The following is a 69,747-nucleotide window of genomic DNA, read 5'->3' as shown; positions in this document are numbered from 1 at the left end:
TCCCATCCTTTTTCTTCACCAGCACGACATGTGATGACCAGGGGCTGCTAGAAGGTTGAATGATTCCATCTGAAAGCATCTCCTTCACCTGCGTTTGGGTCGCCCCACGCTCCTTCGGTGGGGTACGGTACGGCTGCTGACGGATAGGGCGAGCATCGTCGGGCGTAACGATGCGGTGCATCAGAAGAGCCATTTGCCGGACTTTCAACGAAGAAGCGAAACAGGTAGAGTATTCGAGTAGGAGGGCATGTAGTTCTCGCTATTGAGTCACCGAAAGGTCCGGACTGAGGTCAAGAGTGTCAAGGGATGGGCGCACAGGTTTAACAGCTTCGAACGCGAAACAGTCAGAAATCTCCGCTAAGGGGTCGGCGAATGCGATGGCAGTAGCACGAAAAGGATGCTGCGGCTCGTTAGTGAAGTTAGTCACCAGGAGTTCAGACCAGCCGTCGCGGAGATGGATGAGACTTCGCGCTGAGCAGATGCCGTGGGTGAGCAAAAGGGACAGGTTGCCTTCTGCGACCGCTGTCCCTTCACGTAGTCCGTCGCAGTGAACGCTCACAAAAACACTGGCGCGTGGCGGAACCCAAACGCTCTCGGCGGATATTCGAAGGGCGGCGCGGCGTTCACAGTCCTCGGAGTAAACTTCAGCGTTCTCGGTAGAAAATGTGACAGTGCGCTTTCGGAGGTCACTAATAGCTCCATACTCCCGGAGAAAATCAACGCCAAGGATAAAGTCACTGGAGCAGTAAGGTAGAATTAGGCAGCTGACAACAAATGTGGAGCTGCGAATTTGGACTCTTGCCGTGCACAGGCCAAGCGGAGTTACGACATGTCCACCAGCCGTGCGAATCTGCATGCCGGACCATGGCGTCATTACCTTTTTAAGAAGCGCCGCTAGCTTTCCGATTAAAATCGAGAAATCAGCGCCAGTGTCCACCAAAGCACTAACCTTATAGCCATCGAGAAGCACGGGTATATCAAACGAGAATCGATCTCCGAGTACAGGTACTGCAGTCGTTGCCCTTAAATCGCGGTCGGTCGCTGTTCGCGTTGTCGGGGGGTCTTGTTCGCATCGATTGCCACCGGCCTCGCCCCGGAGGTCGCTCACTTTAGTCTCCCCGGCGGGGACGTGGACACCGTCTCTGCGCCATCCAGGAGGAACTTTGGGGCTGTGGCGAATGTCGGCGTGGTGATGGAGACCGAGACTACCGCTGGGGAATTGTCGCCTTGCGCTGATGTGCCGCATAGTCCTCAATCTCCCGAGGTCGTTGAGCCATTGGTGGGTGGGGCATGTCGACACGGAACCCCCGCAGTCCATGCTGCCGGTACGGGCACTGGCGATACAGATGACCGGGTTGCCCGCAGTGAAAGCGCAGACGGCGCCTATCTGCTGCACGCCACAGGTCCATCTTCCGCTGGGGCGATCTTCGGTTGTCGATGTATGCGTCGGGGTTTGCGGAAAACAGTGAGCCCTGATTGGACGGAGGAAACTGCGCCGAAGAGGGCGCAGGACGTCGCAGGGCTTCAGCATGCGTTGGCCGACGGTACTCCGTGGGAAAAGGCAAAGGTCAACAGACGGGAACGAAGGTCTCAAGGCTTGAACTTCGCGGACGATGCTAGCGAGAGAGCCGGCCGTCGGCAGGGGAGCACCGAAATGCGTCTGGAGCTCTTCGCGCACAACGGAGCGGATCAGGTCGCGGAGAAGATCACGGTTAGCCCCGAAGGAAGGAAGCGGCTCTGTAAGTGAAGCGGCGAGTACCGGCCGGTCGTAGATGGTAGACCGCCGCAGGAGCATCTTCTCCATCGTGACCGCTTCCGTGAGAAACTCAACAACAGTCCCTGGTGGACTGCGCACGAGGCAGCGAACAGTTGTTCTTTAACGCCGCGCATGAGGTGGCGCACCTTTTTCTCCTCGGGCATGGCCGGGTCAGCTCGCCGGAAAAGCCGGGGTATGTCCTCCACGTACATGGTGACCGTCTCGTTCGGCATCTGAATACGAGACTGCAGAGCCCGTTCGCGTATTCGCCAACTGCAGCCTGTACAGCCACAAGGCTTGAAACCACGGTGAATTGATCACGGTGACTGAAGATTGTCACAACGCCTTACCTAAAAGGGATAATAAATCCTCTTAAACGGCGTTATATGCCATTAAGCATCACGATTTGCGACCTAAAAGGGAAAAAATTGAAAAAAAAATGAAATTAAACAAACAATAAAACTACAGTACAGAGAGCTGAGTCGAACGGCCGACCTTCCATACGCAACACGAGCCTCTAATCCACTGCGCCATAGCAGCTTTTTTTTTTAATTTATTGCCTGACTTCGGCAAGAACAACAGTACACAAATACACTTACAGAGCGCAATGAGCAATAATTAACAACACTATCCGCCCGGGGGTGCGTGGCTTCATCATATTAAAACTCCTTAAGCGTCACCAAAGGCTCGACTCTTTCGAGCCACTCGGGAGCTTCAGGAGCAAGTTTCTGAACTTCAATATACTTATGCATGCACTCCCGAAAATAGATCCGTGCTGGCCGTGCATCAGGATCGCAATGATATCCTGCCATTCTGGAGCGCCAAATACAATGGAGGCCCATTAGCATAATGAGGTCGAATGGTGTCCCATCCTCACTCTCTACAGGCAAGTACCGAATACCATGAGCGTCGAGCGGAAATTCCTTTTTTAAAGTCCGTTGCAAAATGTCCCAAAAGTATACCCCCTCCCAACAGTGCAAAAAAACGTGGTCTATTGTTTCTGGTTGTTTACAAATTAAACAATGTGATCCCCAAGGTAGAAATAACTGCTTCCTTTCCAAGAATTCCTTTACTGGTAGTGTTCCGGTATGTAATTTAAAGAAAAAAGTTTTTGCACTTGGCGGCACCTGCATCGCCTTCACACGCTTAAGTACAGCCTTTGTCAAAAGTTTAGAGCCCAGGGGGTTTGGTTCTGGGCCACATTGGTTTGCTCGTAATGCGTCCTCAGCGTCCCAAATCTCCTGAAGGTAAGAAGATTTTTGGTCCTGCTCCCTTCGATGCGTAGGACTTCCATTAGTGCTACAGGAGCGCCACAATAGTGCTTAGAAGCAAACCTCCTGGGCTCTAAACTTTTGACAAAGGCTGTACGTCGCGTCCCTGGCCTCCATTGTATAAGGCCCTGTACATAGGTTGTGGAAGAACTACATCGCACAAATCTTTATACAACTTCTTCCTGCTAACAGAAGATAAATATTCATACGAAAATCGAACAGACAGGAATCGAACACTCACGACAACCTCTCTAAAGTAACCAAAAATACGTCCCGAGAAACTTTCGGTTGTGACAACAAAGTCCGGCAGTGCATTTCCGAGCCTTAATTGGCACACAGTGCGCAAAAACGGATCGCTTACATCGCGCACAAAACAAAATCTGCTTACAATCTGCCGCAGAAATAAGTGTCCCAGACTCAGGCCGCCATCCTTCACCCGCCTAAACAAATTGGTCCGGCTACAGCGTTCCCAGTCCGCAGCCCACACAAAAACGGCAAAGATCCGGTGCAGTCTCTGTACGTGCATCCTTGCACAATGCAACACTTGCATCACGTACCACAGCCTAGACATAAAAAACAGATTGCACACTGTGGCCCTTGCGAAAACTGAAAGGTGTCGCCCTTTCCACCTTTCCACCGACTGCGCCATAGCAGCGATGTCAAGCCGACGTTCTGAATGAATATTTATAACCAGCCTTAATGTGGCTGCTACCTGCCGGTGGGCGGCGCTGTCATCGCTGGCTGTACCGGCTGCATTTGGCGAACACGCAGCCCGTTCAGCCCGTTCTCGACAATCCATGCTGATGTAGGTCTCCAGGAGGCGTCGGCGGAACACGTGCCATTATGTTAAGGCGTCTTCTCGGTTCTCGTACCAGGTACGTGCACCATCCTCCAGACTGAAGAAGACGTTTCGAAGCTTGGCTGCGTCGTCCCACTGGTTGAACGAGGCGACGCGTTCAAACTCGACCAGCCACTCTTCGGCGTCTTCGAGCTGACTGCCATGGAAAGGTTTGGGCAGTCGTGGATTCTGCAAGGTATAGTAGGCTGGAGCTGGCATGACAGGTCGATGGGAGGGTGCTCTGGCAGACTCCAATGACCCGTGTTCTGGAGGTAGGCCTTGGTTTCTGCGGCTTGCACGGTGCACAGGGGTGTCCACTAGCGAAAGACTGAAGCCCAGCGTATCCCGAGGAGTATGAGCCATATACAGTAATCTGTACCCAGCACCTCCACCAAAATATGTCACGGAAGATAGGGCGACACGTCGCAAACCAGCAGAACACGGCAGCCAGCCAGAGCGAGACACTTCAACGTCTTCCTCGTCAAGCGCCACCTGAGAACACCAGGTGGCAATATTCTCAAAAAACGCTCATGTTGAAATGTTTATTACCTGTTGCACTTCTCGAGATACTTTCCTAAAATCTGTTTTAACAAAATTTCTTACACGCGAACCTCTTTTCGTTTTGTAGTATACATGGCCATTCTAGGTTAGCTTCGGAAAGAAGGTGTTAAGTGTTTTGCCTCTCGTTTGCTGCTATTTGCTGATCGCTAAAAGTGCATTCTTTCTGCCCTTGCGCGGTCTCCTAACTATATGTGAGAGCACCTGGGAAAACGTCTTTCAATATGTCAGTCTGCCCACCACGAAATTCTGCCGTTTAGGTATTAGTACAGCGCTTTCTACTAGACTGTCATCTTCACAAAGCCGACAATCGTAGGAATGTCATCTGTCTCTAATGTGAAATCCATCTTATGCCATAACTTTCATGAATACTACATTAAAAAATGTCACATTCTTTAACACAGCCGAAGTACTCATTTTAGATATACCGATTCTGATTGTATCCGCTATTTAGTACTTTTCATGTGATGTTTGTTTGTCAAACAGTTTTCCTCATATCTCCGAACACATATAGGCACGCGAACGGAGGGATCTTTTTAAAAGAACTAGAGAATGCAGAACGACGTACGAACCTGAGCGGAATTCCATCATAATTGAGTTGACTTGTTTCCGGAAACAAATGTGTTTACTGTTTGGAATAACTCACCATTTTGCATAAAAAAGCTGCATTTCAGGTATTATTTCCATTGAGCTTCCATCGTGGACTCTCGCTAGGACAAAAGCAATCATTTTTCCTTGTTGCAGTGGCTGCAAGCTGCGCAATAGTGCTGTCACGTGAGATCACCTGATGGTGGACAGCAGCAAACAAGGCTTCTGGCGCAGTGAAATTTAAAGAAAAGCTTTTTAATAAGCAAATTCACCTGTTGAATAAACGGGTATTTTATTCCACAGGAAATTACTTTTGCGCGTCGAATTCGCCACTTGTCTGCAGCGGCCAACATGTCATCGACGCCCAGCCAAGCTGTAATGACGCGCAGTAACTACGGAGCGAAGCATTCTTTTTCAGTGACGCATCGGCTTCCACGGAATAGTCGCCTTCGATAGATCCCTTTGGAACAGTAGCAAACATCGGTCAGGTAGCACCTCTCTTGGCCGTCACTGCACTCGCAATGGCCGCATTTTGAAGAATCAAAGAAGTATGCTGTAAACAAAAAGCGTAGAATAAAACATGCTGAGTGAGAAAGACATTTCACAGTCTCTAAACCAGACGTGTCTTTGAGCATGACGGTATTGGATTTATGAAAATATTTATGGTAAAAATAATTCATTAGGGAATGATAGGTATAGCCCAAGATCAGAATAATTTGCCTTCTGTGTGATGGTTGCGAGATATTTATCAACCTAATCAGCAGTAAAATTTCAGAAACCGCAAACTTCAGGCGGAATGTTATCTGCGCCATCACTTGAGTTTGAGGCGGCCAGATTTTTTGTGCGTTGCATTTATTCTATGATCCTTTTCAAGCGGAATGCGCGTCAAGTCTTCAGCATGTATAACATACTAGCCCAGTGGCAGATTTTCTAGACCACTTATACAAAGTGGAGCCCGCCTTCTGTATAGAGTGCTCAAAAACAGATCACATTCACACCACTTCTCAGATGATAGACAAATGCCCAAACAATACAAAGGTACAAAATTAGCTGCGGTTAAACTACTGCGAAACCGGGTTAGAGAGCGAAAGCTACGGCATATCTGGCAACTATATGGGGCTTGGCTCCTGTAACGCTGAGTGCGATCCAGACACTGGATAGGCAGCACACCCACCCTGCCAGTGTGGCAGGTGGTCGATCCAGACAGTTTGCTCACATAGTGAAAGCTGCGGCTTGCTGCAGCAGTGCCGCGTGTCTGCCAGAACGTTGTAAGCGGTAACGCATGCAGCCCACATCTCTTTCTCATCACCCCACGTACCTATAAGCGCGGTTCAGGCGTCCACTGACCCATGGAGAAAGATATGCGCTCTTAAAATCATCGGATTATAAAACGTTGTCAACGCCAATGAACACATTAAACGTCGATGGCCTATGGCTTCAGTGCCGCGTCTCTGCCACAACGTTGTAATGCCAATGCATGCTGCCCACATTTGTCATCTTTTTATCTTTCATGGCGGTGCAATATTCGCCAGGTGGTCGCTGGCCTTCTCGTAAAACCTGCACATGCACCACTGACACTTGCGTCTTTCTATGGTCGTCCGTCAGCAGCATCTCCTAAAGTTGGTTCGATTCCTCCGCAATAACTCCTCGGGCACCCCTATTTTAGTTGGCGGAGATTTCAACGGTGCTCACAACTCGTGGGGCTACCCTTTGAATTCCTGCCGGGGTTCTCACATTCGTGGCACCTTTCTAGATCATTCATTTCAACTACTAAACAAACTAAAATCTTCAACGAGCCCACGGGGTGGTCTGTATTCGCCTGATTTGTCTTGGTGCTTAGGCCCCGGCAAACCTCGTTGAACTGTTGAACCATGTACTTGGGGCAGTAATCACAGCCGTATTCTAATCTCCATCACAGTTTCGCATCGCCAGAAAACAATCCGAAGCGTATGCTTTACATCATAGAATTCCGTACGCGCAGGTAATCGGTTGTCTGCATTGAACCCATATAGTGTTCGGTCTACACCCTCAGCTGTTTTTGTCGACTCATATTCTACACTACGGAAATGAGGATGATCCGAACCTGGGCATGCACCTTCTTAATCTCTGGGCTGTTCGTAGCCGGGCGGCTCATTATGGTTCTCGTAGTCACCATGACCCTCCAGCTCTTCCAGCTCTTCATCGGGCTACTGCATGTGCGCAGTGCTACTCAAGGAGACTTAGCAGACAGCGCTGTGCTGCATGGTGTGTCCGCCTCTCCTCTCCACAGGGCAATAGACATCTTTGGCAGGTATTTCACGCCATGGAACGCACATGTTAAGGAGCTGATTATACAGAAAGTATTCGCTGAGCTATGGATGTGGATGAAGCTTCATTTCCGCAACAAGGAGCCCATCAATTCTTATCTCATCATGACTGCCTTCCTACCCCTCCTCCCATATTATCAATTCCTGTGCCCCCTGACGAGGTTACTGCAGATTTTACCGTGGCAACATTGCTAGCCTGCATAGATCGCCTCAAAACGAGAACTGTTCCCATATCTGACGGTGCACCTACCTCGTTGTTTCGCAGTTTGGAAGGACCTGCTGTACAGACTCTCCTTGATGCATTCAATGAGGTTAAACATTCTGGAGTTATTCCTGCAGAGTGGAAACATCCTATCGTCGTCCCAATACCGAAATCAGGTCAGCCGCCGGTTTCTCTTTCGGCCATCCACTCTGTTCACTTACGTCTACTATCTGCAAGCTTTTTGAACACATCTTAGCAGCTCATTTGTCATGGTGACTGGAATCGAATGATTTTTATCCAGAATCTCCAATTGGTTTCCGCCTTCAATATGGAACAGAAGAGGGTATTGCTGTTTTGGCTGCGGACGTACTTAACCATTCTCCCCATAGATCGCTATTGACATCCCGAAGGCTTATGGCAACGTCCTTCACACTCGAAGTCTTGGCATCCTTCAAGAACTTGGTCTCCCGCATCGGTTTCTAATCTCAATTCACTCATTTTAACAAACAGCACCTTCAGTGTACGTGCCCATGGGAAGCCTTTTGGTCACTTTACCTCCAACTGCGGTGTACTCCAGGGTTGCGTTCTTGCCCCCACATTATTTAACGTAATTCTTATTCCTCTTGTCCGAGTCCTAGAGAAAATTCCTTCTGTACGCGTCCTTGCGTATGCCGACGACATAACTTTGTGGTGTTGTCATCCAGATGTGTCGGTGCAACAGTCGGCGCTCCAGCAAGCGCTTGATGCCTTAACATAACGACTACCCTCTCTGGGTCGGACCCTATCATGTAATAAATTATGTTTCATTCGCACTGAAAACAGATGTGGCTTACGGAAAGCAGCCCCTCTTACCTTCCGGGTAGATAGTTCTCAAATTCCTCAAGTCGAAAGTGTGTGTGTTCAAGGTCTTTTACTTCATACATCTCGGACTGAGACTGCGTGGCTAAGCTCGACCCGTAAAGCGGATCACGCTACACTCGGCCTGATTCGACGCATAGCTATCCGCTCTGGCAGAGCGCATTTTGATACATCCCGTCAGCTCGTGCGCTCCATCCTCCAGCCGCGCAAAGAGTACCAGGCCCATTTCCATCGCCTCACTCGTCGATAATGGTACTCCCTTGAATGTCAATCGGGACGCTATGCGCGCCATAACTTATCTTCCTCGTAGAACACCCACAGCCATTCTTCAAAAGTGCGCTCAATAAATAATTAACTGAAATCATCTACCAGCGTGAGGCAAACAGAGCCAGCAAGATGTCGCTTCAGCTTCATCGTTTACAGACTCTTCGTTCATGGTCATACTATCAACTCACAGAAAATCGCTCCTCTCCTTCGACGCCGATATCAGATGCGCATCTGCCTTCAGTGTGCATAATAGACACCAATGCATCACACACAGCACTGAAGATAGTTACCGCAGCTCACAGTCCCTCCTATCCTCATCTTAACTGCCGCGCTACATATTGCGTGGATGCTTGCTCCCCCTTGCGTTTGAGTTTCAAGCGATACACAGTGCAATTTCTTTCCTTCCACTCATACCCAGTTTCGATATTGTTCACATTTACATCGACTCTCTTGTCACCCCTACGCAGCTTAAAGCTGTCCGGCGCACATTCCAAATCGCACAGTCTATTCGCCAACTTTACATAAAATACCCCTGTCCAGTACGCATACACTAAATTCGCGGCCATGCCAAGGATCCGCACAATATTCATGTGGATGCAATGACACACCTTGACACATCAGACATCTCCCCACGTTCTCCTCTACCACCATATCCGTTCCTGTCCCATGTTTCCGAGAAACAGGCTTTGCGTGAGCGAACACGCTCTCTAATTCCTCCGTGTTTGTAGCCACTCCCGCGTAGTCTCGCTCTGGAGGAGGAGGTATCTGTGTGCGGGATTCGGGCAGGTGCATCTCTGACTCCTTCTATGTGTCATCGGTAGCGTGACAAACGTTTCGAAGTGACTGACAAGTGTCCCTATTGTGCTGCTGCGCCAAATAACTGTGCCGAAAAACGCTTGCTGTAGACTTGCCTGGCTACAGCTTCCGTCAGACGATGCTTCCGAAGGAAGGTAGGTGTGCGATGGGACGTTGATCGCAAGTGCACACGTTATGGTCGCTTTACCGAGAACTTTTGCCACTTTTTAAGCGAGGCTTGTTTACACTGTTTCTTCTAACTTTCTCTCTCTTTTTCATTATGCCTAATAACAAACATCTTAAATAAAAAAATCTGTCACTACTGCCACGTAGCTTAAAGCACGAAAGGTGTCCACTGTTCCAAGAGGGCAGTTATGCGCAGTCGCTTTGCTTACCAAACTCCCGTTCGGTGGGTTTCGTAGCTTAAAGCGCTACCAAAGTGCCCAATGTCCCAGGGGGCCAGTTATGCGCCTTTCCTTTGCTTTTGATGCTCAAGGTCATTTTAAAGTGAAAACTAGGCGCACGGCGATCGAAGCACGAGGTCTATTAGTGAAGCTTTCGATTCAATAATATTAGCCGTTATCTTCTTTACCAGGAAGCATTCAGTCAATGGGAACATCCGAAGTCAGGCTGGTTTTCGTTGCAAGGATGTAAACCACAAATATGCAAGTCTACGAGAAAATGTGTTTATGGGTTTCATAGCAGCCCTGCCCCGGGACAGAAATTCATATAGCTCCAGTGTGGAAGGGCGTCAGGCAACGGCACATTATTTCGTGACAGGTTAATACGGCGGCGTTACGAAGGTGGTACAGACGGCTTCAGTGGATAAACCTTGGGGCAGCAGAATGATGAACACAGGTGCAACCTTTATTTTACTGATCAAATTGTTCTGCAAGTAACTTAACGAGGAATTCGTGCGAACCAGTTAAGATAAAAGCAATGAAAGCAGACAAGAGAATGAAAAATATCTGAGGAAATCTAGTGTACAACAGTCTAGAAAAGTAGCAGTATTTTTTGGCGTGTGGAAAGCCGTTTCATCAGGCCAAAAGATTCAGTATTCTCGGGATGGAGTAGGCGCTTATCAAGACCATTGGTGTGGACTGACTTGGTGAATATGAATAATTTGGAGGTCATTTGTCTCGAGGGCGGGATAAAAACCTCTTAATGCAGAACAGAAAATTTAGCTGCTGTTTAAAAACTGCTGGCTTGCTAGTCCGCACGGGGAGGGTAATTTGGTAGAAAAAAGACGGAAGGAGAATGGTGCAGAAAAGGTAAAATAAAATAAATAAAAACAAGATGAAATGGGCTGTGAAATGCTTATTACGGTGCATCCGCGGGCAATTATCTAGCGAGCGGGTAACATGCAAGGTGAAATTAGAGCTTTTCAAGATATCCGATGTCTTTTAGATATGCAAACAAAAAGTTCACTGCATTTGTTCGTTTTCTTAGGCAGGCAACAAAGACGTGATGACTCCAGATACACAGACAACGGCGAAACGGAGTAAGCTGGAAAGTCTTCGAAATTGAGCAGCATGAAGCACTAGACTACAGGCTATAAAGAATTGACCAGACGCTTTATATACTTGCCCGCGAAGTGGCAAATGTGCGTATGGCTTCTATGATGTTCTGAGCGCCTGCAGGATGATGAGAACGCATTCAGAAAGATTGATAAATTCGCGCAATGAATTCTCTATGCAGGGCCATACACGAGTGCTGCTGACAATGTGTGCTCATTTTGACTTCGCTTTTCTTAGAAGAATTCAAAGGAGATCATAAATGAGTCTTGAAAAGAAAGAGACACCTTCCGATTTAAGCGCAAAACTTTAAACATTACCCCCTGACCCCTGGCCAAGAATGATTACCAAGTGAACTAAGAAAAAATATTGCATCAATATGAATCACAAGCGCAGCTACGAATTCCTTCGCGTATTAATAAATAGCAGTGATTCAATGTATCTTTGCAAGTAGTCTTATGACTTGAAATTGGGACTAATATAGCGAAATAACTTGTAGACATTGATTAGGCCTAAAGTTTACGAAACCTCTAAGGTGAAATTAATTTGTTATATGGCAGTCATTACTCATTTTCATCCAGCCAAGCGCAGCCATCCGGCTAAGTTGTTCAGCTTCCACAGAAAATTTGTAGTTAAAGAAAAGATCTCCTTGGTCCAGGGTCCTCGTACCAGGGCTTAATTGTTTTTATTTTTTTATCTTCGATGCTCCTGTGGTAGCTTTAGCTTTGGCAGCCTGTCGAGTTCATCGTGCCTATGAGGAGTTCCCCGGTGTGTAGTGCAGATATATTAAGGAAGAAAGTATTCTTACTCAAACCTGCAGCTGGCCAGCTGCTTGCCCTCATTTCTAGAAACATAAGAGCCAAATGCGGTATAACTTTTAACAAGCTTACAGAGACACTCAGAACCTGCACCAACATGGTTGTCGCTGTCTTTCTGAGTGATGTATTTCAGTTTTGTAACTGAGTGCTGGTCCCTGAAGAAGCCTTTAACTCATGTCAGCATACTGAGTATTGCATATTAAAAATGGTTTTGGTTTCGTTTATGGGGTTTAACGTCCCAAAGCGACTCAGGCTATGGGAGACGTCGTAGTGAAGGGCTTCGGAAATTTCGGCCACCTGGGGTATTTTAACCGGCACTGACATGGAACAGTGCACGGGCCTCTAGAATTTTGCCTCCATTGAAAATCAACCGCCAAGGCCGGGATCGAACCCGCGTCTTTCAGGTTAGCAGCCGTACAGCATAACCACTGAGCCACCGTAGAGGCACACATATTAAAAAATCTCAGCTTAGATTACACAATGAAGATCAATGTTTCATCGCTTCAACTATTTTAGAGTTGGAGACGAAAAATTGTAGGTAACAATGCTTTAGACCGGGGCAATCATTTCAGTAAGGCCGTAAGCGAGGCAAATATATCTTGTTTGCTTTCGGAATTTCTAGCATAGCAGGCATCTTTAACTTACATGCGCAAGAAATATCGGGTCCAAGTAACAAAGCCAAAAACGCAGTTGTCCACACCAGTCGATTATCCATCACTTGAGCTAACAACGGAGGAATTCTTTTCCTGGAATATATAGAACTGCCAATTTGAATACGTGGCAAAGCCTCAGCTCGTAGCTCTGCTGAGTGTTCTGTTGTATAAACTTGCAGTCACTCGGTTATTACAGCTTTACCGTTCCATTGTTGATACCTTTTGTATAATTAATTATTGTTGTGCGGGTAAAGTAACATAGGCTTAAAAAACGCTTCCTTAGTATGAGCAAAAAAGCTTTTGTCTTACTGTGAGGGCAATTTTGCGCAATCTGTATATATCAAATTGAATTTTTTTTAACACGCACTAATAACAGACGCATCTTGGAACAAGCTTTCCATCTGTCTTATTGTGCACGGGCCGGCATCGAGTGATGAACAACGTTTATTCCCGATAAGATGACATATATATACAGTGCCCCCACGTACTCGGTCATGCGCAGATTATGCTGCAGCGAGTGACGTCAGACTTGCTCTGCTCTGCTACATCTTCCCTTCTTTGAACAAACCGGGTTCAGCGTCGCTCCGGCAGAGGGTACCGACAAGGTTCACGTCGAAACCTTGTGCTTCGACGCAGCTCTTGGCCGAGCCCTGTGCAAGGGTCTTCTTGAGGGGCGGAACTGGGTTCCTGTGGCGGACCCATCAGTCGTAGATGTTCTCGTGTTTGTCGAATGTCCCTGCCGTCTTCCGTTTTGAGAATCGCCGAGCGAGGTTCGTTAGCTGGCCTGCGGACGACAGCTGGAAACCAGGTCCGGTTGATTGTGTCATACACGGTGACCTGCTGGCGTGGAGTCGCAGGTGGCAGGTACCTGCTGCCACGGTTGTAGTAAAGGGTCGGTCAAAAGTTTCCAGGCCACGGGGTCTGCTTTCAAGCCGCGCATCCTGCCACTTACGATAGCATCAAAGACATCAAGGTTCTCAGAGGAGAGAATGGTACTTCTATTATCCTCTACAGAGATTTTTGGCTCCAAGGGTGTCGTAGCTGCCCAACTATAGCACTCTAAATTAAACCCTGTGGCCTGGGAACTAATGACCGACCCTGTACGTCCTTTGGCGTTGGCGTATCTCACGAAGGCGTCTGTGGACCACATTGCTGGGTATAGCTTGTGGCTACGAATGGCTTGTAGGCACCGGGAGAGGAGTCCGTGTTTTGCGTCCCATCAGCCTCTGTACAGGCGTTTTGAGCAGGCATTTTGAGGTAACATTTTTTTAGAAGCTTCTTGGCTTCCTGCACCGCTCTTTCCGTCATGCCGTTAGACCGCGGGTGGTAGTGGCTCGACGTGACTTGGGCGGTACCTAGGCTGTTCAGAAAATCCTTAAACTCACGGCTGTTAAAAGGCGGTCCATTATCACTGCACAACTTCACAGGCAAGCCATGAACAGAGAAAATTTTAGAGCACCAGGTGATCAGTGAGGTTTCTGTGGCGGTGCGAAGTTCCGGCAGTTCGAAAAAAAACGAGTAGAAGTCTACGATGAGGGAAAATTCGCGACCTTCGTAAAAGAATAAGTCAATACCAACAACTTGCCAGGGTAGGGTGGGCCATTTTGGCGTTTCGAGGCTGATTTTGGAGACACATCTTGCAGCCTTTGCACAATTGATCAATGTCGCTTGCCATGTTCGGCCAGAACATTACGTTCCTAGCCCTCGCCTTCATTTTCTCCGCTCCAGCGTGTGCCGAGTGAAGGAGACGGATGATGTAGTATCTTTTTGACTCCGGTATGATTACCTTGTTGCAGTGAAACACGAGGCCATCCTGCGCGTGTATCTCGTCTCGGTACCTCCAGTAGGTCCGAAGTTGTTCTGGGACTTCGAGCTTATGAAGAGGCCAATCTGTCTATGCATATTCCCGCAGCTTTGTCAGATTGGTGTCGTCACCGGATGCTGCAAGCAGGTCTTTCAAAGAGTGCTCGGAGGCTTCCAAGCCTCCGGGCACTCTTTGAAAGACCGCTTGCTCCGCAGCTGGATTATCCTGGGAGTTCAAGACAAAGGTTTACAGGAAAAGCTTATTGAAGAAAACTCGTCGTATGACAAGACAGTTACAATATGCCGAGCTCACGATCAAGGAAAGGAGCAGTTTAAGGAAATCATTCGATGCAGGTGACGCAGTAGCCCATGGGGTCGGCCCGCGAAAACGGCCTTGTAGTCGTTGTGGTTATTTCACTCACCGTGGCGTGGTGTGCCCAGCTCAAGGGAAGGTGTGCACGAATTGCGTTGGGCGTAATCACTTCGCTCAAGCATGCAAAGCACTGGCGCCCCGTCATAACAGAGGTTCGAAAAAGGAACTGCGCCAACTGCAAGACGAGGATGACAGCGATTTCATTTTGCAAACTTTGACCGTCGGTGCCCTAGCCTAAGACCATTGGAGCGCGACAGTTTACATCTGAGGACGCCCATACACGTGCAAGCTGGACACAGGATATAATTGCTGTGTAATTTCGAGCAACGATGTCGACAAACTGCCGAGCAAACCGCACCAAGAATGTCGCGTAACGTTAACAGCGGTCTTCAGCCATAAAACTCGGGCCAAAACAAAAATTAGGCTACATTTTCGCGCAAACGACAAAGTGCACGAAGAGACGTTTTTCGTGGTCGACCAAAACGTGCCCGTGACTCTCAGTGGATCAGTGGCTGAACGCCTGGGTTTTATTTGTCGCGTGCAAAAGGTGCACGCCGACCCGTTGCACCCAGCAGCGCAATCGTTTGAAGATGTTTTCAGTGGACTGGGACAGTTAAAAGGCATTGAGTACGCGATGAAGCTAAAGCCCGGATCCGTGGGAGTGGTAGTGCCGGCGTGTGGAGTTCCGGTGGCCCTCCGAGAAAAAGTCAAAGAGGAGCTCCAGCGCATGGAAGAACAAGGAGTCACATCCAAGGTAAATGAGCCAACAGAATGGTCCAGTCATATGGTCAGGGTGCTTAAGAAAGAAAAAGTACGCATCTGCTTAGACCCCACAGCACTAAACAAAGCTTTGCTACGAGAGAACTACCCCATGCCTACTTCCAGCAGTACTGCTAATATGAGCAGTATGAGCTAGTATTGGTGAACTTTCAAGCTGGCAGCGGACTTCCTCGAAGGCTTCGTCTTGGGCACTTCCCCATACGAGAGGATGAGTAATGTCGAGTCAAGGCTGTAAATGGCTCAGTTAGGTGAGAAAAATCTTTAACAAAGCGACGGTAATACGAGAAGAGGCCCCAAAAACGTCACAAGGCCTTCTTGTCGGTTGGGCGTGGGAAACTGGAGACGGCGGAAGTCTTGTCGGGGTCTGGGAGAACACCTTGTGCGCTGACATGTCCTAAGAAGCGGAGCTCCTCGAAGGCGAAATGACATTTCTTTGGATTGATAGTTAGTTGTTCAGACTGGAAGGCTTGAAGGACAATGCGCAATCGCTGTAAGTGTTGTTCGAAGCTAGACGAAGAGATTACCACGTCGTCCAGGCCACTTCAGACCAGCTAAAACAGTGTCCATCATGCGTTGAAACGTGGCCGGAGCGGAGCAAAGTCCAAACAGGGACACTTTAAATTTGTACAGACCGTTCGGTGTCACGAAATTCGTTTTCTCGCGGTCTCGCTCGCCCACCACGATCTGCCAATATCCGCTTTTCAGATATAAGGAAGAGAAGAACCTGGCGTCCCGGAGTCGGTCAAGCGCATCATCGATCCTGGGGAGTGGGTATACGTCCTTTTTGGTAACATAGTTCCGTTTCCTGTAATCAACGTAGAATCACAGCGTGTTGTCTTTCTGTTTTAAAAGGACCATCGGCAACGCCCACGGACTTGTTGACGGCTGGATAATATCGTCTGCAAGCATTTCATCGACTTTCGTTCTAATAACCTCCCGCTCTTTAGGCGAAACACTTTATAAACGCTGGCAAACTGGTGGCGTGGCCGAATCGGTGACAATGCGATGCTTGGCTACCGGCGTATGTCCGACCTGGAGCTCGCCGCGAAGCAATCTGTAAAATCAAGTAGCAGCGACAGCAGAAGGTTCTTCTGATGAGGTGGCAACCCCGGGTTGATTTTAACCTTCTGAAGCGCGTTACGTGGTGCGCCCTCGTCGCGAAGGTTAATCTCTACGGGGAACAGATTCGGCAACCCATCCACGTCGTGGAGGCAGGCGACGGCCGTTCTCTTGGAAAGGGCTCCAATATATTCCTAGCTACGAAAAAGCGGCAGGGTTTGCTAATACCAACACGCGAACACTGTACCGCCATTCGATCGTGTTACCCAATCCCGTTGGCCAAGACCAAGCATTTGTACTGATAGTCAGAATTTCACTGAATCAAAAATGCAAGCGACTTGTCCGGGCATGATTCACAATAGCGCAGCAAACCCGAACAGAAAGGAGGCAGAGAAGACAGGCGCTCCCTCCCCTCCGTGTTGGCTGGGCTGTTTTGAGTGGTCAGTATACACCAACTCATCCAAATTTTGTCAGTCATCATTGTTTTGGCATTTCACATTGTCCACTTGAAAAGCAAAGCCCAAAACGGCCAGCGTATGCGTCTCAAGAACCGAAGAGATTATGTCATAATGTGCAGATCAACGTTGGGCGGAATCACTGCTGGTGACGCATTCACCATGAAAATTTTTTGTTACCTTAAAAAATGCCCCAATAAAAACCACAACTAAAACGTGCCAAACATCTGCGGACGAGGTTTACTAATTAAGTACTAGCACTTCTTACAGCACGGGACATATCTGATCCAGCTCACGGCAACCGTACTGAGCGAGCCGGTAGGTAAGACCACAGCGTTAAAATTGTAATATTTTCAATTAAAAACTTATCATCTACAAAGTCATACTGATGTATTGTAGCAGTCAAGCCAATGCCGCTTAAAAGAAAAAGACGGTTGACAGAAATAATGCAATGTATATCGACACACCTGCGCTATTTCATGTTACAGAGTAATGTGCACACTGCCAGATAAGAGCGCATTTATCCATTTCACGAAGCTAGTGACAGAAATAAAAAAAAAAGATTAAAAAAATTCTGTCCGGAGTTATCCAGACAGCCAGAGCGGCAGATGTACAGTCTTTGTCAAAAGTAACCAGGCTGCATGGTTTGCTTCTAGCTCGTACAGTGGATCCCTTACAGCTTCCCTTAAGCTGAAATGGTCGTTAAAGGTAAGGACTGGGGGTCTTCTTACCTTCCAACACCTTTCGATCTTTAGGAAAGTCACAAGGGCTCCACTATACAAGCTAGAAGCAAACCATGCAGCCTGGTTACTTTTGACAAAGACTGTACTTATCAGTGTTCCCAAAAGCGACGGCCGCGTAGCAGACGATGACTAGAATTTTTCTTCCGTAACTGACGACGGCTATAATTTGCCTTACTCCGAGGGACGAAATGGTCGATAACACCGGCCGCGCTCTAAGCTGAGCGCCGAGTTTCTCTAGCGAGGAAAGTTAGCCCATGCGTTTGAAATTGGGCACTAAATTCATTACGACATGTCAACAGCAGACGCTTCGCTTGCGCCATACTTCCGGCGCTCCTCGTGCGCTCAAGCGTCGGTCGCGTGCGGGAAAAGTGTCAGGATATGTTTGCGAGGCAGGTCTCCAGAAATTGAGGTTCTTGTCCTTCGTTTCAAAAACTGATAGGACTTCCTTTTCACAGCATCAAACTCCCAATTGGGACTAATCAGCCAGCTGCAATGATTAAGAAGTTAATTTGCGGTTTTCGTTAATTACCTGGATAATTAGAGGAGTTTTGCCGCACATTGTGTCCGCCTGGGCAAAGAGTGTGATGCTACACCTATTTTTTTCTACATTGAACCCAGTCTTTTAAGCAATTTTTTAAAGGGTTCGCTGAAACACTCGGCTCATGATTTCGATAGCACTGAAAATTCTCAGGTTTTCGATGCCTCTGTCACTCTAGCAACGTTGCAATAAGGCTCAGTAGCAAAAGTTTGGCTTCCGTTGGCTTCGCTCATGAAATGAAGAACGTCATGCTGCAGGCAGCGACTGGCTCATCATGAGTGGTGCAAGATAACGCAACTGCGGCGTATAGGAACAAAATCGAACGTTGGTAATGCTCTGCGCTGAATGGATCCGCTTCGCAACCACTGTAGTCTTCTCGTAGTAAAACAGTGGGAGGATAGGTAGCTGATTCTCGCCATGTTTGTTACCAATTAACCGTCCCGAATTTGCTACCGCTGCACAATCTGAATCATGGGAGGGTTTGGAGCTCCACGCCCACTTAGAAAGAAGCGCGCACATATGAGCGGCGATATGTCCGCGACAAATAAAGCGCTGAGGGAAGGCATGTGGCGTACAGCGACTTAGTAGAACGTTAAGTTGGGCGAGTTGGTATAGGTTCATGGTTGAAAAACAGCGCACAAAAGACTAGACACAAGAGTAAAGGCGACGACAGGACAAGCGCTGTAGCTGGGTTATTAAATGAAAGGTTAGGAACGTAAATAGAGCCCGTTGCACGAGAAATATGACATAGTAGCTTGTCCTGTCGTAGCCTTTACTCTTGTGTCTAGTCTTTTGTGCACTGTTTTTCAGCCATGAGCGTACAGCGAACGTGACAAAAAGGCAGTTTACCTAAGCTGTAACATGAGAATGGAGTAATTACAAATGCTGCTGAGAGGAGCATAACTGCAACAGGGTGGGGATTCACGACTACACGAGAAAAGGTAAGCGGTTATACATCACACAGAAACAGAACTGCTTGTAATGATGAAGTCCACAAGGCGATTAAGTGTACATAGATGAAAAGAGTATTAAATATAGACTAGACAAATATACGATGTACCAACAAATCAATATTTTGGGCTAGCTACCAGGGGATGCCAAACAAGGAAAGGGAGAGCTCGAGTAAACTTTATTATGATTCATTTTTGCTGTCGAGGATGGGTCACCTATTGTCATATTTTGGCTGCAGTGGGCACCCCACAGTGGACTGGGACTGGGAGAAGCTGGTGATAGGCATAGAAGAGGAAGAGCCAGTAGTACAAGGCGAATTTTTTTAGGGCCACCAATTGTAACTTCCACTCATCACACACCTTCGAGAGAGCAGGCTGACCTACATTAGCATCTACAGACTGACACTTCCTTCTCGGTTGAATCGCGACGTCTCCCTCAACCCACAGACACCCTTCAAACGAAGCTTCCGCAAAAGCCCAGCGCAAGTCTACAGCGCATCTGGCAATACCCTAGTACGCCCCAAACCGCCAACGCCGCCCCTGAAGCGAAGATTAAGTCGCTTAGAGTGAGCGGGTAGCGGCTTATCTGCGGAGTGAGGATCTCTGTGCTCGAGCAGCAGCGGGCTGAATGTTAGATTTTGGAGGCCGTAGAGCCACTGCGCTACGAATATTAGGCACAGGCGGGAGGCTCACCTGTCAGTCACATCTTCATGAACCAAAACATATCTACACCCACCGACATATTCGAAAGAACTGCTTGGCTCGCTCTTCCACTGCGCCGCGGCCTCTTGAAACAAGCCAGATGGACATCAATGGTGCGCTGCTGCCATAAAAAGACCTTTGTAAATGCAACATAATGGAAGAAAATTCAATGAAAACATTAGCCAATGTCTTCACAACCTTGACTACAGTTATAGACACGGCTTTCTAAATGAGTAACAGCTCTACAAGAAGGTCTGCTGCTGCTCATATAGCGCCCTACTGTTCGAAACTTCCGCCATCATGCAGCTTAGAGTGGATGTCGCTGCGAACGAGTGAAGCCTGAAGAAACAACACTCACACGAGGGTAGGTACTCACTGAGGAGTAGGGAGCGAAATTGCTTCCGGTTCGGATCCAAGGCAAGGCGTCAATCGGTCTATCAACGGGCAGATTGAAATGAAGAATAGTAGAAAAAGTGCTATAGATGATCAAAGCAATTGTTGAGAGAGAGTATGCGCTAGCATTAGTATTCTGCATGGACAGAGCAGCTGGGGCCGCTAATGAGATCAAATCATGCGATCGAGCGGCGTTGTTGAGTGGCGTCCGTCAATAACGGAGTGGCGCACCGTAACCTCGATCCACACCCCTGATCTAAACCAACAATCAGTGTCACTCGCCGCAATACTTCACTACTGTCCGCCACACACAACCGGCTCCCTTTCGCCTACTCTTCGTCTACACACTCTCTTTCCCTTTCCCTAGACGTGCTCTTACTACCTCTATTTCCACTTTTCCATCTTCGAACCGACACTCCAAATCGACAGATATAAGAACAGATTTTTCCTGCATAATTTTCTAATGCTGGCGCTAAAAAAACTACATTATCCCCTTTATTGGACGATTATACCTCATTTGTAGTAGTCTTCCACAGTCCGTATTGCGCCGGACTTTTGCAGTGTGAGGAGCGGAAACTTGTTTGAACGCCGCGGCACGCGAACGCTTTTTGGCGCTTGTTGGCTGCAAGTGTTTGCGCAGTAAAATTTGGAGGCTGCGTTTCATTTTGAAAAAAAACGTCTCTAGGCTTAAACTTGTCACTGTTTGAAGCACTGGTACAATTTTAAGCTGCGAATGAACCTCAGAGTGCGAGGATATAGAGAAGGTTGTGTAACCACAGTCACATCATGTGATGATTCTGGAAGTTTGTGCAACAAGGATGTTTGGGTAAGAGTCTGTAATCACTATCACTTCCCGCGTTTCTTGGAAACAGAACATTATCTCATGGACCGCAATAGCCATCCGTTTCCTGCAAGCAGATAGGATAGATTTACTGCGACTTTAACCTAAAAGGTTTCAAAGAAAATCTCTCTTAACAAGATTTAAGCGTAATATTTCTGTCCCACTTAATCGTCGTGTTCAACTGGGCACCAGTATCTAAGAGGAAGACACAGAAGAGCCACAGCAGACAACCCCAGACTATCCCGCATATATTGTTCGTTTACGCTAGGGCGAAGACTGACATGAGGAATCACCAACTCGTACAACTTTCAACATTACTCGAATTGCTAGTGAACCTTGCATAAATGAGAAGAAATTGGGAACATACAATTGCGCACAAAGCTTATCACTTTGCTGCTATCTGGGAATGCAAAATATGTCACAAAAAACCATCGCATACGAAAGTCGCCATCCGAATGCTTTCTTGAGAACAGTACAGAGGCCAAAACGCATGTCTGTAACGAGCGAACTGCCTGTTCCCCACCAACCAAAGGCGCTGCGACCAAGAAGTAAACAATTACAGAAATCGTATAAGTTTAACTGCACATGCTTACATCCAGAACGTGTTCTAGGGAAGCATGTTGCCCTATGTACATTCTGCACGCGAAGCAATTTTTGCCTTACATGTCTCTTTCAAATACACTTGGGAGAGGACCTCGCGCCCATTCATGCCGCAGCTGTTAGCGCAAGAAAGATCGTTTCATTGCCGCAGGATTAAAGAATGCGTTTTAAAATAACAACCAAGGCACTTTCGCACAGAGAAAAACCTCGTTGTAGTGCTCCATTCATTTTTTTCATCAAACAAAATAAATCTTGTTTCTCAGCGCCCACAACAGGCCCAAATTATAACCACCAATAGCGCGCGCTAGAAGACTAGAGCGCAGTACTACTTTGGCCTTGCGGAAATAACATTCGAGAAGATCCCTCCTTTCTGCGCAGAGAGCTGAAAATATGGCAAATGTACCGCTGTGGGCAACCATCCTTGTGGCTGTGGTGCTCGCATCTCATGTTGCGTCTCAATGTGAGTCAGTTATGCTTGCATTCATGGAGTATACCAGTAAGAAATCAGTACATACTCTCTGAAACTAGCAGGCCGATTACTGCTACTTGTTTGGAATGCAATAATTGAAAGCTTTGAAATATAATATATTTATTTTTACGAAGGGACGATGCAGTAAAATGGCCTCTACGGTCAAGAATATCGATTTCTAAATTAATTTTATTTCGTACCCTAGGAGCTTTCACTCTTCCCTGCTGATAAAGTACAGGGAACAATGCAAGAAACATTTTCTATAAATACATATTCTTATTGCTAGGCAACCGAAAATTCAGACTGATTCGCGGATTGAACGCTCCGTGAGTATGGTGAATTTCGCTGTTTTCGCCGCCACGAGGCACCGTTATTTGTATCCTCCTAAAGATGACAGAAGGTTAGAGCTTCCGTTCGTTGCTATGGGGCATTCTGTGAGGTCCGCATAGCGAAGCTATACGGACCTGCAAACGAGCCAAAGCAGCGACTAAACTTCAAAGTTTATTTTCTCAAATGTCAAATTTCTTCTCTGCTTACTACCACTTATTCTTTCAGAATTGCGCATCCGACGGCGCAAAATGATACGGTTCTCTGAGTCTGAATTTTGAGACATCGAAGGGTGCAATAAAGCTGCCTAATTATCACACTTCTGCCACCCTAATTAGGCAGCTCACAAAAGGAAAAAACAAAAATGTCTCGTGCCGCGATAGCGGCAAATATTTTTCTACCCTGCGGTCGTGCTTATCGCAGACAGATTCGATATACTTTACCATAGTGCATTCAAAATTGACTGCGGAAGGAGGCCCGGTGCAAGCTCTATTCAACGTAATCTCTAGTTACAAACCGGTGCAGAAGACTTCCACCTGTTACTGTGGCGAAAAAAGTAGGGGGAGACAAAAACATATGGAATACTGAGTTCTAGCAGCATATGTTTGGCAGAACTAACAGCAACGAAGCAAATATGGAAAAATGGTGGCGTGCACCGCTTACTGTTGGGTCTAGAGGCTAAAACTTACTGGGACTTAAATTGCCAAGGCATTGTTTTCGAGGCGCGTTTGAGCTTGTCAGCTCTAAAGAACCAAGATTTAGCAGGAACAGTTGCATATTTTTCATGTGTACTAGAACTCCAGCTTGCTCTTTGCAGTATACACTGTTCTAGAAAAGCAAGTTATTCGAGGCCAGGATTACGTAGGCGACAAGCAGTTTCACCGCCTTCGACTTTTAAGAGCAATGAATCCTGGCTGGCAAAACTTAGTGATGATCTGAGATCAAGTAGTTTAACAACTTTTAAGTTACTGCAGCTGAAATAGCAATTTTTGCTGGGCGAAAAGACTTCGATCTTTCTTGCTGCCCAAGGAGCTCAGAGAACAGAAGAACCAACTGCTCTCAGAAACCCTCCGCCATCTTCTCGCAGGACACATCAGATTTTACGAACCCTGCTTGCTCAGTAGATAAGAGAAGGAAAAGAAGGGCTCTTTATGACATACATCACGGAAGACAACATTCACCGAAATCAGGGCGTATAGATTTTTTTGTGGTGGTAATCAATTAAAGATTATTGGTTTATTACCTGACAACCGCCTCGGTCCTGGCAGTCATGATGGTATAGGTAGCATAAGATGGTTCTCACGCGGCTGCCGCCTTCATGGTTTCACCGCGTTTCGCGTGCAACTCGCGGTAATCCTGCTGAACTACATCGTGCGCTATGGACAAGGGTGACGCTGGTGAGCACTATCAAGGCTCCTTTACACCGCACATAAACTTCTCGGAAAGCAGGTTGGACAGCCCTGCCGTAGCTTCGTTGGTAGGGCACCGGACGCGAAATTCAGAGGCCGTGGGTTCGGCCCCGACCGGTGGCATATGAGTGTTTTTTCTTGTGCTTTCTGATGCATTATCGTTAAAAAATAATCGCCTATGAATTCCCTTTAATGAACGCCAGAAATAAAGAACAAACTCACCTTGGTTTCGGTGATTGTTGGCTTCCGTCATGCGTGTGTGTATATATATATATATATATATATATATATATATATACACTTTTGCGGCGCAGGCTGTCCTTCCCACGCGGTGCACCCCTGAAGAGCCGAGCGCTAGGCCGGGGGACCGCCTGTTCCCATTGGATTGACCGGCTGGGTGGAGCGGCGGCCGGGGGAATCGAACCCCCGACCTCCCGTAGCCGAGGCGAGCACTCAAGCACGAGGCTATATATATATATATATATATATATATATATATATATATATATATATATATATATATATATATATATATATATATATATATATATATATATATATATATATATATATATATATATATATATATATATATATATATATATATATATATATATATATATATATATATATATATATATATATATATATATATATATATATATATATATATATATATATATATATATATATATATATATATATATATATATATATATATATATATATATATATATATATATATATATATATATATATATATATATATATATATATATATATTGTCACCGACAAACGGCTGAACAAACAGACCTTGGAATGGGCGTGCCAGCCAGCAGGCAGCTCGAGCGAGGAAGACGACGATCTCCGAGCACTTCGAATGCCCAAGGCTTGGCAAGTCCCAGCTTAAACAGTTCGGCCGCGGTGCGGCGCCACTGATTGGTTCGGACGCTGGCATTGCTCCCCCTCTCTGCAGGGCACATACTATGGAGATGCCCCAGTGCCCCAGGATATGGCAGAATCAATAATGCAGAGGAATGGGAGACCATACTCAGAAGTGCCGACCTTAGCATACAACGATACGCTACCCGCCTGGCAGCAGAAGCTGCGCGACTATACCGTTGCTAGTCTTCCAGCTGCGACGCTGCCCCTCCCCGGACGCCTGCGTGCGGACCCGGAGGGGCACGGGTCTTCTTCTGGCGGAAATAAAGTTTCTTCACTCACTCACTCTCTGCAGGGCACCGACTCGGTGCCGCAACAGTGGGCAGCAGGAAGAACAGGGGCGCTGCATGTGTCTGGCGGCAGGTGCAGACACGCCTGGAGTGCTTGAAGGCTTGGTACGGCTTCATCCTTGCGACATGGACAACTTCGGAGATCGGCCGTCTGGAGGAGCGAACTGTTCCTTGGGGAAGGACTTCATAGTTCACCTCACTGACTTGGCGAAGTACCTCGTAAGGGCCGAAATATCGGCGCAGGACCTTTTCGGAGCGTCCACGCATGCCGATTGGGCTCCAAACCCAGACGTGTTCGCTGGGCTGGTAACTAACAGCTCTGTGGCGGAGGTTATAGCGGCGAGCGTCGTGAGTTTGCTGGTGCCGGATGCGCTGTCGAGCGAGTTGGCGGGCGGCGTCGGCGTGACGAACGAAGTGGTCAGCACCCACAGCACATGACGTAGCACTAGTCGGAAGCAACTTTGCGTCCAGCACGGTGGTGGCTTCGCGACCATGCACTGAACGAAATGGAGTGAAACGCGTCGTTTCTTGTAATGCAGTGTTATAGGCGAATGTGACGTAAGGGAGTATGGCGTCCCAGTTCCGGTGGTCTTTGTCAACATACATGGAGATCATGTCGGCGATCGTCTTGTTGAGCCGTTCGGTGAGTCCGTTCGTTTGAGCGTGGTAAGCGGTTGTTTTTCGGTGACTCGTGCCGCTAAGGCACACAACACCCGATGTGAGGGCCGAGGTGAACGCCGTTCCCCTGTCAGTTACAACGACGATGGGGCACCAAGACGAAGCACAATGTTTTGAACAAAAAAGTTCGCAATTTCATCAGCGGTACCGCGAGGGAGAGCTTTAGTTTCACAGTACCGGCTGAGGTAGTCGGTGGCGACCACCATGTAGCGGTTACCAAGCGAGGACTCCGGAAAGGGGCCGAGTAAGTTCATGCCGACTTGGTGGAAGGGGGCTTTCTGCGGATCAATAGGCTGTAGTAGTCCTGCTGGCTTAGTCGGTCGCGTTTTGCGACGTTGGCACTCGCGGCAAGTTCGGACGTAACGCTGTACAACTTCAGCAACCCTGGGCTAGTAGTACTTTTGGCGTATCTGAGCCATAGTGCGGGAAAAACCCAAGTGACCCGAAGATGGGTCATCGTGGCACGCCTGCAGGACTTCGTTGCGCAAGGCCGCAGGTACGACGAGCAGATAGGCAGCTTCCATCGGGCGGTAGTTTTTCTTGTATAGAACTCCATCGCGCGAATAGAATGACGGCAGACAACGTCAGAAGATTCGCGGGGGCGATTTTGCGCTTCCTTCAAGATACTCAATGAGAGGCCGTAGTTTACTGTCGTCCCTTTGGTGTTGAGTGAGGACGGAAGTGGAGATGGCGCCGAGAAACACAGAATCGGCGTCGAGATCAGCTCGGTCGTCCTCGACAGGAGAACGCGACAGATAGTCGGCATCAATGTGCTACCTACCGGACTTATAAACGATGGTGATATCGAACTCTTGAAGACGAATACTGCAGCGTGCAAGCCGCCCCGACGGACCTTTCAGGTTCGCCAGCCAACACAGCGAATGGTGATCACTGACGACTCTAAATGGGCGGCCGTATAAATATGGGCGAAATTTGGTCACTACCCACACAATTGCCAGGCATTCTTTTTCAGTGGTGGAATAGTTCGCCTCCGAGCGTGACAAGGTACGGCTTGCTTACGCGATGACGCGTTCGAGACCATCCTGCCACTGCACAACGACCGCACCGAGGCCGATGTTGCTGGATTCTGTATGCAGTTCAGGATGGGCGACCGTTGGAGACGAGTGCGGAGGTCTTCGAAGGCCTGTTGTTGCTCCTGGCTCCCGAGGAACGGTTCGGCATCCTTCTTGAGGCGGATGAGGGGCTCAGCGATCTGGGAGAAGTTCTGCACAAAACGCCGATAATAGGCGCAGAGACCCAGAAAGCGGCGCACACTTCGCTTATCGGTTGGCACGGGAAAAGCAGCGACAGCGGCTGTCTTATCGGGGTCAGGGCTAACTCTCTTTGCGCTCACGATGTGACCCAGAAACTTCAGCTCCTGGAAGGCGAAGTGACACTTTTCGGGCTTGAGGGAAAGACCGGCCGAATGAATTGCGGTGAACACAGCCCGCAAGCGCCTCAGGTGCTCTTCGAACGTGGTGGAAAAGATGACAACGTCATCCAGGTAGACGAGGCAGGACAGCCATTTCAGATTCGCAAGCACGGTGTCCATCATCCGCTGTAAAATGGCAGGAGCCGAGCACAGGCCGAAAGGGAGCACCCGGAATTCGTACAGACCATCCGGTGTAATAAATGCGGTCTTTTCCGGGTCGCGTTCGTCCACCTCGATTTGCCAATAGCAACTGCGTAAATCTAGTGACGAGAAGTACGTGGCGTGGCGTAGCCGGTCCAGGGAGTCATCAATGCGCGGCAGAGGATACACGTCTCTTTAGGTGACTTTGTTTAGACGCCTGTAATCAACACAGAACCGTAGGGTTGCATTCTTCTTCGCCACTAAAATAACAGGCGATGCCCATGGGCTCGTGGAAGGCTGTATCACGAGTCCTGAGCATTTCTTGAACTTGTCGGCGAATGGCATCACGCTCCTTTGTAGAGATCCGATAAGGGGGCTCGCTTAACAGTCGCTTGTTTGCGTCAACTATAATGCGATGCTTTGTGAGTGGAGTCTGCCTAACGTTGGATGACGAGTCGAAACAGTAGCGGAAAGATTCGATAATGCTCTCCATGCAGCGTTTCTGATTAGAAGGGAGGTTGGGGTTCATGTCGGTTTTTATGGGAGTGGTCGGTGCCTCTACTGATGCCGTGATTTCGGACAACGCCTGCTGTCCCGAGAATTGAATAAGTTCTTCCAAATACGCAATATCTGTTGTGCCAGGCAAACACTGAGGTTCAGGACCAAAATTGGCCACCAGAAGTTCGGTTCGCCCACTGTTCAATTCAATAATTCGGCGAGCTACACAGACTTGCCTACCAAGGAGCAGTGAGATATTGGTTTCAGCGATGCCACGAGTGCTGGGGCTGTTATCGCACTCTACGGTAACAAGTATGCTGGCTCTTGGCGGGATTAGTGCCTGGTCATCACAGACGCATAGCGTAGCCCTCGTGGCTCGGTATCGTCGTCGACAGGACCTTGGGTGGAAAACGACACGATTAGCTCTTGTTGATTGATTACGGCACCGTACTCCTGAAGGAACTACAACCGAGTATGAGGTCCTTGGAGCACTCGGGTAACACAGCAAAGCAAACAGGGAAAGTAACTCCGCGGATCTGGATTCGCGAAGTGCCGACACCGATCGGAGTTACGACGTGGCCACCAGCTGTCCGGATCTGTGGCCCAGAACCAGGGGTCAGAACCTTCCTCAAGGCCGTGGCTAAGCAACTGCTCATTACAGATAAATCGGCGCCGATATCCACTATTGCGGTAACGTCGTGGTTGTCGGCGGATACCGGAATTTCGGCAGAAACCAGTCGGTCGCAGCGCGTCGTTGAGGTCATCGGGTCAGGTCGTCGTCGGTCGGAGCATCGCCGCGAATCTTCGGATGAAGGCTCTTGACGCGGTTCAATAGCGGTGGCCTTACCCCCGGATGACGCCGTCTTCAGTTTTCTCGATGTGTGGACGCACCTCTGAGCTGGCCAGAGGACGACTGGCGGCCCGGTGAAGAGAACCGCCTTGGGGATGGCGACCGGGACTGGCGCCGCTGCGGGGTCGAGGACTGCACGTCATCAGCCAGGTACAACTCGATATCCCGTGGCCTTTCACATTAGCGCGGTCGAGGTGCGTCAGGTGAAAACCCCCTTAGGCCCATTCTCCGGTAGGGGCAGTGACGGGGGATATGGCCGGGCTCCCCGCAGTGGTAACAGAGCGGTCGATTGTTTGGCGTACGCCACACGTGCGCTTTGCTCACGGGGGGCCTGTACTGCTGCGCTTGCGTACTGCAGAGATAGCACTGGCATGGGAACGACGGGGGAAAAGGCTTGCATCGCTGGCCCAGGACTTCGTAGTGCCTCGCTGTACGTCATAACAGAGGGCGCCGGGTGTGGAGCTGGGGGCGGCTGCACAGCTAGTCGGATTTCGTCACGGACTACGTCCGTTATGGCAGCGACACTGGCCTGTGGAGCTTCAAAACGAAGTTTCGCCAATTCCTCGCGCACTACGCTTCTTACAAGCTCCCGAAGCTCCTCGGCGGGCAGCGACGTAGGCGTACACTGGGAAGCGGCTGCTACAGTAGCCTCATGTCCGTAGTGCACGCCCCGTTCCTGCAGAGAGCGATCGATACTCGTGGCCTCCCTTGTGAAGTCGGCCACTATTCTTGGCGGGTCATAGCTGCTCCTTTACGCCGCGCATTAGGTGACGCACTTTCTTGGCCTCGGGCATAGCAGGGTCGGTCCGATTCAAGAGTCTCGTCGTGTCCTCGATGAACATCGCGACGCTCTCGTTTGACTGCTGGGACCTCGAGTGCAGGGCGATTTCAGCCTTTTCGTTTCTTTCGCTGGTGGTAAAGGTCGCTAGCAGTTCTCGACGAAAAGCCTCCCAGGTGATAAAGGAAGCTTCGTGGTTCTCGAACCATGTTTTGGCCGAGTCCTGCAGCGCAAAGTAGACGTTGCGCAATTTGCGCTCGCCGTCCCATTCATTGAAACCGGCCACTCGGTCAAAGCTGGCCAACCAGTCTTCTACGTCCTCGAACCTGTCCCCGTGGAACGGCGGCGGCGACCGAGGTGCGTGAAGGACGAATGGCGGGGCATTCCCGGAATGCTGAGTCGTCTGGCTAGCCACGGTTGCGGTCATTGCTCTTACCGCTCTTACCGGCGCTGTCAGTTGGCCGAACTCCGGTTGTAGTCCTCGCAGGCGGCGGCTCGCCTTGTGGACGGTTGTTGAGTCCACGCGTGGATGACAGGCATCAAGAGTGTCCTCGCAGTCAGAGCACATGAGACGCTATCTAGCACCTCCACCAAATATGTCACCGACAAACGGCTGAAGAAACAGACCAGGTTCTAATAAGACGAGCTGGGCGTGCCAGTCAGCAGGCAGCTCGAGCGAAGAAGGAGACGATCTCCGAGCACCTCGAATGCCCAAGGCTTGGCAAGTCCCAGCTTAAATAGTTCGGCCACGGCGCGGCGCCACTGGTTGGTTCGGACGGTGGCAATATATACAGGGAGTCCCAGCTAACTTGGACAAAGATGTGTAAAAAAACTAAGCGTTCTTCAGAACTGAAATCGCATGGATGTGTTTAAGTTTTATCTAAAGTTACAGTACCATTTTTTCGCTCCTCCTATTTGAATAATTAGTCGATATAAATAAATTAACTTTTTAAATATAGCCTGAAACGTTCCGGCATCAATAGGAAAGTTGTGGAGCTCCACAAATATCGTCCAACCCAGGCACTTCCAACGAGATAGACTTAGCGTGGCCGTTTTTATTCGCGAATAACGAAAGCCCGCGGAGTTTAAAAAATACCACGTGACAGCGCGCTGTATGCGCCCGGATGCGCCGCGATTACAGCGCTCTCATACGTGCTTTGTAAGAAACATCACCCGCTTCGGGCCTTTCGTGCTGCCCAAGAAACGGCTTGGCGATGTGCTTGGTTCCAAGATAAGCGCCAGTTGGTACGGGCGGGAGTTGAAAGAAAGCGCGGCTCCTGTTTTTCACCGTAATTCACACGACGTTATCCGGCTTGTTATATGCGTCTTTGCTTGTTTGGACCTTGCTCCCAAATTCAAACTCATGAGATTGTCATCGTTCCTTCGCATGCATTCTGCTAACGTGAGGGTGCAGTTATTGCCGCAGAAACGGGAGCCGCGCTTTCTTTCAACTCCCGCCCGTACCAACTGGCGCTTATCTTGGAACCAAGCACATCGCCAAGCCCTGTCTTGGGCAGCACGAAAGGCCCGAAGCGGGTCATGTTTCTTACAAAGCACGGATGAGAGCGCTGTAATCGCGGGGCATTCGGGCGCACAGAGCGCGCTGTCACGTGGTAATCTTTAAACTCCGAGGGCTTTCGTTTCTCCCCAATAAAAACGGCCACGCTAAGTCTATCTCGATGAAAGTGCCTGGGTTGGACGATATTTGTGCAGCTCTATAACTTTCCTGTTGATGCCGGAACGTTTCAAGCTATATTTAAAAAGTTAATTTATTTATCTCGACTAATTATTCAAATAGAAGGAGAAAAAAAAATAGTACTTTAACTTCAGGTAAACCTTAACAACATCCACGTGATTTCAATTCTGAAGGATGCTTAGTTTTTTTATAAACCTTGGTCCAAGTTAGCTGGGACACCATGTATATATACATATATATATATATATATATATACACACACACACACACACACGCACACACACACACAGGGTGCCCACGCTAACTTCAGCTGAGGGCTAAACAATAAAGTATTAGAGGTAGGCCAGGGAAACCACTTACATACATCTACCAACCGGCTTGCGCATCGTAGGCAATTTTTGTTTTGCAATTATTTTTTTAACAATTAAGATAATCTTTCTAAATGCGTAAATATTGACTTTGGACAGAAAATGTGAACAGAAAAGTAGGAGAGCACCTTCAGAGACGCCAATTTCATTTATTTGAAGTAAAGAAACCCTCAAGTGTATCTTTTTTCGGAGCTGCAAAGAAACCCCGCGAAATACAAAAAAAAATGGTGAATAGCGCATTCGCGTGCAACGATTGTGCTGCTCTCAAACGTGGCTTAAGTGAACGAAATCAGCTGCTGGCTAGACGCAACGACCTCAATTCGCCGGCAGGCCGATATGTCAACAGTGGTTGCGGCCCCCGCGCGAGCCAGTCTGCAAGCGTGACAGTGCAAGTTGCAGCGAACGCGCCGGGCATTGTGAGATTTGACATGGCCAAAGGTGACAAACACAAATTCGACTAGTTTTATTCGCCACATAGAGGTAAAAGAAGATAAGTGACATACTTGCCTATTTTCTCTCTCTCTCTCTCTCTATATATATATATATATATGGCACAAAAAGATAAACGTACTTGGTTACTAGAGGTAAAATGATAAACTGAGGCACGCTTCATTTATTGGAACTTCCAATAAATGTTTACCTTAATGAAGTGTTAGTCAATTTCGCATATAAATATATATATACGCGCGCACACACACACACACACTGCTTCATCGGGGCCTTGGCTCTGTATATATCCGGCTCGGTATATATATATATATATATATATATATATATATATATATATATATATATATATATATATATATATATATATATATATATATATATATATATATATATATATATATATATATATATATATATATATATATATATATATATTGAAAGGGGGTTCGCCGCCGCGGTGGCTCAGCGGTTATGGTGCTCGGCTGCTGACCCGAAAGACGCGGGTTCGATCCCGGCCGCGGCGGCTGGAATTTCTTTGGAGGAGAAATTCTAGAGGCCCGTGTACTGTGCGATGTCAGTGCACGTTAAAGAACCCCAGGTGGTCGAAATTTCCGGAGCCCTCCACTACGGCGTCTCTCATAGCCTTAGTCGCTTTGGGACGTTAAACCCCACAAACCAAACCAAACCGAAAGGGGGTTCGTGCACTAGTAAACTCGGTGATACTGTTCATGAAACAGGTGAGCGGCCTGCAGCAGAATCGCAGTTAGTCTAGACAGCCAGAGAGATGTAGCCGCGCGCCGGCACTTCGTCGCCAACTTCGTCTGCCATAGAGGCAACATGAGGCGCGTTCGTAATAATTCACTACAATGGCCTCGGAATGGAAGAGAGAGCCATCCTGGCGACCTAAGGTGATGGCAGGAGGAGCGGATCGTAATAAGTCTTGAGCCGACTGACATGGTCAAGTTCACGGCCGCGACGACGCAAGTCCGAAGCGGCTGTAAGCGGCTCTGCAATATAATTAACAGGGGACGTTGATTCGACGACGCAGTATGAGCCATGATGTTCTCTGCTGAATTTCGATGACCATCCCGCTGTAGTGGAAGGGACTCAAAGCCAAACTAATGATCCCGGAGAGAAAACATGCGGGGTTTGATGGGCAACGTGATCATCCTTTCGGCGACCTTGGGAGTCCGAGGTGAAATAACGGGCCAGTGGCGGCATTCCTCAGCGTGCATGGCGAGTTCGGAAAGGGGCGTGCATTCGGAGGTGTCCGGAGTGTACTGCAAAATCGTGTACATTGCGGAGGACGGCTCAATGCCATATAACAGGTACAAAGGGTAAAATCTGCTGGTTGACTGGGTGACGGTATTTTTTGTGTATGTCACAAAAGGCAGGACAGCCTCCCAGTTAGACTGATCTGACGAGACGTCCTTGGTGAGCATATTGCCGAGAGTGCGATTAAAGCGCTCACTCCGCCCGGAAGTTTGATGGTGGTAGGCAGAGGTGGTCCGATGAATGATGCGACACTCTTGGAGGAGGGCTTCCACCACGTCCGAAAGAAAGACACGACCTTGGTCACTGAGCAACTCGCGCGGCGCACCATTTCGAAGAACAGAATTGTGCAGCAGGAAGTGGGTGACGTCGCGAGCAGTGGCTGCGGGTAGTTCGGCGGTCTCTGCATATCGGGTGGTCAACGCCAACAAATATCCAGCGGTTCCCAGAGAACGTGCAGTGGAGCAGGCCGTAGAGGTCGACGCCAACACGATCGAATGGGCGGGCCGTGCACGGTAATGGCTGCAAGGAGCCGCTCGTACGGGGCGCGGGAGACATGCGTTGCTGACAGGCGATGCAGCAGCGGACGTATTGTCCAATGTACCCCTACATTCCCCGCCAATAATAACGTTGAGAGATTCTTTGAAATGTCTTCACCACACCACCGTGGGCGCACTGTGGGTCAGCGTGAAACGAGGCACAGATCTGAGAACGTAAATAGCGAGATATCGCGAGGAGCTACCGTCGACCATCTTGCGTGTAGTTACGGCGTTAGAGTAGGTCATCGCGGAGGGCAAGAGGGGTTGCTTGGCGGTGGAGAGTGCTCGAAGGCACAGCAGTGCGATCGTTGGACACGACGTCGATGATCGACGCAAGCCACAGGTCTTTGCCCTGTTCCGCAAGCATATCAGAGGTGGTAAGAGGCGAGAGCACGGGTTCTGGTACCGATGAGCATGGAGCGTTGATGGGCAGTGGACATCAAAATCGAGCGTCGGCGTCCATGTGCCTGGGGTCAGAGCAATGTACAACGCGGATGACGAACTCCTCAAAACCATACTTCCACTGAGTCAGGACAGCTCCAAGGCCGACGCCACTTGCATCCGTATGTATCTCGGTAGGGGCTGTTGGTCGTAGTGGCGAAGTATGAGCTGCCAGGAAATAAGAGGCGCAGCGTGGTGAACGCATCTTCGCATTCGGGTGACCAAGCGAACAGATGGGTGTCGGTTCCAAGTCGTTTCGTGAGTGGCGCAATGATCGACGCAAAATTTCGGATGAAGCGCCGAAAGTAGGAGCACAGACCGATAAAGCTTCGAAGCTGCTTGATTGATGTTGGCTTAAGAAACTCGGCAACAGCGCGGATTTTGGCCGGGTCAGAGAGAACGCCTTCCTTAGATACAATGTGACCCAAGATGGCTAGCTGCCGGGCGCCGAAGTTGCACTTCTTCAGATTAAGCTGCAGGCTGGCGTCGGTGAGGCAAGTCAGAACCTGCTGCAGGCGCGTGAGGTGAGTAGAGAAATCTGCCGAAAAGTCAATTATATCGTCCAAGTAACAGAGGCACGTGTGCCATTTCATCTTGCGTAAGACGTTATCCATCATTCTTTCGAATGTGGCTGGCGCGTTGCACAGGCCGAATGGCATAAGGGTGAACTCGTGAAGGTCGTCAGGGGTAACGAACGCGGTCTTCTCACGGCCAGCGGCAGCCATCGGTACCTGCCAGTAGCCCGAACGCAAGTCAACGGAGGAGACGTATTCTGCGCCTTGGAGGCAATCAAGAGCGTAGTCAATGTGGGAGAGTGAATAATTGTCTTTGTGGGTAATTTTGTTGAGTCGCCGGTAATGGACAAAAAACCTGATAGAACCGCCTTTCTTCCTGACCAGCACCACCGGAGTTAGACCAAGGGCTGTGAGAGGAACGGATGACGCCACGGTGAAGCATGTCCTCAACGTGCTCGCTTATCACTAGACGCTCAGCCGTAGAGACGCGATAGGGACGCTGTCGAAAAGCTGGGTGCGAGCCGATCTCAGTGCGATGGGCCACGCTAGATGTACGGCCTAACGGCTGATGGGCTGCATCGAAAGCGGAGCGGAATGTGTGGAGAAGGGCTGAGAGCAGCGCGCGGCAGGTGGACGGAAGAGCATCGTCGATGGCGGCGCGCAAAAGTTCGCCAGGCTCAGGTTCAGTAGCGAGCGTGGAATGCATGGAGTTCGCTGAGGGACTGCTGGATACTTCGTGGGCATTAAGGTCATAGAGAAGGCAGACAGGTTGAATGCCGCGACGGGCTCACCAGGGAGCAGGGTAAAGGGACAAGGGGATGGTGCGGATGTGTTTTTCTTTGATACAGCATTCCGTGTAATTGAGGAATGTGTGTCGCCGCGCCAGAGGTGTTCAGTTTGTGTGAAACGACGCAGCTCACAATTTCAGTACACCTTTAGGTGCATCGTTAACACAATACACGCGCATCCATTCCGTACAGACTGTCCACGCAGTACAGAAGGATAAATCTGTGCACAGTCAGTGGATGGAACTTAAAGGGGCACAGCAACGCTTTTCCCATATGCTTTAGATTATTTCTTCATGACATGCAGATAACGAATCAAAAAGAATTACTGGAATCGGTGCACTTGAACGGGAGTTATTAAGAAATGAATTTTCAAAATACAAGCAAACGAAAAATTGCCCTCAACTCAAATTTTCCCGGTCTTCGCTTTACCGCTTCACTCAACCAATGACGACATACAGCGGGACCAATCGAAACAGCGTACACGAGCACGTCAACGCAGTGTCTCGGAAGATGGCTTTTCAGTTTCCTGGTCGCTGTAACACGTTTTCGCTGACGCTGACGGCGTCGTTTCCATGGGTACAAGCACGTGGGCGCTCGACTCGTGTCAACAGACAGCAGCAACACCGAAGTTGTGCAACGCTGAAGAATGGCCTTCCCCGATTTGTCAGAGTTGGAGAGTGAAATACTGAAACGCAGCGAAGGAGCCGAAAGCTCCACTCTAGTACAGGCATGCTGTCGTTGCTCGAATCTAGGAAGCATCCTTTCAGGTAACATGGCTGTTTTATGCGAAGCATATTACTAGAGCTACACTACAGCCCGTCGAGCGCGGCAGTGGAGCTACCATTGACCTTTAGCGTGACCACGTGACACCACGTGACAACATGACGTCACAGCAGAGGAGAGATGGGCTGCCGGCTCGCGCGGTCGGCCGCGGCGGTGGAGGCTCCACATCAGAGGCGCGGCGGCTGACCACGTGACAACATGACGTCACAGCAGAGGAGAGATAGGCTGCCGGCTCGCGCGGTCGGCCGCGGCGGTGGAGGCTGCACATCAGAGGCGTTGCAGCTGACCACGTGACGCTACAGCTTCGGTATAAAGCTGAGCTTGCCTCGCTTTCCGGGCACTTACGAGGCGGCCAGGTGTTGGGATGCCGCCTAGAAGCAGGGCTGATTTGAACGAGAAGCGAAAGCTTCAGCGTGCCACAGAGACCGATGGAGAGCGGGATCAACGTCTGGCTAAGCGGCGTGCTCAATATGCGGCTCGGCGACAACGTTCTACAACAACTGAAGAACCAAGCCTAGCCATCAATATGCTTCGCATCTGAATAGGCTTAACCTTAGCTAAGCCTCAGCCATTTTTTTTGTATTTTCTTGTGCGAACGTGAAGTAAGTCGAGCATGCTGTCCGGCCAGCCTGGACGCCGGAGATGGGATCCCGTCTGCCGGCGTCGTAAAAACTAGCTGAAGAGTGTTCTCGACGTAAATAATAAAGCTTGGGATAGGAAAATGAGGAATATATTATTCTTCTGGGTCACTGGCCAATACCGAGTTGCTGGTAAAAGTGACAACAGTGGCACGAGCGAATTTGTTGCGAGAACCGCCTCGCAGCTGCGGCTTGCCCGAGTCCGGCTCGACTGGCGCCCGCTATAGCTTCGCTGCTGAAGGCGCAGCGGAAATTGACTACACTATTATTTTATTTTGAGATGATGCTGTTGACAGCAAAGCGGTGTGAAGAGTAGGCCTTCAATTAGAGCGCTGGCAACCACTGAAGCGCCGGCCCCAGCGACTTCGATGCGAAACAGAGGCCTAGCGACGACCACGGCAGACAGCAGCAGAGCTCGTCTCCCGGAGCGCCCGCGAGCGGTGCCGTTGCCGAAAGCTCGCAACATAAGCAGGCATGCTTTGTCGCTACTCGAGTATAGCTGGCCGTCTTTCTGATAACAAGGTGGTCTTGTCTTTTCTTGCAATATTTGTATACCAAGCCAAGCAGCGCTCAGACACTGCTGCAGGGCGGCGAATTGCGACACCGGTTGTAGGCGGAGCTTGGGTAGAGCGGCGCAGCAGTGCTTGGCGCTCCGTGTGTCCCTGCTTGCTGTGGTGCGTCAGTTCGGAAGCGGCGACCGGAGCGGCGCGCAGGATGTGTTATCGAACATGTGTCTCCTGCTTAAAGGGAGACTGAAGCAGTTTTTCTGAAAATCGGGCTGGCAGCGGCATCCTATAGTTTTTCATGCTGTATACTGGAATATTGCATCCAAATAAGGCAAAAACAAGCGCGAATTGCCTTTTTTAGCCGAAATATGCGGCCTGTGCCGCGGGGCACGCCGCGCGGCGCGCCGCCGCCCGTGATTGGTCAAGAGAGGTCGTGACGTCATTTTGAGGACTGGAGAAGCTGCCGATGCGGATCCGGCGCTGCGTTGAGGGCAGATCGCAGCTTTCCGTGTCGTTGTAAAAGCGAATACGGCGACTATTTTTTTTTACTGACCACCGAAGTAAAGGATACTACAGTTTGCTCATTCCACGTATCGCCTGAAACCAAAAAAGACACAAGCAATAAATTCTATGCCTAGCACAAGCATACGCCAGCGTCAAAGACGCGATAGAGACCATGCGTAAAACGTGCCAGCACAACATCGGCTCGTGTTCTCGGAAAGGAAGGGGTGCCAACAATACTCAAGTCAATTACCACCACCGGACGCCTCCTGGCTCGCCCGGAAGAGCGTCATCCTAAATAAAAGGCCCAAAACACTGTGTAAATCCTGTTCTCAGTACCCGGCGTTGCAGGTTGGGGCAAGAAATTATTTCAAGTGAACGATGAAGGAGCACAAAGTTGGTGTCAAAATTAGCGAAGCGCAGTGGCCAAGCACTGCGAGGCATGTGACCACAAGATAGTGACGCAATCATTGGTGCGCTGGAAACCAAGCCAAATACGTGCACAAATACGCTTCAATCCTGGCGCGTTCAGCAGATGCCAGAAAATATTAATCGCTGCCTCGGAAATGTTCGCCCTTCCTAGATTTGCAGTTTAGGTTCAGCGAAGTAGTTGCCAACTATATGTGTGTTTAAAAGCCAAGCTAGTTGCAACTCGCCCGCTGCCACAACTTGATGAAGAAACTGAGTAAGGTTGCGGTGCTTTTTTGCAAAAACTCGGTTGGCATTCATTTCTCTCATAAATTTGCATCCGAAATCAACGTCGAACGCTTTCATATTAATTGCTTAGCTAGGATTAAACGAGATGCCGCATATGAAGAGCTTCGATGCTTGCTAGCTTTGCTTTATTGTGCTTTGCTCTGCTTGCTTGCTTGCTTGGACACGTCGAACCGAGTATAAAATTACTAACCGAGCCTTGCTGAGCACGTCTCAGGTGGTCTGGCCGCACCTAAGCTGAGGAGAGCGACACATGCTTAAGCCTCTATAAGGTTTCTTCAGGGGCTAAGTGAGCATGTTTCTACTTTTAAAAGAGGCGCTTCTTCGGAATGGCGACACACCTCTTATGCGCGAGGAAATCGATGGAACTGTGTCATGGTTCAGCCGCGCCTTTTCGACAGAAATCTCCAGAGATCACACTAGGACAAGCTCTGCCTGTAGCCGCTCTTACGAAAGTGTTTCGAGCAGAGTAAGCTTGCTTTAGTCGGCTTGAATTCTTCGACACAGCAGCGAGCGGTTGTGCTGCGAGCTTGTGGTATTGCGGAAAACAGTGGAATACGACACAGTCGCGGCCGTAGTTGTTCGTGGACACGAACGCAGAGTAGTACCTGTTGAATCTGATTCTCAAGATCGGCTGACACGTTTTGTACGTCGCAACGCACGCAGTACGAGGAACAACGCATGCAGCACGAGAAACAACGCGCGCTGAAAGCGCGCTCGGGTGCGCCGAAGCATCTCCGGCTCCTCAACATGACGTCACGCTGGCCGACATGGACGAGGTTTCCCTCTCCGCTGTTCCCCTCTCCTGCGCTCGCGCGGGGCGCGGGAAATTTCAACATCGCGTTTTTAATTGGTGATTGCGCCACTGTTTTAGCCAAAATCGAAAAAATAATTTCACAGACGTGATCAGCAATGACACTATTTCAAAATCCTAGAAGGTTAGCTGATTCGAAAACCGCCTCAGTATCCCTTTAAAGATACGCGCGCTCGTCGGTAAGAAGGCGGAAAAGAAAACGAGCGGAAATGCATCGGAAGTAAGGTCAACATAAGTGTAGAAGGTAACAATACACTAAGGAGGTCGCGGAGTTCTTTGATGCAAAGTAATAGCCAGCTACTCTGCTGGGGCTTTTTTTAAACAAGCTTTAAAAGGCTTTTGAGTAAGAAACGATGCTAGTTTTTTCAATTTCATATAAAGGGACACAACACAACATAACGTATTTCTGTAACGAACACAATTAGCTTGTTATTAGTTGTTCATTCAATCATAATCGCCCGCCAGCTGAAGCCATATCCGCTGAAAAAGACCACCGCTGTGTGCGGACACCGCCAGTGCCATGATTTTGGTTCTGGAGCAAATTAGAATATTAAATACAGAAATATGCCTGTTATGACCGGCGGTAATAGCATCACCATAATTTAACAATTACAACAAGGAAGCAAAGCAATGCACTCAGATTATGTTACAGGGCCCCTTTAATGCTTCAAGGTTGTACCTTACAACTGTAGATAATTGCAAAAAAATTGTTCAGTATTTTTGTCAACGCGCGAAAACACATCCCTATCATGCAGCGGCCTTCACTGTCGCTTCTAGGTTCGCTTCCAGTTAACTGAAAAAATTTCAGTCCTAAATATTACTGAAGCGTATGTATACAGCAAGTTGTTTTCTGTTCTTTTTTTGTCGTTTTCGTTGCAGATTTCCTTCATCCGGGCTGCTATACCTGCAAGTGCTCTAATGGTGGGGACTTCTGTGCGGCGAACAGGGATAATGGCTGCTGGTGCATCAGCGGTTATTACCGAGCGTTCTTCGGACACCGCTGCATGACTCGCAAAGAATGCACCCGCTCTCGTAAACATGCGGACAGACGCGTGGTCGGTAGACCGTAAGAAATAAAATTGAAGATTTATGCTGCCTTGAGTGCGTACATGCGCAAACAGTGCGCGCCTCCATTGCTGAGATTGCTTTCGGTAACTCTTGCGCAAAAGCAAGTCGAGACTGTGTTGAAAATCCTTCAGGTGTTGCCATTGTCTGGCCGCTCTTTGCTACGTCGCTTCTCATAGACAACACTGTTGATTACGCGCACAGACAGCTGTAATATTAAAAAAGCAGTTTTTAACCCCCCCCCCCCCCCCGCATAAGGTTTTTCAAACAACGTAAGAGAATATAATTGCATAGATTTGCATTAATCAGTTCTGCACCTTGTGCCTCGAAATGTAATTAGGCACCCTTATACGCCATTATCTCGCCACTTGGGCTCTGTTCAGCGGGAAGGAGAGAAAAAAATCTAGTAATATATGCAAGGAAAAAAATTATTATTATAAACAATTATTATTATAATGAAACATTATTGATACCACTTATGTCTATTGTGGCATGTGCCACCTTAAGACCACAGTTTAATGAGCAAGTTGTGACGTGCGACACCCTATCACGTGAAATTTAGGAGTAGTTGTCCGTTTTTTTTTTTCAAATTGTTCTTTAAGGTATCGCAGGCTCCCCGCTGAAATAAACAAAATTTCCTCAATTTCCGTGAGCAAGGCGTGAGAAATTGCAAACGTTAAGTGTGGCGATGATGTTTCTCTATAAGCTAAGCCTCTTAGTTACCTTAAATGGGAGAGCAGTTTTGGAAGCCTTCACTCCCAGCTTCCCATAAACAGGGGACTTGGGGTAAAAGATTATGTGTAACATAATCTGCCGTTTATTAAGGAACACACAGCAACGCATGCATAAGGAGCACGCAGGAAAGCATAGGAACACGGAGCAAGCTCAATCATTGAGTCGGTGAGAGCAATTCTAACATAGGACATCAGGGGCTCCAAGAGCGAACAACCAGCGCTCACATGAGCGGGAATTTCATTAAACAGGAGAGAGAGGTGGGGGGGGGGCGTAGGGGAAGCTTTGTTCTCAAAGTACCGTTTGCAGTGCGGCTTCAAGAAGATAAGCAATCTTGACGGATATATCCGGTGCGCAAATGTCACGAAAGAAGACCGTTTGATTTTTATTGTGCATCAGGTAGAGCACATTATACAGGACAGGGATATATTCGTGCAACTGAAGTGTGTGTAAAGGGCAACTGATCACATAGCCTACCACTTCCATATGAAGGTACGTGCATCAATTTCTGACTTTTTCCGACCATAAATTGTACATTCGCTACTGGAACGGAGCGTTTGTGGTTACTACACACAAGCTGTCGCCTCATTTGTGCCTGCTGGCGCTAATATTGATCGGCTGAACTCACCGTTTGCCACAATGTGGTTTCTAATTGCAAAAAAAAGCTTAGGGATTGGTATCTGTGTTTGCTTTTACATTTGGCTCGCGAGCACAAAAGCACCGAAAGGCCTGGTGCGGCATCCTCGCTCACACGTTCCTGTGGAAACGCACTGCAACATCACTCCTGCATTTGTTTTACTTTAGTGCACTTATTAAAAGAACATAAAGAAAAGCGTCCCGGGCATGCCAGTTATGTTTAACGCCCTTAAAACAAATAATATAAAAAAGAACCACTAAATAAAGAATTTCGTATAGCAGAAAATATATTTAAAAGATAATAAATAAGGACTTGTATGTAATGTGCGATAATAGGCCATAAGCACAGTTAAAGAAGATGGGGTTCAAAGGAAATAGGCATGAAAGATATGTAGTAGTCAACGATGGCTGTTTCTTTGCAGGAGTCACTATTGAAATGAATTATTTATATCGCAGAAACTGCGGACATTTCGCTCACGGATGTAAGGTCATTCTAGGTTGTTGTTAGCATTGCTGCTGTGCACTGCAATAAAAATTGCTGGAACAGAATCTAAGATAATTACTTCTCGCATGTAATATTTGTTTTGCGCGTGGTATTTAAATTTATCTGAGAAGGACAATTGGATTCATTCACTTCTGGTACGTTCCTACGTTTATATAATATGTATTATTTGTATGTAGTTCAACGGAGGGATTGATTATATAGGTGTATGTATTTTGCATCCGGTGGTTCCGGATACTGTAAGTGCTATTTTTGTCGCTGTGACAAGGTAGGGATGGAATAAATGTGAATCACTTGTTTTCAAAAGGTGCCTGATTGCTTAGAGGCTGGGGGAAATGGGGATAAATTGAAAGTGCTGTTTTCTGGGCTGGCAAAGACGAGTGCTGCACTGGGCACCCTTCCTCGGGGCGCAATAGCACGCTCATGAAGTGCGCCTGATGTGGCTTTGCGGCATGTAGGTGTTGTGCACATCTTATTGCGTTACACCAATAGGTTGTGTTGCGATTGGCTTTATAGGGTGAAATTTCTTATTAGGTTGTGTTATTTCTATTGTTTCTTATTGGCTAGCCACTCCTATTTATTCTTTACAGGTAATTCGTTATTTTAATGTTAAAAAGTTTCTTCAATGCCTAATCTGAATGACGTGTGTTGTTCAAGCTTTACTATTAGGAGGGGTATTTCGAGGGGATCTGTGTTCATTTTTTATTCCTTCTATCTGTGGAATATAATTACGCTTTTTGTGTTACTTTCTCTCCAGATTTCTCTCTAGATTCTTATATGCCTACTAAATGCTTCCGCAGCGATAACCGCTGCCTATTGCTGCTGCCTTGCCCACTATGCATTGCGTACTTTTTATCTGATGTCCGGTCATTCACAGAAGATCTATTGTCATGCGGTGACATTGAATCTAACCCCGGTCCAACACAGGAGGATTTGTTGCTTCAGCTTGTTTCAGGCCAAACCAATATGACTGCCTCTATTAACCAGTTACTGGAAAAACAGACTACGCTGGAGGATAAAATCGGAGGTTTAGCTGTTCGCATTACCAACCTTGAAGACAAACTATCCTGTCTGGCATCTATAAGCAAAGTGGTCAGTGATCTAAAAGAAACGGTAGCTCAACTTGAGCAAGATAATTCATACATGCTAAAAAAAATTGATGATTTAGAAAACAGGAGTAGGAGAAATAACTTGATTGTTTATGGTTTGGAGGAGGGTGACGAAGAAACTCCTACCAGTCTTCAGAATGCGATCCGGAAAGAACTCTTTGAAGAAAAATTGAAAGTTGAAATCAATAGCATAGAGAGGTGTCACAGGCTGGGAAAAAAGAAGAAAGATCAAAGCCGCCCCGTAATTATGAAGTTTCAGGACTACAGAGAAAAACTTTCGGTGTTACAGGCTTGTTCGAAGCTGAAAGGAACCAAATTCTCTGTGGCTGAAGACTTTTCCAGCCGAGTTCGTGAAATTAGAAAAAAGCTGTGGCAAAGCTGTGCAGTGGAGAAGGCTAACGGCGCTAAAGCCAAACTGATATTTGATAAGCTGGTTATCGACGGTGCTATGTTCGGATGGGACGAAGTGAAGAATGAGCCCTATCCTATATCTAAAAAGAGGGAATGACAGACGCATATTATGAACAAAAGGTTCACACTGATAAACGTCAACTGTCGAAGTATTGTCAGCAAAGCTACGCAACTTGAGGGCCTGCTATTGACGCATGATGTAGAAATCGCTGCACTCACTGAAACCTGGTTGGGAAAAAATATTTTTGACAGCGAATTCGTACCACAAAACTACAAAGTTTTTCGCAAAGACCGAGATGGAAGGGGCGGTGGAGTGGCCATACTGTTCAAATCTTCACTGCAAGTCTTTAGAATGCCAGATATTGACGATGTAGAAGGCATCTTTTGTAAATTTTACAAAAACAATGTTCGTTACGTTTTAGGAGCCGTGTACAGGCCACGCAATTCCTCTGTAGCACTCCTAGTGAATCTAAAAAAATATATTGAGCGCCATATAAAACAGAATGATAGGCTAATGTTGACTGGCGATTTTAATTTACCAAACATAGACTGGACTGCCTTTTCGCATTCTAATAACATCATTGAGCAAACTTTGCTTGATATTTCTATTGCCTTTGACCTGCTTCAGGTAGTTAAAGAACCTACTAGAGTCCACAATGGTTCATATTCAATTCTTGATCTATTTTTTGTAAATGGTACTGTCAAAGAAAACGTCGAATGCTATGTAACGACCGGTATTTCTGATCACAAAGCTGTTGTACTGACATTGATAAATGCAAACTTTGATCGCCGAAATACTGTCGGTTTCTTTCCTAATTTTTCTCGTGCACATGATGAATCTATTCTTGATATGCTCGACTTTCATTATGACCGCTTTATGAATTTTAATGGAAATGTGAATGACTTATGGCTATTTTTCAAAAGTGTTGTCTTTCAGTGTATTGAACGCTTCGTTCCAAGAATTGCAAAAAAGTCCCCAAAATGTAACCCTTGGATAACACGAGAGACATTACGCTCACAACGAAAGCTAAAAAGAATGAAAAAAAGGTTAAAAGCAGGAAACTATTCCCAAACGATCATTGATGAACAAACAGAAAAACTAAAACAGCTGATTGCCCATGACAAGGGAAAGTACTTTTCTACTCAGCTACCTACCTTCATTAAAACATGCCCTGAGAAATTCTGGAGGCAGATAACTCCAGCTTCACGATCTCATGATACTTTCAAAGTAAATGGAATATGTGAGCGTGATGATGCTTTGGTGTCCACGGCTTTCAATGACTACTTCAAATCGGTGTTTACGCAGGATGACAGCTCTCTTCCCTGCTATTCCGTGAATTTGCCTTCAATTCCTGATGTTGTGATTTCCGAGGCAGGTGTTCTCAATTTATTATTGAAGCTTGATGTAAAAAATCTCCCGGACCAGATGACATTCCCAACGCATTCCTGAAGCGTTATGCAGAATGGTGTGCCAAGTACTTATGCATCTTATTTAACAAATCACTAAATGAAGGATCATTACCGGATGACTGGAGAACGGCAAGAATCAAACCAATTCACAAAACTGGAGACAAAGCATCTATTCAGAATTACCGTCCGATATCGTTAACATCTACAGCATGCAAGGTCTTGGAACACATCATTCATAAACATATAGCAGATTTTCTTGAACAAAACAATTTTCTAACTAATGCACAGCATGGCTTCAGACGAGGATTTTCCACTGCCACTCAGCTAGTACAAACTATACATGATTTTGCGCAGGCAATAAATGAAGGAAAGCAGACTGACGCTATATTTATGGACTTTAAAAAAGCATTTGATAAAGTTTCGCATAACAAGCTTCTTCACAAATTAGGTAATGTACTAAAAAATGACAAATTACTTGCATGGATTACAGCCTACTTAAGAAACCGTCGTCAGTTTGTAGTAGTAAATAATTCCCCTTCCCCTCCAGTTCCTGTTGATTCCGGCGTTCCCCAAGGATCTGTTCTTGGGCCACTCCTCTTCTTGATTTTTATTAATGACATTGTCGATAACATCTCAGTTTCTGTTAGATTGTATGCTGACGATTGTGTGTTATATGAAAAGATTACTACTACTGAGGACCAAGTACGGTTAAATAACGATTTCACTAAGATAATAACATGGTGTGACCAATGGCAAATGTGCGTTAATTATGATAAAACAGTGTTCATGCGTATAACCCAGAAAAAGAAGCCTCTTTTGTTTAACTATACTGCTAAAAACAAAGTTCTCTCTCAAGTGAATACTTACAAATACCTAGGTCTGCGGATCTGCAATAACCTCTCCTGGACAGAGCACGTTGACAACGTTACAGCTAATGCCCTACGCAAACTATTTTTCCTCCGACGTGCTCTGAAGCTCGGCCCCCCCAGTGTACGTTCACTTTCGTATAACACTATTATTCGCCCTATGTTAGAATATGCCGTCATAATCTGGGATCCTTTCACTAAATCTAACATTGCTAAATTAGACAGAGTCCGAAAGAAAGCAGCACGGTTTATTTACAATTCATATAACCGCACATCTATCACTGCACTTCTTAATCAAAGTGGTTTGCTTCCAGTCTCTCACAGAAATCGCATCTGTCGTCTAAAATTTTTATTTCAGTTAATCAAAGGTCAGTACAATATTGACACATCCAATATTATATCGTTCTCCTCAGGGTACAACACAAGACAACGCCATGATTTTACAGTAACACCATTAAACGCACGAATTAACACCTTTAAGTACTCCTTTTTCCCCAGAACGATTACAGACTGGAATAATCTAACTAATGATGCAGTAACCCAAACTTCACTAAAAAGGTTTGAAAGCCACCTTTAACTTTTTTATAATGTCGTACCGCTACATTTCTTTGTTTCGTTTTTACTTTTTGAAATTGTTTCTTGATCTTAAATTGTTGATCAATTGTTCTTGATTGTTTGCTTGTTCCTGAGGTCGTTTTTGTTGTTTCCAGAATTTATGTATTGTGTGCCCACCCTGCGAAGGTCTTGTAAAAGATCGCAGTATCAATAAATAAAAGATTTGTAGGCTTTCCCTTGTTCTTCTTTTCCTTAATCAGTCGCCTGGCTATCGCTCCTTCCTTTATAATATTTTTATTTCTCTCACATTCCAAGTTTTCCACTCCCTCCCCTGATTATAGTGTTTGATTAGAGAGGGAGGGTTGAGACGAGGTTTGAATTGGAGGTGTTTTTTAAAGGCGCATTACCGTTGTTACTCTGTAGTTGAGTAGGCACATGCTTCATATTAACCACTGCGCATTCCAAAGAGTGAATGCATACGTAGTTAGGGGTATCTTCACCACTCCCAGAGACGGCATTCTTGAATGGGGTGGTTCTCTAGCCGGTAGGTTGTGCTCTATGTGCGCCCAGGCTTTGTTTTGGGGATGGCGCCCTGGCCGTGTAGGAGGCAGTTAACCTACGGCCCCGGTATTGGCCAGCCTATAAGCCGAGGACCGACCACATTCGCCTTGAGCTTCTTATAACCGACGAACCAATGAGTCTGTTTTTAGAGAATTTAGGGATGGCCTTTCTCTGCACCCGACTTTCGGGTGTGAAGTTGGCGTGCAAGCCTGATTCCTAGCCAGTCGCAGAACTCGCCGCAGCGGGATATCTGGGTACTGGGCTTGATATGCACACTTGACTGCTATCGAAATAAAAATGAAGGCCGCCTTCAAGGCCACGCAGCCCTTGAGTTCGTTCCAAGAGTACCGTGTCGTGAAAAAATGGCCACTGCATACCCAAACCTAGTTGCCACTGCGGTGTTTTTGTGTTTTATTCCATGCGTTTTACGTTTACCCATGGGGCCTCTGGGTGCAACGTGGAGTAGCGATTGGCCGTTGTACTGAGTTTGATTTGATCTGGGGCTGTTTATAATTTCTATTTGTAGCGAAGAAGGAAACGTTAAATAAACGAGGTGTGGCGGAGGGAGCAGAGGTCATAGGGCGGACAGGGATGAAGCAAGGAGTACTTGAAGAGAGGGCACATCTCATGACAATGAGAGGAAGTTGCAGGTTACTCTCTGTGAATACTCAGATTTTGTTGTGACTTGGGTGTTGATCTCTGGTGCGCTTTATTTACTCTACTAGTGTTTGTACGGTTTTCCGAGATGTATTCTTTTTCATCATTTCTGGTTAATTTGCGATGGTTTCTGGCGAGAATTAATCTATTGTGTGCTTTCTTTCGGTTTCGCTGAAAGAGCGATCACTTAAGTAATGGTGAGTCTAAGAATTTTGTAATCTCAATTTAATGAATCGTCATTATTAAAAAAAAAGACAAAAGAGGAAGCTAGTTCCCAGTTACAGCTTTACTATGTAATATATTAGTAAAGATGAGGGGGAGATATGATTGCTTTTTTAGTATTCATTAATAGGTGTTCGTGTTTACACCTTCTATGTGTCATTATGGGGTTCATTTGATTCTGAGTAGTTTGTTAAACTAACATTTGATTAATTATTTTATGACTGGTATGTTCAATGACGTACCAATGCGGCGGCTTTTTGTATGCCTCCTATGTTTATTGCTCTAATTGATCCCCGTTTGGGTTTGACGTAATTTAAACTGACGCGGCGTGTAGGTTCAGTTATCGTTAATTGTGATTTAATGTTTTTTTTAAGCGACTTATATTCACTGGGCTCTTAGTACTTTAAGACATGATAGGCTGCACGTTAACAGTCAGGCAAAGGACTGTGGCGAATTGCGCCGTCGTCCTGCTGTGGTGTGTGCGACTCACGACAAGATTATGCTGCATTAGCTCAGCAGGAAATTCAATGCTTCTGTATGAGATCACAGCCTATAGGGCACCATGACGCAGGTCGATTTGATGAACGAAGAATTGGGCGAACTTGATGGGAGCACCACTTAAAAGAGATGTAGCTTCTGCGTAGAGAGTTAAATAGCCGGTACCTACTGCGTTCCACCTGTTGCCAAAGCTAGATGCACGAAAGTGTCCAAGCAAGTTCATCCCGACTTGTTGGAACGACCTGAATGGCTGTTGAATTACCTTTAGTATATCGGCTGGCTTGACGGCAGTAACCTTGAGTGACTGAGAGTCCCGGAAAGTTCGTGCGTAATAAGGGACGGTGTAGGTGACTCCAGAAGTGTCGTGAATACTTGCGAGCGTTAGAGTGACTCTAACGTGGCCAGACGGTTCGCCGTGGCAGGCTTAAAAAATGTCGCCACGTAGGATCGTTGGGACCGCAAGGCCAGTCATCCCAGGGGTTACATTGGCTTCCGTGAAAACCGTCTTCTCATATTGGTGAGGCGGCGACAAAACAACAAGAAACGGTCTACTGATTCCTGTTCACCACAGAATGCGCAGACGGAAGATAGCGCCAAAGCAGACCTGTGCAAATAACAGTTAAAACGATGGGATCCGGCAGCGCAGCCTTGGTAGAGAGACCTGAAGCTGCCGTTTGCAAAATCGTCGTGAGCGTGCTCTGCACAACGCAAAGTCTCTACCATTTTTTGTTCGCTCCCAGGTAGGCAGGTTAAATTATGGCCGCCTTGTGTTCGAGTGAAATGGTCTCGCGCTTCAACTTGCCGCGAGAGTTTTCGCTCTCGATTAACTGAACCAGAGGAACAAAGGAATTAGTGCGTGTGACAGAGGTGGCGATGTGGCAAGGCTCGTGGAAAATTGCAATGCGGAAAAGACTGTGTGCCTAGAGGCTACTTGGCATGTGCCGAAGGCCCGCCATTACACCGCAAACCATGATGGCGCCATGGCGTCGCCCTCCTCTCAACTCCGGCGTCTAGAGGAAGGGAGAAATATATATAAAAAAGGCAAAGAACAGATGTCTGAGGTGACGGGCGTGACACGTTTGGCTGCCTTATTGACGTTGTGTTCTGATGTACCTCGTGCCATAAGTGATAGACTGGATCGGAGCGAAGTAAATTGTTTAATCGTTCTCAAGTAAGAGAGCTTCGTTATGACTGTTGTAACACAATTTTCACATATTTAAAGATTTATCGATCATATTTATAGATTTTTTATGCGTTTCAGGAGGATCGTGACTCCATCCATAGATCTGTCAGTTCGTTATATCTCTCGTCGTTATAACACAGTTCAACTATTATTGAGCTTAAGTCTGAGCTAAGAACACTACACACAATGCTTGTGCTAATGCTCGTTCGGAACTTGGCAAAAGCACTGCGCTCATTACAGTCCCCAGCAATCAGTGATCGCATCAGTAAAGACAGATGAGGCATTTTTGACTGACCTCTTTTTGTTTTCCCGTCCGAAGGCTTGATGGTTTTATGCGAATGCAGTACCAACCAATCCAACCAATTATCTTGTGGCGTCCTTCTGAGATACCGACAGAAATAAAATAAATATTGTTGAGACTAGGTATTGAACACGCGGCGGCTCGAAAAGATCACATTCTTTGGCCACTGCACGAGAGCACTACGTATGCTATCATCACAATCGATCACATTGCTCTTAAACTGGCACGCTCTCGCGGTGTGCTTTGTATATCGTCGTGTTCATCAACTTCCATCTGTGCGCAGGAGCCAAGAAAGGAAAGGACACGCACATAACTGGCTTCCTGGCTCAGTTAGGACATTGTGCACCGCTTTCGTACAATGTTTTGTTCTGATAGGTGCTAAACCGTGTGCAGATTGTTTAGTATATTTATTTTGTTTTCACTCACTAGCAAGCACGGTGGAAGAATATTTATACAAAATGTTCCATGTTCTCCTTAGCTCTGTCAAAATGTAATTTCTCTCCAAACACGAAATACCGAAGCTTGTTACCTTAAACCACCTATTTTGAATTCTACTGCAATCCCTAACCTTTTAATACTTCATAGCAGATTCCTTACACCGTACAAGCAAACATGAAAGTTTTATGTTTTATTATTTTAGTGACTTTATATCTGTAGTGAAATCTGAAACAAGCGCGAGAAATTATATAGCAATATCTCTATTATTGCACTATTCTGATCAGTCATAATAATAGCATATTGTCACGGACGCCGGTAGGACGTTCTATTCCTGGCAGAACAGTACCTGGCGAGCACACTGGGCAGAGCGCAGCCGGCAGGCCCTAGCACCGAGCAGAAGAGGACGAAGTCCGGCGCGCGACAAAGGTCGAAGAAAGACCGCACGGGGGCGCCGGTAGAGTGATGTCTAAACTAAGTGCGGCATTGCCCCTCCCCTCTGGAAAGGCATCGACTCGATGCCTGAAAGTGAGGGGGAGCCGCATGTGGGTGTTAATAGAATCCCAGGCACTGAACGTGGTGAGAATTGTCCTAGCGGGCATGGTATGGCTTGAGTCTTGCGACGTGCACAATTTCGGATGTCGGCGGGCGTCTGGAAGAACGAACACTCCCTTGCGGGCGCACTTCATACGTAACGTCGCTGAGTTTGCGGCGTACCTCGTAGGGGCCGAAGTAACGGCGCAAAAGCTTCTCGGAGCGACCGCGCAGACGGATGGGGCTCCAAACCCACACTTGATTGCCAGGCTGGAAAATGACTTCGCGGTGACGGAGGTTATAGCGGTGAGCATCGAGTTCTTGCCGCACGCAGGTTCGTTGCCGAGCCAGCCGGCGGGCAGCCTCTGCATGGCGAACGAATGCATCAGCGTCGGCAACGGATGGGCGTGCAATATCGGGCAACAACATCGTGTCTAACATAGTCACGACTTCACGACCGTGCACCAAACGAAATGGCGTGAACCCCGTCGTCTCTTGAAGGGCAGTATTGTAGGCAAACGTGACGTACGGAAGGATTGCGTCCCAGTTCTTATGGTCATCGTCGACGTACATAGAAATCATATCAGCGATAGTCTTATTGAGGCGCTCGGATGAGGATGAGGATGAGGTCCTTCGAGCAATGAGCCAACACAGCGAAGCAGGCAGTGAAGGTGACACCACGAATCTCCATTCTAGCGGTGCAAACGCCAAGCGGTGTCACCAGATGGCCTCCAGCTGTCCGGATGTGCGTTCCAGGCCAAGGTATCAGTACTTTCCTCAGGACAAGCGTCAGACCACGACTCATGACGGAGAAATCGGCGCCGGTATCTATGAGAGCAGTCACGCGGCGGCCATCAACGATGACCGGGATTTCAGCCGAAGCTTGGTCACCTTCAGAAAAACGCTGTGTGAGGGAGGTCGGACTAGGTGATCGTTCTCGCGGTCGGGTTGGGGCGTCAAGCGAAGGCGTCTCTGGGCGTCGAAAGGTCGTCGCGGCGTGGGGTCGGAGGTCGGGTCGCATGCTAACGTCGGTGTGCGGAGGATGTTCGTAATTATGTCCGGTGACGGCGGCCCTACCACCGCGGGTCGCCGTCCTCAGTTTTCCCGGCCCGGGCTGGAGGACTGCCGGACGTAGGACTGGCGGGCTGGTGAAGAAAACCGTCGAGGCGACGGTGACCTGGACTGACGTTGGGCAGTGGGTGCAGGTGGGACGTTGGCCGCTAGGTACTGATCGATCTCGCGGGGTCGTTCACCATAGCGTGGCAGGGGTGCGTCTGGCGAAAAGCCGCGCAGGCCAATCCGGCGGTACGGGCAGTGACGACGGATGTGGCCGGCTTCGCCGCAGTGGAAGCACAGGGGCCTGTTGTTCGGCGTTCGCCACATGTTTGCCTTCGTGACGGGTGGGCGGTCGTCTGGCAGCGCTGTCGTATGCGGGAATCGGTGGGACGGTGCGGTAGGGGCAGGAGAGTAGAACGCCGGCGGTGGTGGCGCAGGACTTCGCAATGCCTCGCTGTATGTCATCACATAGGGCGCTGGCGGTTGCGGAGGTGGAGTGGGCTGCACCGTGCGGCGTATCTCGTCACGGACAGCCTCCGAGATGGCGGTAACACTAGGTGGCTGCTCCACAGAGCGAAGCTTCTGCAGCTCTTCGCGAACGATGCTCCTGATGAGCTCTCGGAGGGAGGTGTTCTCATCCCCGGACCTCGGCTTGCGGCACTCCACAGCAGTGATGTTTGACGGACGGCCGTAGTGCGCAAACCGCTGCTGCAGGGCGCGCTCCATGCCTGCCGCTTCCTTTGCAAAATCGGCGACTGTAGCCGGAGGATCGCGCACGAGCCCAGCCAACAATTGCTCCTTCACGCCCCGCATCAAGTGACGCACCTTCTTGGCTTCCGACATCGAAGGATCAGCGCGGTTGAAAAGCCGGGTCATATCCTCCACGAACATCGCCACGCTCTCGTTTGGCTGTTGCGCTCTCGATTGCAGGGCCAATTCAGCACGCTCCCTCCGTTCGTTGCTGCTGAACGTGTCCAGCAACTGGCGCCGGAAGTCTTGCCAGGTGTGGATGGCGGACTCGTGGTTTTCGAACCACGTCTTGGCGGCGTCCTGGAGGGCAAAGTAGACGTTCCGAAGCTTGCGGTCCTCGTCCCACAGATTAAATTCAGAGACCCTGTCATACCCGTCCAACCAGTCCTCCACATCTTCAAACTTGTCACCATGAAATGACGCGGGCGTACGAGGCGAATGAAGAAGCAGCGGTGGCGAACTGACAGATTGCTCGAAGGTCTGGCTGGCCACCGTAGAGGTCATCTTGCGGGATGGCACTGTGAGGGGATTGTACTCGGGGGCTAAGCCTTTTAAGCGGCGGCTTGACTTGTGGACAGGTGTCGTGTCCAGGGGGTGTGGCTGAGCGCTGGAGGTTCCTGGGACCTCTTCGTACATAGATCGTACCCAGCACCTCCACCAAAAATGTCACGGACGCCGGTAGGACGTTCTATTCCTGGCAGAACAGTACCTGGCGAGCACACTGGGCAGAGCGCAGCCGGCAGGCCCTAGCACCGAGCAGAAGAGGACGAAGTCCGGCGCGCGACAAAGGTCGAAGAAAGACCGCACGGGGGCGCCGGTAGAGTGATGTCTAAACTAAGTGCGGCAATATAAAAGCATACGTTTTCATCCCACTTGGAATAAGAATTTTGTATTCGTGTTTCTTTAAGTAATAAGTTTTTTTTTTCATAACGGCTTTTACTACACGAATCATTTAATCAGATACTTGGGACACAGAATTCAATTATTAACATCTCTCAACGGGTTATGCCACAGAAAGTGCCTCTAGAAACGTATCATATCGAAATCACAAGAAATGGAAATCATAGGGAACTCACAAGAATTGGCAACGAAATAAAAGCAGCCAATCTATGAACATAACATGGCCTATTTTCAATGCGCGCTGGCCATTTCAACATCCTCTAGGCCGCAACCTATTTTCCTTCTTGTATTTTTTAGGCACAGTGCTTAGACATTCAAAGAAAACTACCTGGTTCTCGGTCTCTGAGACCATGGTGGTCGGCTCACGTCTTACTGATGCAAGATTCATCCACGTAGTTTTAAACAATCAGGGGCTGTCTTGAGGTAGAGCATCCGTCTCGCATTCGGGATGTGTTGGATTCGATACACAGTGCCGCCGGGCGCCCACCGGTTTCCTAATGGGTAGATTAACCCCGGCCTGGTGCTAGGCTTTTCTGGAGTGAACTGCTTGGCAAAAGGGTGTGCGACTAAACCATTGTGTTGACGGGCCAGTAGTCTGTTCCGCCATCAAGCAACCCTAAATCCGCCTGAAGTGGTAAAAGTCCACTTCTGGCTATTTTTGAGAAACGTGAGAAACGAAACAACTGGAGGCTTTTGATAGAAGCCACGTGCATTCGAACCAATGAGCCCGAGAGTAAGACATAATATCTGATGGGAGGAAAATATTCAAAAATACTGTAGAGGGTGAAAAAAATACCAAGCAAGCATATTATTAGCACTAAAGCAGCGAAATTTTCCCACTTATACCAGGGAAGGCAAGGTATTTTTCATGTGCCGGGATGATGCCTATCACCGTTTCAAGTTTGCAACCGAAGTAAAAGTAAATTCAGGTATCAAGTATGAATGAAGTGTACCCTTTTACGTGGTTCGTACAATAAGAGAGCGAGGGGGTTAAGGAGCAAACACGACTTAGTAAAATCCTAGTTGATATTCTTACGTGGCGGCCAGCCCAAGAATGAGACGAGATGAGTGATTATAATTAGATGATTTAATGACCGCTGGCTCAGCTCGAGTTCTCCGTCCCACGCAACTCCTAGCTTTGTCATCTTTCTGACAGTACCCGGGGCACCAAGCGATCGTCCGCATCGTAAACAGAAGACACCGACGAAAGGACGGGGGAAACGGTCCCAAAATTATTAAAATACTCCATTCCTTGTACAAGTGTGTGTTTGTAACCGCTATGCACCCCGGCCAATCCACTACCGTGGGTATGTGCAATTAAGCATGAGGACATCATCATCATAATCATCATCATCATCATAGGCTTCAGCATCGGCACAACAGCAATGACAAGGTGGTGACGTGCAGCAGGTCACCACGATAAAAGAGATGAGGGAATGAGTCCCGATCCGCGAGTACTCTGGCCCGCAGGTTGCCAGGAGCCGGCTGCCGAGGCCACAGGACGCTCCGAACGGCATGTCAGCAGCGTCTCTGGTCGGCATGGGCGGTGGGTCGGGTCCTTGCGTCTGGAGCAGTTCGTCGTGTCGGATGGTCTGGGCGGGGGTGGGTGGGTGAAGCAACGTTGAGGTCTGTTCAGATCTCAGGTCTCAAAGGATGGGTAACAGCCGGGCGACGCCGGCCAAGAAGTCACGGCCGACGACAACGGCTGACAGAGGACGCCGAAGCTCCAGGATTAAGATGCGGAAGATTTCCCAGCACCTCAGACCAAATGTCACTTGGCGGCCAGTCGAAGAATAAGATGACGTGAGTGATGACGTAGAGATGATATAATGGCCGCTACCTTAGGGCGAGCGCTCTGTCCTGTGCCACTGCCAGCTTCATTCTCCTTTTCAAGACAGTATGAAGAGGAAATACCGGCAGGATATTGATTTAGACAGGCGATAAATGATTATACATGAAGGTAGCTCACTTCTTTCGCCGGAAAGGTACATGCAGCAGGGGCAACACAGTCAGACAGCGTATGACATTTGGCAACTTGAGGATTAAAAACCGCACAGCTGAAGCTTGACAGGTTTATTGAAAGTACACTGGAAGCGTTTGTTCTTAAATCCATGCAGTATGTTGATGACGACCTCTGTAGATGAGTACAGCACCATTGTTTATTTATGAGTGATGGTTGTATTGGAAATAGAGCAGCGCACACAAGCAGCTTTATCACAAGAGGCATAAATTTCGGACGGACTTTCTTGCTGAGAATGCGGTAGATTGTTTGCCTTGATAAGCCTTTCAACTTTAATACGAAGGGATGCACTCTGACATGTTTTTACATTTTTTTCCGGACGCAGTTGGTCTTCTGCTTTAAAGTGAAGCATAACTAAGACCTATTTTCTCTCAACAGCATCTGTTATGTCCGGAAAATTTTTTCCAAGAACTACCTCATCTGAACTAAGTAACTCTGAGAGTGCTGAAAATATGTTTTGGATAACTCTTTGGTGTCTCACCATATATTTTGCACACAAACGCTATAATATCACTCCTGAGTTCTGAGAAGCCTGGACGTAAGTTGCGAATGAATATTTCTGATGCTCACTGTTTGTTTTATACGTAAACGCAATATCACTAGGTATTATGCCGCCAAAGAATTTTAGGTTTTAGCTGATCTTATAGGCGATCGCGCGCATTTTTTTATGGCAGGCTTAACTTTTCAAAGGAGACAGTAGGTGCTTCATGGACTGCAGTGATGGCACGAGCTGCTTTTATAATCCTCTCAAAAAAACAACCACACTGAATGCTAAAGGCTTCAGTTTATAAAACCAAAAAGTGGCACAGTTTTCACGTTGTTAATCCGAGTAGACGTGCTAAAGCATATGTTTAGCCTGATTGGCATTGGGTTTTGCTTTTATGGGTCGTCGATACGTATTAGACTCAAGTTAAGCTCTTGTGGAGGCTTAGTTGAACTGCTCTGTTCGCACCGCAGGTGGAATTGATAGAGACAATGATGTACAAAACATAGGAGAGAATATGCTGCAGTATCACACGAGGCGTGATTGGCTGGGCTCACAGCATAGTTCCCTCGTGCAGTGACTAGGACAGCGGATATATTTCTACCGTCGCAGTTCAGAACTCCGGTCGCGGCAATATGTATTTTATTTCTATATGGGCTCCTAGTATGGGAGTTTTTTTTATAACGCCACTTTGGTGGTTAATCTCCACATAAACTGAGTCAGCCGGTCAGACCTCGCGAAGTAGTCCTTTCGGAATGAAAACGACAGCAAAGGCATTGCTTTACGCCGGCATGCCTTTTGTGTCCAGCTAAAAGCTACGGCATTAGTTAGTGACGGCGCAATATATTAATAGAAATTCAGCTCGGACATTTAGGTTTACTAAAAGGGAGAACATTACCTTTGTGGTGCTGACTGCCTATTTCTGAGGGATGCTACACAACAACGCTAAAGTAGCATCTCCCATCCAAATGCGATGATGATCACGCTGTACGCAACCGCTTCGAAGCTGTTCTGCGCTTTTCTTAGCAAAAATTTTGACGAGATGGCCGATTCTCGTCACATGCATCCCAATTTATTCTGCTTTAACATCCTGCCTCTACACACTCCGAAGGCTTGGCAGACACTCAGCGCCAGAATATTCTACGCACCTTCTGTGAACAATGTTCGCACAGAAGACAGGCAATATGTCCGCGGCACAAAGCAATTTACCTAAGCTGAAACAAGCGAATCCTTCAACAAGTACGCCTACTAACAAAAGCATAAGTGCAACAGGGTGGGTATTCAGAGGTTCACGAGAAAGCTAAGAAGATTTCCAGAACTCGGACACAAAATTCCTTACAATGTGGACGGACACAGCGGTAATAGCTATACAATAGCTGTTAGCTGTACTACATGCAGAATGCGAAACGAATATGACATGCACCCGCCAACTGATATTTAGGGCTACACAGAGAGCGTGCAAACTTTATTCTTATAAATTTTTGTTGACGAGGGCGGGCCTTCTATTGCGAAATTCTGGCTGCAACCTCCCTCAAATAGCAGACCAGCAGAAGCTGGCGGCCGTAGAAGAGACGGTACAGGCAGAAGTTGGAGGTGGGGTTTGTGAGGGCCACCGTTCTTAACTTCCATCTCATCGCTCACTCTCGAGACAGCAGGCTGTCATATATCACCAGCTACAGACCGACACCTTCTCCTCACTTCAAACCCAACATCTCCGTCACACCACCGACACCCTGCGAACATGCAACTTCCGCACAGTCCCCGCGAAACTGTACAAAATGGCCTGGCAAAATGCTAGTGCACCCCAACGAAGCATCCAGATCCCATAAAACAAAGATCAAATCTTATAGAGCGCAGGCACTGAGGCTTATCTTTGGAGTGATGTTCGCTGGGTTCAAGGATCGGTTGTCTGAAATTGCTCGAGGCAGGACGGACGCAGTGTTAAAGCCATAGGCGAGCTTCGATAGGCTGTTAGCTTTTCGAGGCCGCAGAGCTACTGCGCCAGAGATATTTAGCACAGGCTTGAGGCTCACCTCTCGGTCAAATCTTTAGCTGAACCGAAGCATGCCTCTGCACACCGGCATAATCCAAGTTATCTTCTCCAGGTTAGAAGAAATATAATCGAAGTTAGAAGAAAAAACGACTTAGAGACAGTACAGGAAATATTCCCAACGGCCGCTACGGCCGGTGAAAAAATCTCATCTAAGACACGACTCTCTTAATGGCAACTGATCTGCGATAAGCTGCGCTGCTTCAATAAGCGCCCTACTCTTCAAAGCTTCCGCCATCATGCAGCTTCGAGTGGAGGCCCTGGTGGAGTGGTGCTGGAAGAAAGTGTAACGGTACAAGCTGGTAAGTGCTCATACATGCGTTTGCAGCGATATTTCTTCTGCTGCGTATCGAAGGCATCAGGAAGAGTGTCCATGGGTGGAGTGGAATAAGGCAGGGTATACGCTATCACTAGTGCCTCACCCGTACGGACTGGCCGGTGCCGCTGACGAGTTCAGAGTATGCGATCTGGGGGCGTAACCCATTCCGTTAATCGCTGTGTGACGCACCGTACACTTTCTTCACTCTGAATCGCCCGTCGCCCGCCTCGTCCCCTTCCCACGTTCACATTCTGAGTCTCTCGCACTCACTCTCCCTTGACTCCTACTTATCATTTGCCACGCCGTCTTCATTATTGCCCTTTCTTCACTTTTTCACTTCCCAACCGAGGCTGGACATGGACAGAGCTGGGCACATATTTTCCCTAGATGAGGGTCTCTTTCCAACGCTACAAAAGAAAATATTGTATTCTCGTCGCAAGATTATGCCTGATTTGTTGTCTTTCTGCCGCCATTATTGCGCTCAAATTTGGCTGCAGCTGTTGGCGCTAGGAAGGATCATTTCGTAGCCGAGAATAAAAGCAAACATTGTAAAATAATGATCAAAGCACTTTTGTATTGAGAAAAGCATGCCGCAGAGCTTCTTCGCTTTTGTTCATAAACAAAATTAAAGAGGAATTTTCGAGCGCCAATTAACTGCCCATATGGAAAACACGAAATTGGCGTGCAACAGCTATTAGCATGCTCAAGGCAGCAGGACAGAGTACAGTTTTGTCCTTGCAGAATGGACATTTGAGGCGGTCCTGCCTTTTTGCACAGAAAGGTGGCAAATGAGGAAAGGTGGCAACATGGCAAATCTGTTGAGCGCAACTATTGTCACGGCTGTAGTGCTTGGACCTCAAGTTGCCTCTTCGTGTGAGTCGGTCATGTTTGCTTCAGGCATACTGCGATGAAGAAATGAGTATGTACTTTTGTACACCATATGGCAAAGTGCTGTTTTGATAATTTAAAGCTTTGCAACGTAATATATTGATTTTCATGGGGGGACGCGGCAGCAGAACGGCCGAAATAATACAAAATTTTCATTTCTCACGTTACTTTTTTGTTCCCAGGGGCTTGAACTGCCCTGTGCTGAAAAGTATAGGGAACTGTGCAACAACGATTAGGATGATGACGCTTTCTTCGGTCGAGGTAGCCGTAAATTGCGCTCAATTCGCGCTTTGAACGCTGCTTTGGCATTGCGAATTTCGCTGTTTGCCACGTGATCAAGCGGCCCCGTTTAGCATCCTCCTATATACGAGAAATAAGATCGTAGCTCCCGTTCGCGGCAGTGTGTCGTTCTATAATTGTATTAAAAGCACGCGGGTCTCTATATGTGCCAAACCATCGAATAAACCCTGGCGTTATTCTCTGAGCTTTGGCTTTCGATGCAATTCCTATTAAGCTATTAAGCAATTCCTATTAAGCAAATTTTAAGCTTGGAGCTTAAAATTTGGTTGGGTTTAGGTTCGGTCTTACGTGTCGTATTGGTGCTAGAGGTACCTACCAGCCCATCCCCCATAACCCACCATTAGACATAGACATCGCATGCCCCAAATGACCGAGCTTAAGGGCTGGGTTCCTTGTACATCTGCACTTCGCAGTTTCGGCTTCGTGTGGGAAAAGAGCTAACCTTCTCTTCTGAACATAGGCGAAAAACTGCTTTCTAACAAATTTAAAAACAGGTGTAATTACTGCGCTTACCACTTGCATAGCAATGGTTATCCAACGTTTGTTCCGTTTTTGAAATTTAGCACACGGTGATGCTCTATACGTTCACGTTCCCTGCTAGTTCTTATATTGCACAGTGCATTAGGCAAATTGAAATGTTCATTATCAGAACATCGTCTTTTTCACATAACGCAGAATATTGTATTATCATTAGGTAGCACTTATCTGAAAGAATGTTTATTCATAAATAATATAAAAGATGACATATACGGCAACGTGTTTTTTTTATTTGTTGTCATTTCAGATTTCCTTAAATCTGACTGCGTTACCTGCAGGTGCCCTAATGGCGGGGACCTCTGTGTGTTGAACACGATGACTGACTGCTGGTGTATTAGGGGCCACTACAAGGGGTTCTTTTTGCGCAACTGCATGGCTCGTGAAGAATGCACAACCTCTTCCGCGTTGCACTGATAACGCGGAGAGGCGCTTGTTCAGTACGCGGTAAGAAATAAAGCCCAAGAATAGGGCTGCCTAGTGTACGTTCAGACTCGACATTGCACCTATTCATTATGCAGCGCGTTTTCAATAACCGTGATGCGCAAGAGAGAAATCGGGGCTGTGCTGAAACTGCCCAATCGCAATTGAAAACATTCGGGTGTCGAAATTTTTTCAGCCCCCAATCACTACGTCACTTATCGCAACCAAGACTCTAGGTTTCGCGTGTAGAGGCCTGTAATATTTAAAAAACATTTTTGATATCCACTTACATTTTTAAACATTTGTAAAGGTACCATATTAGCACCTCTTTTTGGGCTAGTTGGTGCTTACTTGAATGGGTGAAAAAATAGCGGCAAACTATGCAAACCACACGAAACAACGCACACGACAAGGCACAGGCACTGCCTGTGCCTTGTCGTTTTTCGGTATATTCATGAGCCCACAAGCGCAGTTCTGCACGCTGCGGCATTTTAAAAGCATCAGCTTGAAAGAACCCGTTAAGCAGAAAATTTGGTGTCGGCGTTGTTAAGATCGGGGTACGCGGGCCCGGGAGAAATTACTTCCAGACGTGAGTCATCGTGGCAAGGTGCGGCGAAGGCTAAGCACCGGCGGCAGCAGCGACGACGGCGGCGGCGTCCAGTGGCCGAGTCTATCCTCGGGTCGCCTGAGAACGGAGCGGTGCTCACAAAATCAAGCTGTTGCTTTTAATCGAAAGACGCTGTATCGCACGGGCCTGGGAGAAATTACTACCAGACGTGAGTCGTCGTTACGCAAAGATCAGGTGAAGGCTAGGCTAAGCACCGGCGGAAGCAGCGGCGTCCAGTGGCCGAGTCTACCCTCGGGTCGCCGGACGACGGGGTTGTGCTCACAAGATCAAGCTATTGCTGTTAATCGAAAGACGGCTGTGTCCTCGACAGAGGTTTAGTTCTTCGGACATCCGGCGGGGGAATACGAGCACGGTCGTTCACCTGCTGGGAAGAAACTAACAGAGGACTTGCCGCAGGGATCAAGGCGACACTTCAGTGTTTGGTGACTACCCCTTCCCATCCCCCGAGCTGCGAGAGAGCGAGAGAACCGAGCACCTTCCCTGCCGTGGATGTTACCACCAGCGTCATCCACTGCCCATCCCAATGGACAGCATTCTTCGAACTTAATTCCCCAGTCGGGGATCTGGGGAATACGAACCGAATTTAACGGGATGTTTTTTTTTTGTCACCGGAGCACTCCCAACTCGACTGTAAATATGTAAAATAAACCTGCTGTACAGTTTCCTCCTTAATGGAGTTCGCCATCGTCCTTCAAAGCCGGGACACGCGGCCCTGAACGACCCACCCAACTCCAGGACCCCTCCGTCCTGAACAGCGTTGTAACGAAAATAAAGGGCATGGTTCTGGCTGGTCGTCCTCAGAGAGAAACCTTCGAGGCAGTTCGACTACCGAGGTGACGTGACGGTGTGGCCTCATCACAGCCTGCCTACCGGATAATGAGAAAACTGCCAACCGTGGCAGGTAAAATGATCATTGGTCGCTTGGGAAGAGCAATCTGGACAGAACAAGGCCCATCGTTGGGAGCATATGCAGGGATGGGAGCAATGTAGCTGCGGCAGAGCCTCCGCATTACGTGCGAGAGGACCGGTGTTCGAATCCCCGTGTCACTCCATTCTCCACAGGGTTGAAAATATCCGCGTGTCAGTGAAATTGCATAGCCAGGTCTTGGGTGTGGCCTGATTTCTCTGAATAGAACCGACAACGCACTTCTTCTCCAAAACAGGCTTCGTCCACAAACTCCTGCATGAGTAATCACATTAATTCTCCTCCCTCAATCCCCATCGACCGCTCAGCAATTGACCAGTGCGGCCGTATGCGACGCACAGACGGGTGTTATGAATCCCTGGCTCTGGTCAGGTAGCCAGTTCAAACTAAACCTGGCAACATATAACGCTATAACATTATCTACTGAGGCGAGTATAGCAGTGCTGTTAGAGGAACTAACAGCTGTTGTATGGAATGTCATAATGCTTAGTGAGTTTAGGACGACAGATGAGACGTAAAATACTAAAGGGCGGGTTTTTTCTACGCTATCGCGGATTAGCACACAGACGAGAACTAGGTCTGGATTTCTCGCCAAATCAGGTATTGACGAAAGGTTGTCAGTAATCGTAATTCGGCTCACTGAGAGGTATAAACTAGTGATAGTAAAAGCTTACGCGCCATGATGAACAGTCATGATGAAAAGATCGTCAAAGCTTCTGTCAAGACACAACATCGGAAATAAGCAAAGTAAAAACACACTGCACTGTACTGATGGGGTACTTCAATACCAAGACAGGAACGATGCAGCCGGGAGAGAACACAATAGGCTCCTATGACACAGACTCTAGGAAAAAAGTGCTAGGTCTTTAACGTAATTAAATGGAGAAGTCAAGCGTGCGCACGCGTTCACTCTTGAATTGGAGGGGATAATTAAGTTTCCCCTTAAGGGTATGACCGTTAGCTATAGCGAGTTACTGCCCGTATATACAGAATTGGTCATTCCCTACTTAGCATTCATGGATTGCGGCAAGTCCTCATACCACTACCAGCGCCGTGGCGCAGCGGTTAAGCTACGTGTCACTGCAATGGCAAGTGGCTGGTTTTATCCCAGCAACCGGCATGGATTGTGCGACACATGTTGCTATTCTCGTGGAAACTCTTGCGACCATTCAATAATTCAACTTAAACATGCCACGGCTCGCTAGAATGCCACTAGACCTAAGGGGAGGGATGCCGCCCTCCCATTGGCTTCAGCTGGTGAGACGCTTCTCTGAGCTTATCCGAGCTTCTGCCCACTAGGTGTAGCTTGCGAGACGCTCCTGCGAACTTACCCGAGCTTACCTGAGGTAACTCGGGAAAGCACTGGTTAGTTAGGAGCGCAAAACAAAAAACTGAATAACCTCGCTCAGGGTTGGTACGTCAGGAGTAGTGATTACTCAATATTATTAAGGGTTTTTTGTGAGTACAGTTCGCAGAGAAAAATACTCTACGGATCATTGGTACCTTCTTCCACAAACAAGTAAACAGGAAATTGTCCTCGAAGATCCCCAATGGTGAGACTACACACGAAATAGACTTCATTATTTGCGCTCACCCTGGTATCTTGCAGGATGTAGAAATCCCCAGAAAGGTGTGATGTAGCGAACAGAGAATGGTAGTTTCGACTTAGTCGAGATTGAAAAGTAAATGCACGAAACCAGTGAAGAGGACGAAAATTAACAAGTTAGCGTTAATTGGGGAAGTAGACGAATGCAGGATACCGCTTCAGAACAGATGCTCTGATTTAACTGAGGACGATGACCTTAATCTTCAAGCAATGAGCGATAATCTCGCAGCTAACATTACGGAGTGCGCAGTAGAAGAAGGCGTTAGAATGGTCCGAAAGGATACCTGCAAGGTAGCTCAGGACACGAAAGATCTGATTAAGAAATGCCAACGCATGAAATCATCAAATTCCGCAGACTAGCTTTAACTGGCAGAGCTGTCAATGTAAATAAGTTTGGTTTAACTGACATCTCAAAGTTTAATATGGAGAAAATTCAGGATGTTCTAAGCAAAGAATGTGGCCTTAAAGCGCTGAAAAGGAAACTAAGCATTGCCAAAAATTCGATGTGTATGTTCAGAGACGAAGAGGACAATATCATTCATCACAATATCATCATATCGGGGCTGCCGTGGAGTAGAAGGAAAATATTTGCTCTAGCAAATGTAATCAGGGCGTAAGTGAATCAGCAAGTACCGGGGAGCCATGGGACATCTCGTCAGTAAGGATACAGCAAGTAAAGAAAGCCTTAAGAGCAATGAAAAGAGGGACAGCAGCTGATGAGGATCAGGTAATGGGGGTATGTTGAAAGACGGTGGTCACATTGCGCTAAACTATTCGACACCAAGTATACACAGTGCCTTATCACCAAGAGTGTACTAGAAGCCCCCAAAAACAGTCAGATCATTTTAAACCATAAGAAAGGAAACGTTAAGGACTTGAACAATTAGAGACAGATCACCTTACTGGCTGTTGCCCACAAGGTATATATTTATTTATTTATTTATTTATTTATTTATTCATACTATTAACCCTCTGCATGAGGGTCATTACAGGGAGGGAAACATATACAGACACAAGTGCAATTCTCTTCGCTAAAAAAAGAAACACTCAAATGCACAGAATTACAGATTTGCACAGCAATCTTCCAGGAACGCGTTCACACCTATCACAAATTTGTCTACATCTGTTTGGTCCACAACGTCACTTGGTAGTTGATTCCAAATTTCATTTCATTTATTTCGTCCTTAAAGGCCCGAGGGCATTGCATAAGGAGGGGGTTACAAATTGTTTTGTTTGAACGCACTCATGACGAAAACATAGACAATAAAAGAAACACTGCAACTGCAAACACTAAAAATAAAGATAAAAAGTATCAAGTGGTTATATAAAAAAAAACAACAGAAGCCAAGAAAGCACAGAAAAATACAATAAAAACTCAGGGAAAATACAGAAAAAAAGTAAAGGCCAGCAAATGATTCACGTGTTCTGAAAATGACTGGTGAGTTTCGCGCGAAATGATTTGCGATCGTTGCATGATACTATGTCGTTGGGCAGGGCATTCCAATGGTTTATTGCGTCAGGAAAAAAGGAACTGCTCATTGCTAAAGTACGACTCTTGATGCTGGCTATGGGGTGGCTGTGGCTGAGGCGACTGGAAGTTCGGATCGGTGGTTTCAGCAGGGGATGTTTTGATATCGGATGGTAGAAAAAGCTGTGTAGTAGGCAAACGCGTGAGATGATGCGGCGTGATTCAAGTGTGGGGAGGGAGATAGAATGTTTGAGTGCAGTGATGCTACTTTCTTTTGAGTATTCAGAGGTGATAAAACAGGTCGCGCGGTTTTGGATGGCCTCAAGTTCGGTGCTAAGGTACGCTTGAGAGGGATGCCAGATGGATGATGCAAATTCAAGTTTGGGACGAACAAATGTTAGGTAAGCAAGCTTTTTTACTTCGGGAGATGCTGACTTGAGGTTACGTCGGAGATAACCCAAGACACGGGAGGCATCAGAACATATTCTTTGGACATGGTTCACCCAAGATAGTGAAGATGTCAGATGTAATCCAAGATACTTATATGACGTTGTTGAGGCAATCGGGACTGAGTTAATATTGTATGAATGATGAATAACTGCGCGTTTGCGAGAGAATGACAACAGTTGGCATTTATCTAGGTTTAAAGGCATGAGCCATCGGTCGCACCATGTGGCTATTATGTCAATATCTTTTTGTAGTAGGTGACAATCGGTGGGATCACGAATGGGGCTGTAAATTACGCAGTCGTCCGCGAACAGTCTTAATTTGGCGTTTGTGTTTACTGAAAGATCGTTGATGTAAATGAGGAATAGCAGTGGTGATAATCCAGCGCCCTGGGGGACACCTGATGATACATCGGTAAGGGGTGAGCGGTAACCATTGCATGAAGTGAATTGCATGCGCCCATTTAAGAAATGATCGATCCAGGTTATTAGGTTACCAGGAATGCCTAGGGAGGAGAGTTTTGCGAGCAGGTGCGAGTGAGGAACACGGTCGAATGCTTTCGAAAAATCTAAAAAAACGGCGTCTATTTGAAGGTTATTGTCCATAAAGTGTAGGATGTCATGAGTGAATTCGGCCAATTGGGTTTCACAGGAATAGTGTTTTCGAAAACCGTGTTGGTGGGGATAAAAGAAGTTAATTGAGTCTAGATGGCTCATTAAGTTAGACGATATAACATGTTCGAGTAATTTTGAAGGAATGCTGGTCAAGGAAATGGGGCGATAGTTGGACGGATTTGTGCGGTCACCTTTCTTGAATATCGGAATGATTTCAGCTATCTTCCAGTCGTCGGGGACTTCGCCGGATTCCAACGATTGGGTAAAAATTAGATGCAGGATTAAGCTTGAGACTGAACTAGTATTTTTCAGGAGTTTGCTGTTGATATTGTCACAGCCAGCCGATGATGAAGTTTTGAGAGAACTGATTAAGGTTGCTATTCCTGCCGGTGTGATTGTGATTTGGGACATGGGTAATGCTGAGGTGGCTGGCAAAAAACTTGGACTGCTAGTTGCTGAGGAGAACACTGAACAGAAGTATTTATTTAGAATTTCCGCGCACTCATTGCTGTCTATGGGCTCACGGTCAGCGTCAAGAAGCTCAATTCTAGAGGATCGGAGTTTAGGGGAGAGAATACGCCAGAATTTATTAGGGTTTGTTTGAAGGATAGAATGTAAGTCGGAAGAAAAAAACTTCAGTTTAGCGGAGACCAATTTTTCAATATATTCTTTTGTGCATAGATGGTATCGTTCCCATGTTTCAGGCAGGTTATGCAAGTTAGCTTTACGGTAAAGACGCTTTTTCCGATTAAGAATTCTTTTCAAGTCTCTATTGAACCATTCGTTGTTACAATCGGATTTTACAAGGAAGGACGGAATGTGTAGGTTTTTCAGTGTTAGCATTGTAGATTTAAAAAGTTCCCAGTTGGCACTGACCGAGCGAGCATTATAAGATTTCACAAAAGAGTTATAAAATTCTGATAGTGCGTGGTTGATGGCATTGAAATTAGCCCTTTTGTAGTCGGTTATTATCTTTTTCGTTGGGGACCGCTTTGTGATGGGCAATGATAGGCGGATGTGAATTAGTTTGTGATCGCTAATGGCTGGTAACATGGTGATGCCTTTAACGTCATCGGGGGAGGTTGTCAGAAGTAGGTCAAGAATGTTACTTCCTCTTGTGGGGCATGTAATGACTTGGTGTAGGTTGAAGTCAAGTGTTAGATCAAGGAAGCGTTTTGATTCGTGGGAAGGTGATCTATTAAGCACTGAGAGTAAGGGCCAGCTGATGTTAGGGAAGTTGAAATCGCCGAATAAATAGATGGGAGAATTTGGAAATTTATCTTTGATGTTGTTCAAAGCAAGGCACAGCGCGTCGCAGAAGGATGAATCACTATCAGGTGGTCGATAGCAAATACCAAAAACGACTTTCTTTGCCCTGTCATTCACGGATGCCCACGTGAGTTCAAGAGTGTCGTCATTAGAGATGTGAGAAGATGAAAAGGTGTTCTTGATAGCTATGAGGACGCCTCCGCCTTTTTTGTTTTTCCTGTCATGCCGGTATATTGTGAAGTTAAGGGAGGGGCAAAATATTTCACTGTCTCTAATATCTTCGTTCAGCCAGGTTTCAGTAAGTAGCACGACATCCGCTTCAATGTCTGTAATGCAACCTTCAAGTTTATCGCGTTTTGGGATAACGCTTCGGATGTTTGTGAACGCAATATTCAGGTCGAGGTGAAGTGATGGACGCTGTATAATGACGGGTGAAAGTACTTGTTGGCCGGTGCGTCACGTATCGCTTCGCTGGGTGTTTGTGGGGGTGATTCAGTGTTACTGCGCATGGTAGCTGCTGAGCTTGGGATTTCCAGTACGCTGTCAGCGTCAGCGTTATAATAATAGCATTTACTGCCTACATAAAGTTTGTCGAAAGCAAGTTTAAAGGCACATTTTTTTGGTCTTATGAACTCGAGCAGCTTCGAACGTGCTTTGCGTGTGGGAAATTCAAAGTCTTCTCTTATGGCGAAGTTCGTCCCTTTAAGTTTACGCCCTTGGGAAAGAATGTTCTCTTTCGTTTTAAACTGTACAAACTTTACGATGATGGGGCGTTTTTTGTCGTCGGAATGACTTCCAATACGGTGGGCACGTTCGATGCTACTCCGGTCGAGTTGAAGGTCAAGGTGATCTGCGCAAAGTTGGACAATTTTGTTCTCCGATTCGGTCCATGTTTCGGTGTTTGTGTCGTCAAGGCCCAAGAAAAGCAAGTTGTTGCGGCGCATACGGTTTTTGGTGTCGATGTTGGCAGCTTTTAAGACTGCGATTTCGCGCTGTATGTGGTCAGTCTCATTATGCGTATTGACGGTATTCGGTGAGTGTTCCGGCGACTCAAGATTCGCTAGACGTTTGCTTAAATCGGCTATTTGTTTTTCGTGCGAGACTTGAGTCACACCGAGGTTAGCTATTTCTAAGCGGAGTGCTGCAAAACTTTCTTCGAGTCGCTGAATACGGGCTTCAACAGGTAATGGTTCTTTGGTCGTGTCAGGGCCAGGGTTGAGTTCAACGTCACCAGATAATATTAGCATGAGTTTTGACAGGTAGTTGAAAGCTAGAACATCAGTGAGTATGTGAAAAACATCGCGCCACTTCGAGTCGTAGGGGCACGACACCATCACCAAGAAACGGTTGCTACTACGGTATTGTTTGCAATGGTTAAGGTAACTAACCTGAAACATCAGGAGTGCGGTGAGCATTGTGCGGCGACCGATGTCGTGCCCCGTGTGGACCGGGTGGATCTGCTGGTTAAGTAGGGAACCGTCGAGTCCCGTGGTTGATGACGTAATGGATAGGGGTGGTTGCCAGGTGGGGACGGCGATTATCGTCGGGAATGGTGTCTCGAGCGTGGAATAGGCGGCATTAGGTCCAGCAGGTGCGCTGTAATCTTCGGAGGGCGGTAGATCAGGGCGGCACCACGTACAAGCAGGTTGCCAGTACGACAGCACCTGAAACATCAGGAGTGCGGTGAGCATTGTGCGGCGACCGATGTCGTGCCCCGTGTGGACCGGGTGGATCTGCTGGTTAAGTAGGGAACCGTCGAGTCCCGTGGTTGATGACGTAATGGATAGGGGTGGTTGCCAGGTGGGGACGGCGATTATCGTCGGGAATGGTGTCTCGAGCGTGGAATAGGCGGCATTAGGTCCAGCAGGTGCGCTGTAATCTTCGGAGGG

General features: G+C 47.6%; 1 protein-coding gene across 1 annotated transcript; it reads left to right on the top strand.

Moving 5' to 3' along the window:
• The first annotated feature begins 15,234 nt into the window (after positions 1–15,234).
• Positions 15,235–44,052, top strand: LOC149346502 (uncharacterized). Its single transcript, XM_089541358.1, has 3 exons — positions 15,235–15,354; positions 22,040–22,121; positions 43,193–44,052. The coding sequence occupies exons 1-3, from the start codon at positions 15,235–15,237 to the stop codon at positions 44,050–44,052; spliced, it is 1,062 nt and encodes a 353-aa protein (XP_089397484.1).
• Positions 44,053–69,747: the final 25,695 nt, after the last annotated feature.

Source organism: Amblyomma mixtum, chromosome 4 (assembly GCF_055824585.1).
Source record: "Amblyomma mixtum isolate Tamu chromosome 4, ASM5582458v1, whole genome shotgun sequence".
Classification (NCBI taxonomy): domain Eukaryota; kingdom Metazoa; phylum Arthropoda; class Arachnida; order Ixodida; family Ixodidae; genus Amblyomma; species Amblyomma mixtum.
This window is presented reverse-complemented; position numbering and strand designations above follow the sequence as displayed.

What these genes read in the sequence shown, in the direction of transcription:
- LOC149346502 (XM_089541358.1), top strand. Translation starts at nt 15,235, where the DNA reads ATGAAGCTAAAGCCCGGATCCGTGGGAGTGGTAGTGCCGGCGTGTGGA. An exon ending in AACAAGGAGTCACATCCAAG is followed by an intron (nt 15,355 to 22,039) that starts GTAAATGAGCCA and finishes CTTTCTGCGCAG; the next exon opens with AGAGCTGAAAATATGGCAAA. An exon ending in ATCTCATGTTGCGTCTCAAT is followed by an intron (nt 22,122 to 43,192) that starts GTGAGTCAGTTA and finishes CTTTCTCTCCAG; the next exon opens with ATTTCTCTCTAGATTCTTAT.